The following is a 72,089-nucleotide window of genomic DNA, read 5'->3' on the forward strand; positions in this document are numbered from 1 at the left end:
ACGACAGTTCGAGGCCAGCCTGGCCTACAAGAGTGAGTTTTAGGGCAGCCAGGGCTCTATAGAGAGAGACTCTATTTTAAAAAACTAAAACCAACGTGGAATATCCATCTACTGGGGACAATATGATTGAGCAATAAAAGGAACAAGCCGCAGGTACCTACAGTAACAGGAATGAACTTCAGCCGGATGATGCTGAGACAGAAACTGGCAGGAAAAGAGAACATTTTGTCTGATTCCACTCACATAAAACTGCAGACAGTACGCAAACATCCTAGCAACAGAAGGCAGGTCTGTGGCTGCCTGGGCTGGGAGGGAGGTCTTGTGAATGTGCTTCGGGAGACACTTAGGGTCCTAGAGACATCCAGATATGCTGAGTGTGGTGTTGCTTTTGAGGGTGTGTACCTATGTCAAAGCTCACTGAATCGTGGTTAGAGATGTAGTTCCTTGAAAGATCACATGCTTCCTGTACAGCAGGCCCTGGACTGGATCCCTGGTGCCACACACAAGAAAACATTACCAAATTGCCAAGCATAGTGTGTTAGTTCTCTCTAAAATAAATAATATTTATAAATGGGGAAGAACATGTTCTATCCCGGACCACACAGTAACGTTCTGAAAGGATCACTCAAGAGGCCGTATGTGGTAGGGGCTGTTTGTCAAGGTTGTCTAAGCTGTCCGGTCTTTTGCCTTCCCATAAACATTTTAAAATCAGTTTTTTGATTTCTATAAGGAAAGGTTGGTGGATTTTGCTTAGCACTATATTGGAATATAAATCAGTGAGGGTGTAAAATTTTGGTAATCTCGAGTCTTCCCACTTATAAATAAGGTGTGTGTTTCTCTTTGCTAATTGAGGTCTTATTTGTGTGGCAGTCTCTCACAACTTCCGGTTACAGTCTGAGTAAGGTGAACCACAATCCTCACTGAAGCATGCCATCTTTAAACTCATCTCCACACCTGGATGTGACCTCCAGGTGTGGAAAAGGGGGAGGGGCTCTACAGATATAATTAAGAACCTTGGGAGCATCATTCTGGTTTATCCAGATGGCTCTAAAGCCATAAAGTTCTTATATGAGGAGGAGAGGAAGAGACCAGGAGAGGGGTGGGGCCAGGGAGAAGAGGGGTTGTGGTTATGGAGGCAGACTGGAGCTAATGAGTGTTTTAGCAACCAGCCAAACAACAGGGGCTCTTGGGTGCCAGCACGATGGAAGAGCATTCCAGGGGACTGCAGCTCTCCTAACTGCTACACAGATTTCTGAACTGAGAGTGCTCAGTCCCAGTGAGTCACCAGGCTTGACAATTTGTTGCAGCTGCCCTGGCTCTCCTGGGCTTTACACCCTGGATCTTACCTTTTAGATGCCAGGACAAATGGCATTGCCTTTGCAATTTCAAGTTTGGATTGATTTCTGGTGTTTGTAAATACAATGGAAGGTTAGGCATGGTGGTGTCCCAGAATTCATGAGGCTTAGTAGTTTCAGGCAACCCTGGGCTATAGAGGGAGACCATCTAAAAACCAGGAAAAGGAGTTTAGAAAGATGAGGGAGGGAAGAAGGAAGGTGGGAGACAACTAAGTTTGATATAGTGCTTTCTCTCTGCTAAAGTCCTCTGTTAAAGATTCTTTTCTCATACCATGTATCTTGATCAGAGTTTCCCTCCCTCTGCTCCTCCCAGTCTCTCTCCTTTAGTCCCCTCCCCTCTGGATCCGCCCCCTTTCTGTCTCTCATTAGAAAAGAACAGGCTTCTAGGAAATAATAACACGACAAAATAAAATATAATAAGGGAAAGCAAAAACCATCACATTGAAGCTGGACAAGGCACCTCAGAAGTCATTTCGTAGTAATGGTATTTTGTTTTTGTTTTGTAGATCTTATTGTGTGCGTGCGTGCGTGCGTGCGTGCGTGCGTGCGTGCGTGTGTGTATGTGTGTGTGAGTGTGTGCGTGTGTGTGTGTGTGTGTGTGTGTGTGTGTGTGTGTGTGTGTGGTGTGTGTGTGTCTTTACGACAGAGGTCAACATCGGGTGTCTTCGTCTACCATGCTGCACCTCGCTGTGTTTTTGACGCGGGAGCTCTCACTGGATGCAGACAAATCCAGCGAGAGAAGCAAACGCCTTCTTTTCCACGCCTTTCACTTCACTCCCCTGTTCAGTTGCACTAGGTGGAATCGCCAACACGGTGTCTAATTGGTTCGCTCTGGGTCCTGTGGGAATGGCATGCAGTCTGTCATTACTATGTGTGACAGTGCTTTTGTAGATGCCCTGACTGGGTTAAAGAGCTTTCTCCTGATTCAAGTGCCTGGGTTGGTTTTTACTGAGAATGGCCGCTGGGTTTGGCAGGGGCTTCTCCTGCATCCCTTGAGATGATGGCCCACGTCTTCCTTCTTTATCTTGTATTAATCCACAAGCAGATGGCCCCTGGGATTCAGCCTGGACACCTCTTCCCTCTCTGGACTCGGGCTCATCAGCTCATGTCGTCTTAGTGACATCACCCTCCGCTACTGCCTGGGGAGTCTCTCCAGGAAGTAAACTGTGGACATTTGGACATCTGTGTCCTCTCTCTCTCTCAAGGATGAGGAGAGTCAGGGTTGGCAGTGTTAGTGTATGTAGTGTACATGCACATGTATGTGCTTACATGTATGTGTGTGGATGCTCTATGTGTATCTGTGTGCACGTGTGCAGGTGTGTGTACATGCATGGGAGCATGCCTGTGCACCTGTGTTCACATGTGTCTCATTATTTCAAGGAGGTACGCCTGGTCTCCATTGCTTTGTTTTGGTTGGAAGAGGTTATAGGCAGTTTTAAGTTTTTAAAAGTATGTGATAATAATGCCTTTAAAACAGCATTATTTTATGTTATGTGTATGGGTGTTTTGCCTGCACGTATGACTGTTCACATGTGTGTGCCTGGTGTTCAGAGTCCTGAAGAGAGTATTAGGCTCCCTGGAATTGGAGCAATGAACAGTTATAAATGGTTGTGAACTGCTCTGTGAGAGCTGGGAATTAAATCCAGATCACCTGGGAGAGCTCCTAACCTCTGAGCCATCTCTCCAGCCGACATGCTGCCTTCTAAAGCTTTATATTACAAAAAAAAATATTCACACACATATAAATGTCTCTGTACCACCTTATGTCCAAAATAGTTCATTTATGATCATTTTTGTTTCATCTGTAATTCTTCTTACATGACAGATCTTACATGGACACTTTAAAAACTGATCATAAATATGCATGCACCTGTGTGTGTGTGTGTGTGGTGTGTGTGTACAGATTTGTATATATAGCTGCAGTGCCTACAGAGACCAGAGGAAGATGCCAGATTCCCCTTCAGCTGGGGTTACAGGAAGTTATGAGCTGCCCACTCCTCTGCTAAGAGCAGTCAGTGCTCTAAACCACTGACCCATCTCTCCATACCACATGGACACTTTTTAACTTACAAGGTAATTCCCTTTAGTTGAAGGTATTGCTTAGCAGTGCTGGCATCTGAATGCAATCCCTGCTCTTAGGCAATGGAAGCAGGAAGATCAAGGCCATCCTCAGCTACACATGAGTTTGAGGTGAACCTGGGCTACATGAGACTCTGCTTTAAAAACAAACTAACTACCTAACTAACTAAAAAACTCCACAGCAAAAAAAAAAAAAAGGACAACTAAATTGAATACTATTTTTTTTTTTTTAGAGAGAGAGAGGTCTCACTCTGTAGCATGGCTGGCCTTGAACTCACAGAGATTCACTTACTTCTGCCTCTCAAGTGCTGGAATTAAAGACATGTGCCACCAGTCCTGCTAAAATTGAAGACATTTGCTATTTGTAAAGAAAAACTAAGGCTGGGAGTAGTGACTCACATCACACCTTTGATCCCAGCACCCAGGAGGCATGAGAATCTCTGTGAGTTCAAGGTCAGTCTGGTCTACATAGCAAGCTCCAGGATAGACGACTACATAATGAGACCCTGTCTCAAAACACAAACAATAAGGAAATAACTGTTGGTATTTCTGGATGTATGGATTTTGAGACTGGAGAGATGGCTCAGTAGTTAAGAGCATTTGCGGCTCTTTCAGAGGACCTGGGTTTGGTTCCCAGCACCCACATCAGATGTCTCCTAAACCCCATCTCCAGGAGACCCGATACATTCTTCTGGCCTCCATAGGTACCTGCATGCGTGTAGTGGGTAAGCATATGCTCAGGTACACAGACATACATATAAAAATAAAAATGCATATGAATTTTGGGTCAGTGAGATGACTCAGCAAGTAAAAGTGCCTGATACCAAGTCTGATGACCTGAGTTTGACCTTTACATCCCACATGGTAGAAAGGAAGTAAGTCATCATCTGACCTTCACATGCCCATGCCCCATCCCCTTAGTAGAGGTAATTAAAGACATGTATTTTAAAGACAAAAATTGCTATGTTCCCTGGCAACACCAGATCTCCCGTGGGCATTGCCATCAACATTTTATGATAGTTTGTTCATGTCAGGACCAAAGCCAGGTCCACCCAAGTTCTTTTCAATCCACAGATTCCTTCCTGATTTTCTCTTGTGATTTGTTTACTGAAGGAAATAGGTCCTTAGTCCTGTAGTTTCCCATTGGATAGATATCTCCACACTGTCTCCCATACACTTTCCATGACTCAGATACAGTATCTTCAGGAATTTATAATGCCTTTTTTACATATGTGTATTATGTTGTGCATGGGTGTGTGCATGTCTGTAAGGGCTTGAGGTTATATAGGATCACTCCACCTTACTTATTGAGGCAGGGGCTCTTCCTGAACCCAGAACTTTCTGTTTTGGCCAGCTACACTAGCCGGTTTGCTCTGGGGACCTCCTGTCTCCACCTCTCCAAGAGCTGGGATTACAGGAGGCCCCCACATGCACAAAACAAAACAAAAACCTAATAAGATGCTCACTTTCAGCACCAGGAGGCTTGCAGCAAATTGATGGCTAACAGGCTTCGTGTTCCTTGTAAATAATGGTCTTTTTGTCTGGTTGTCCAAAGTCTTTCCTTTTCTCTTTAAGATCAAGACCATTCCTCATTGTTAGCCAAAGGGGTTGATTTTTTTCTTATGTAAACGGAGTGATTTAAAAAAAAAAACATGTATAGTTTAAGTCTTATTTCACCAGATAATTATATTTAAAGTTACCTTACCTTATGTATGGTGTGTGTGTGTGTGTGTGTGTGTGTGTGTGTGTGTGTGTGTGTGTACATGTGAAGCTCAGAGGACAATATCTGGTGTTATTCTTCTGTCATTGCCTACCTTTTGTCTGAGACAGTCTCTTCCTGGCTTGGAAGTCACTGACTAAGCTAAGCCAGCTAGCTATTGAAATCCAGGGATCCGCCAACCCTGTCTCCCCAGCACTAGGATTAAAAGCACATGCCACCATGCCCAGCCTTTTGACATGGGTTCAGAAAACGAACTCAGGTCTTGTGCTTGCAGATCAAGCACTAAACAGAGCTATCTCCCAAGCCCCGTATCTAGGACTTCAGACTCCTTCAAGGTTATCTGTAAAGTTAAAACTGTTTTCAGAATACTAAGATACTGTGTGCACTTTTCCCTCTCACGAATGCACTGTGGAACTTTCCAGATGTAGCGTACCATGTGACACTATAACAGATTGCATGAAAAGGCAGCTAGCTCTGAGAATCCAGCTGTCTTTTCTTAAATAAGATACTTGGAAATTTTTAAAGTAACGCTGCTGTCAGCATTCCTTTGCTGGGAAAAAAATATCTGACAGAATCGTCATAAAGGCAGAAAGATTTATGGACCCAAAGGTGACAGTTCAAAGGTTTCCATCTGTGGGGGCTCGGCCCCATTTGTTGGGTCTGTTGCACCGGGTGGGAGAGGTGGAGGGGGATCTGTTCACCTTGTCAACAGGATGTAGAGACTGAGGAAGCAGAGGCCGTCTGTCCTGAGTCCCGATTATCGCTTCCAGAGCTCTGGCCCTAGTGACCTAACTTCTTTCCACCAAGCTGCACCTCCAAAAAATTCTACCACCCCCCAACAGTGCCACCACTGGGGAGGAAGGTTTTTTGGGTTTTGTTTTGTTTTTGTTTGTTTTGTTTGTTTTTTCGAGACAGGGTTTCCTTTTGGTTTTGGAGGCTGTCCTGAAACTAGCCCTTGTAGACCAGGCTGGTCTTGAACTCACAGAGACCTTCCTGCCTCTGCCTCCTGAGTGCTGGGATTAAAGGCGTGGGCCACCACCACCTGGCTGGTAGATGAATAAGAGGCTGGAGGTGAGCCTGGAGGAAACTATGGGCGTCCAGCTCCTTTCAAAACCATTCTTCCTTCCCAGGGACAACACAGAAGTGTGGGAGACCTCTAAAGCCCTCCCAAACATCCTCCCTGGTTTGCATGAAGAGTACAAGGCTTCCTTCTGGCCATATTGAAATTCTTACTAAGGATGCCTGGCTTGAAGCTCAGTGCTCTCCCTCTTATACATTCTGTTGTGAATAAATTCTTCTGCTGTTTTGCTAAAAGCAGCTCAGAGAAGCCAGGCAGCATCCGGGACACTGCGGGGCTTGGAGATTTCTTTGACAGAAGAAATCTACTGAGAATACTAGTCCCTCAGCCCTAAGTTCTGACGTCTAGAACAGACGTGATGCTAAACTCTTTGCCACTTTGTAGCAAGGATGGCCTTTCCCCTAATTTCCAGTGAGGTTCTCATGGCCACCTATGACCTCTTTAGTCCTTTAATAGTGTGTCTGTCTAACTATTGCATGATGTTAGGATGTCTGACCTGGGAGTTAATATTAGTAGTTAAGCTTAGAATGGAAGAACCCAGGTTTAACAATGCCCAGCTCTCAAGGAGAACTAGGACTGCTCTACAAATGGCAGCCGACAAAACCAGTGTCACTTGTGAATTGAGTTAATTCAATAAATTCAAACATTGTGACATTACAAATATTGCCCGCTTCTGGTGTAGCGACCACTAAGACTGAGGTGAGGCTACAGCCCTAGTCCTGACAACACAACATCAAAACTGTTGCAGGTCCTCACTGACCCAGCTCCCAAACTTCTTCTCACTTTTACTTGCTTGTCACAGCAACACCCCTACTCCTGTGGCGCCAGTTTCTTGGTAATTAGTGAACAATTACTGCTGTCTAGGCTGGGAAGTCAAGCGAAGGCTCTGGCCCCTTGTGGGAGGGCTGTCTTCTGTTACCAAGATGGTGCCTTGGCTATTTCAGCCTGGGGGTGGGAGGTGGGTGAGAACACTGTGTCCTCACGTGACAGAGGGGGAAATGAAGCAGACTGTTAGACTGTTTGGTGGCGGCAAGGATCCGTTTATGAGAACAGAACCTCATGATCCAACCACCTCCCCTGAGGCCCTACTCCCAGCACTGCTGCAGTGGGGATTTAGACCCCAGCACATGAAGTTGTTGGCCATTTGGACCATAGCACCTTGGTGCTTGGCTAACAGGAGTCTTGACTAAGTAACTCCAGTGTAGCTATTAGCAAGAGCACAGCACAGGGCAGGCACATGTCTTGCTCAAAGAACCAAGGTTTCCTACTGGTCTCTAGCATTTGTGAAAGAAACTAGTGTGAACAAGTAGGGTGCTTTTAGAATAATGGTCATCTAATCTGGACCTTATCAAAACCCAGGGAATACCCCCTGCTGGCCACAGGAACATTTTGAATTAGGTTGAACCACATTGAATTTGACCATTGCTTCCCTACAGAAATGGCCCCTCCACATCAATCTGAAATCAAAAGCCTAGGTGTTTTTTTTTTTTTAATTTCTTTCTCTGATTGAGGGTCTCTGAAGTGAACCAAGAACTAGCAGATACAGTTAGTGTGGCTAGCTACCTTGGTTGGGTGGGTCCTGTCTCTCCTTTCTGAGCAACACAGGAGGGCCTGCATACCTGGCTGAATTTATACGTGATTAGGGGACTGACTTTATGGCCCTCACCCTTATATGGCAAGTTCTTTAACCACTGAATATTTCTCCAGCTCGTCTTAAGAAAAGGAGAGACAGAGAAACTTACAAGAAATCAAAGGGTAGAGGCCTGGGGAGATGGCTCAACAGTTAAAAATGTATACTGCTCCTTTAGAGGACCTGAGTTTGGATTTCAGCACCCATGCAGTGGTTCACAACCTCCTGTAACTCCAGCTCCAGGGGATATCACACACACACACACACACACACACACACACACACACACAGAGAGAGAGAGAGAGAGAGAGAGAGAGAGAGAGAATCTCATATTTTAAAAAATGGTAGGAGCACTTGCCTAGCATGTACACAGGCCTGGGTTCGGTCCCCAACACTGCATACACCAGTGCATGACTGTAATCTTAGCACTTGCAGGTGTGAAGGAGAATTCCTGGGAAGAAGCTGTGTCAGAGACTGGCTGACTGGATAGAACTATAATGCTATGGAGATTGGACTGTCATGTTCCAAGGGTTCATTACTTTATCTTGGGCTAAGTTCTTGTGACTAATAGATAAAAGCCTTTTTGGAAACTATTAATTTAGCAGACCACAAGCTTGCACCAATCCAGAAGCTAAGAATGTCATCAGATAGCATCTTAGTCCTATAGAAAATCCCCCTTCTTGCTGAATTTGACTCTCTGATGTACCCACGAATATACCTAGATTTATTAATTTCTTTGTTCTTTAAAATAAAATTCGAAGAAACTGCTTCCATGTTGGATCATAGAATTTGGAGCTCCACGTTCATGACTCAAAATGTCACTGGAACATCACCTCAGCCCTCCTCACCCTTCTACCAATCTTGAAGCCAGGCCACAGGGAGGCATGGCACACCTCCAGGCCCTTCTGCGTCTCCCCAAGAAACCCTCTCATCTCCTCTAAGGACCTGTGTATCTGGACAGTTGACTGCAACCTGGCCCAAGATCCTGGAAACTACAGCATCTGCCCGCTAGGCTCTCACTCTGCCTGGAACTACAGCAGTCACATGCAACTGAGAAAGGAAGCCGGCTAAAACATGACTAAGTAAATCAGCATAGAATCTGAGCTGTGCAAATACACTGCAGCAGGGGCAGAAATTCTACCCAGAGGGCAGTTAGCAAGTCCTATAAGTAAGAGACACTGACTGCAGCAAGAAAGCGCCCTCTTGGTTTTGTGAATGTGGTCTGCTGGATGGAGACCATCACAGCTAGTGCTGGCTCAGCCTTTTCCAGGGTTGTGCTGTTGCCATTATTATGGAAAACAACAGGCACTCTGGTGGAATACAGCGTCGGGTGGGAGGGCCTCTGGTGTCCCTGAGGGACTTAAGACTGGGAGCGTCCACCTGGTCAAGCTCTTTAGGCTGCATCGTGGGCACACAGCGCACAGTGGTGGTGGTGGTGGGGTCTGCCTGACTTGTGTCATGCTTTCAGGGTGCTAAGAGGGATGAGGCGGCGCCTGTTCACGGTGAGTTCTCAGTATGGTGTGCTTGCTCTCAGTTGCTTCTTCCGCAGGATTTGCAACCTTAAAACTTCTTCCATATGTGAAAATTTCATCCTTTCGGCTAGAAAGAATTCTTTCTACATTTAGAAGAGGAAGGATAGAATCTTGTCCACCTGAATTTAAAAAACAAAATTCTCTTGGAATCCACTCTCTGACACGGTCACTCCAATCGAAGGTGAGCATGGCTAGCCAGCTTAGCCACTGAATGAGTTAAGAGCAAACCCTTACCAATATCCCTGGAGTGTGCACGATGCCCTGGGGCATTACAGCAAAGAAACACAGGACCAGGTCAGTGGTTGTTCTCTTCATCTTTATTCAAAGAAACACAACACTGGAACAGAGCCTGATTGTGTCTTCTCAGGCTGGTGTACTTGGATTTTTCTGACATGCAGTGGCATGGTCACATGACTGCTCTAGAACTTAAAACAAGTGCTCCAGATGAACATGGTGAAGTTCTATGCATCACTTGCCCATTCGAGGCACATGGAGATGAAGACAAACATTCTATTTGAACATCAGATTTCAGAATGTACCACAAGAGATAAAATGCAACTATTTCCTGCTGCTAGACTAGGCACTTAAAAAGACATTTCAACATGGGTAAGCCAGTTCATTAACAGCTATTGTATTTCATTTCCCAAGAAGAAAATGCAGGGTGAAGAAAGCTACACTTAGCCTTTGCCATCAGAGTTGGTAAGACTAATGATTAAAATAGTTTTTGATATACTAGAGTGTAATTCAGAAATGCATGAGTTAGGGAAATTTCAGTTGTTCTAATTCAGTCTTGCTTCTTTCCTCACATTCTGAGAAGCAACTTCTTTAGTTTGAGTTGGCCTGGCTATCACCTCTACCAAGAAACTCCTTGTCTCTTTATGGATTGGGCTCTGCTGCTCCTATATTAATTTAAGGCTTCAATTGCTGCTGACTAATAGTTTAACCTAAAGGATCAAGTTTGAGCAGTTTTCTGTTCTCATTTGAAGCCAGTTAAGGTGAATGCAACCTGGGGTCAAATTCAATTTAAAAATTGTAATCCTCATAGCAAAACATCAGCTAGTGTCAGAGGCCGAGGCAAGCGGGCTTGTTAAAGGGGGGGGGGGGTGCGGCAGCAGTGCCAGTACTCCTAGGGCACACAATGGCTTGCTTGACTTGCTCCAGGTCTGAGTTGCCTGTGCAGAATGGCCACAGTGCCCCACGAGAGCAGGCTGGCTAGGAGCCTCCACCCCAGCACACGGCCCCTTCTACACAGTGCCTGCGAGGACAAAGGCCAGTTCTGCTCCTTAGCAACTGCCCACACTGGTCATGTCTGTTCCCATTTCTCTGTAAAGAAGCCAACTGGCTCAGCAGCAGGTTGGGGAAGTGGAATAAGGCTTCTGGGTTGAGAGCTGCTCCCTCCTCGGACAGCCAAGGGCGAGGTTGTCTGGAAGCCTGACAAGAGCAGGGCTACTTCCTACAAGTACAAAATCCCAGCCACTCCAGTCAGTCTATTAACGTGAGTTCAATCACTGGATCACTGAAAAATAACACACTTTGAAAGCCTTTGCCACATCTGTAAAAAAGAAAAGAAAACCACAAAGCTTCAAAGTTTTTAAAAGTCCTTTACAATGTATTAATAGTCTCCTTAGTAACAAATATAAAACAGTTTAAGACACTTGGTGACTTTCTTAGGTCATATTTCTGAAGGAGGAGATACATATATGTCTTGTGGGGGGGATACATATTAAGGTTTTACTACTAAAACGATCTATTTTATCGAAATTCCAGGGAGAGTTCTGTTAAGAAAAAAACTGTTTTAGAAGGGTTCTTTATTTCCCCTCCAAAATGTCAAAAAGAATAACGGCACAAATATAACATACATAAAATGTCAACACAACTGTATTAATTCAGCAAATAAATAAAGTGGCACCAACTTTATGGCAAATTCTCAAGACACAGCCAACGACATTTTAAAATAAATAACTACTCCAAAAAGGAACCATTATTCTCAACACAAGAGAGGCAGCGTTGACAATGGAGTGTGACAAGGAAGGGCGGCACCAGCATGCCACACCCACATGGGAACAGAAAGAAGCGCCACCCTTTGTGGGGCGGACCCTGGGGGTGGACACTTGTCCAGAGAGGAAAGCTTCAGGAGAGGCCAGGCCTAGGGCTGTCTTTTGCCATTTTTCTCTTTTCTTCCAATGTGTGCTTAAATATTTTCTTCAGGGTGTTGTAAACTATTGGTCCATCTTCAGAATCAAAACTAACCTGGTGACAAAAAAAAAATTTCTATTTAAGACACTGTAGCAAAAGTTTTAACAAGTTTCTGTTCTCAAAGAAAAGAAGGATTTGGAAAAAACAGCAACAAAGATTTATAGTTTTAAAACACACATGATGGACTTCATACATTTTAACTGGAAGACTATGTTAGAGCTATCAATCATGTCAATATCAAACCTTAAGAGTGAAAACTCAAAACTTCAATCTAGTGCTGCAAGGTTAGTACAATCCCCGCAGCTGGTCAGCAAGAAGTCAGCAGTGAGTGTAAGTTCAGAGTCACTGATGCTGCAAGGGAACTCTCTTTTCCAAAGGAAGCACACCAGCTGTTATGCGTGACATTCAGAAGCCCCGGGGCCACTCTGGTCTGCAGTCTGAAGACCTGAACTGAGTGGCTTTCCACCTGAAGCTATGTATCTCCATCTTTTGTCTAATGTCTGTGGTGGTTATTCTCAACCTTCCTATCGCTGAGACCCTTTAATACAGTTCCTCATGTTGTGGGGTCCCCAACAATAACATTTTATTTCCTCGCTAATTCCTAAATGTAATTTTGCCACTGCTGTGAATCATAATGTAAATATCTGATATGTGACCCCCCAAAGAGGTTGTGACCCACTACTGAGAACCAGTAGTGGTCTGTGGGCTTCAATTTCCTCTTGTTAATATAAATATAAAACCCAATACCCACCGCCTTGAGATTTCTGCTAGTTTAAATAAAATCTGGCTCCTGTAAGTGTTTTGTACACATAAAAAAACTCAGTGAGAAGGAGGGTCTCCTCTCTGCTGGGAAGGTACTGTATACACACTTGGGGCCTTTGCCATGCCTGGAATTCTCTGCTGAGGAGTGACGGTGACAAGACAGGGAACTAGAGCAGCCCTGTACTGTCCCCAGAATAAGGTGTAGTCTACTGAAAAAGAACCAGGATCTTGGGTGCAGTGTCTCGCCACCACAATTTGCTTCTTTTTAGACAAATTCTGAGGAGGGAAAGGCTGCTCCCTTGGTCCTGGATGCTGTCCGCTTGTTTGTCAGGGTCTTGGTGGTAGCATTCACAAAGCTCACAGGTCAGAAATAAACCACATTTCTCCTGGAAGCATGCATTTAATGTTTTTGTGGGTACTGACCTGACAATTTTGGATGTTTAACCCTCCTTAGAAGATTCCTGTTTAAACACAAGGTGGAGCTGGCTGGACAAGAAAATCCCCCTGCCTCAGAGGAACAAGACTTGAAATGCTTGCTGAATCCTCAACTGCTGCTCTGTTACCATGCCACCTGACAAGTCAACTTTTTCCTGACACCACTGTTGAGAAACTCCGACTTTTATAAAACTCTGGTACATTGAAGGGAAGGAGCTCACAGTTTTTCCTGAGAACCCTGACTTACAGAGATGGTGCAACTGGTGTGGGACACAGGGACTCACCTTGGTGAAAGCTTTAATGGCGTGTGAAAGGCAAGCTTCCTCCACCTCCACAGGAAGCGTCTGCAGGCTCACTATACAGTGCAACACACAGAGGATGGTCTGGTACTGCCCCTGTTTGGGTTTTTCCAGAAATACAAAAAATTAATTGAAAGTATCTCAAGAAACCAACTCAAATAATTATAGAGGAGGCTGCTGGCTATGACTTAAGTGCTCAATTTCATAGGCTTATTTATCACGCACTCAGCCAAGTGTTGACTGTGGCATATTAGTACAGGATGGAAACTGTTGGGGAGATGGGTCAGAGCTGGTTGTTTTGTCACAAAGCCTGATCAAATAAATCTGAAGATTGGTATGGTTTTAAATGTGTATCAATTTCTGTGTCTACGGTGCAGCAGATCAAACCCAGGGCCTTGCACACACTAGGCTGGTCCTCTGTCACCGAGCTACATCTGCAACCCCAATTTCTCTTCTCTTAGAAAATCTACTAAATTGTGTGTATGTGTGTGGGGGGGAGTGGGGGCTGGGGAGATGGCTCAGTGTTTAGAAACATGTGCTGCTCTTGCAGAGGACCTGAGTTCTGGCCCAGAACCCATACCAGGTGGTTCATAAGGACTTATAACTTCAGCTCCAGGGGAATTGGGTGCCCTCTTGTGGCTGTTGCAGGCATTGCACTCATATATACAAACTCATAGAGACCACATACACAATATTAGGGGGGGAAAAAAAGAAAACCCACTAAAACAGACCTAAATAAAATTTTCATTCTTTTTTTACACATGAGTGAAACATACTGAGGGACTTAATTAAACTCATTAGCTTGTCCAATAGCTACTTTACCTTCTCTAGTAAAAACAGGGCTTCACCGGCATCGGCTTGTCTATCAACCAGCATGTCCACATCCTCTTTGGTGATTACAGGCTCTTTCAGCTGCTCCACCCACGACCACATCAAACTGCACAAGATGAAAGGGTCTCTCTCACCACATATTCTTTCCCAGGCTCCCTCTCGGGAATTTAATTCTTTCTGCAGAGAAGAGGGGGGGAGAGATGTTTACGGGAGAGAGAGGTATACGGAGCCTAAAAGGCAGATCCACAGGAGGCTTAGCGTTAAGGCTGGGCCCTCAGGGGCCATCAGGACCTTCCTCAGGGCCTGCACATATAGGCAGGGGGGCCTGGCTAGCACAGGAGCTTCTCTGAGCCTAGTCTCATCCCTGACAAACAGTGCAGGCTAACACTGAGAGAAGGGCCACTGAAGCACAAAGCCCTGACTCTGATTCAGAGGCCACAGGCATGTAAGAGGCAGTCTTCTTTCTCAGGCATCTGGCAAACAAAACAGAACTTTGGACTGCAAATAAGGAAATGGTAGGTTAAAAATAGGGGGCCATTTATAAGCTAGCCTGGGGTCTCAGCTAAACCTTTTAACCACACATGTGCACACACAGAAAACTGCATGAAAGTTGATAAATGTGTGTGTTTTCCTCAAAGTGCCTTTTAGAACCCTACAGGGAAGCCTACAAGTCTGGCGCCCTTCAATCTGGGAGGGTGAAAAGCCTTGTCAGCATCCCAAACGCCTGGAGACAGGTTATGCACCAGCTTTAATTACGTTGTGTGTACTCATGTATGTGCCTTAATTACGTTGTGTGTACTCATGTATGCGCCTGTGCGAGTGTATGCATGTGCAGGCCACCAGCAAGTGTGTGTGGCCATCAGAAGGTAACTTTGTGGAGTTGGTTTTCTCCTCTATTATGTGGGTCCAGGGACCAGAACTCGGGCTTGGAGGATTCAAATCTCATGACTCAAGACTGCCAGCCTCATAATGAGATTTTAAGATTTCATCTTACAAAGATGAGTTATAAGAAATAAGAAATTTCTGACACGGATCAGATTTATGCTTTGGTAAATCAAATAAAACTTTTCAATGGTAAAAAAAAAAAAACCACAGTAATTGTTAATATCCATTTAGTTGCCCAGTAAATACGTGTAGTCTGTACCGCAGAGTGGTAGAAACAGTAACACAGAACTTAATTCCAACATTCACAGCACCCCACGGGGAGGCACCTTACAGATAAACACTAAGTTTGTCTCAACCAAATGTGTGCATTTTTGTTGGTGGTGGCAGAATATGTAGCCCTGGCTGTCCTGGGACTTTCTATGTAAACCAGGCTGGCCTTGAACTTGCAAAGATTCATCTGACATCTTCTCAGCTCATGTGGGCACTTGGCTGAGTGACATGCAGGGCTGACCCAGGAGTGGCACCATGACATCTGTAACACAAATATCCTCTTACTTGTTAGCTCTCAACATACAATAATGCACAAGAAATATTTGCCTGCTGAATGAGAGATTTTTGTTTTCAGTTTATAGTGGGGAATAAAGAAAATTTATTGGAAGGAAAACAATGTTTGAGTTTTTATTAGGTAAATACTCTAATTCAGATGAGCTTCTTTTGTTTTTGTTTGTTTGTTTGTTTTTGTTTTTGAGACAGGGTTTCACTGTATTGTTTTGGAGCCTGTCCTGACACTCGATCTGCAGACCAGGCTGGCCTCAAACTCACAGAGATCCGCCTGCCTCTGCCTCTCGAGTGCTGGGATTAAAGGTGTGCTCCACCAACGCCTGGCTTCAGATGAGCTTTTATACAGTTCTCTCTTTTGTTGTACACTGTAAGCTGGTAAGAGCTCCAAAACATAATTTCCTGCCTCTGAAGATAACCTAGCTTTTAGGTTCTTGGTTTTATAAATAGTGGGATATAGAAGAGTAGCAATTACTTTAATAGCACAACCTGAAGAGATGGCTCTCGGTTAAGAGCATGTGCTTCCAGAAGCCCGGAGTTCAGTTTCCAGCACTTGCATGGCTGTCTTATAAATGCCTGTAACCTGACTCAGTTCCCGGTATCACACACTCTCTTCTGATCTGAGGGCACCTACATGCCACTGTAGATACCCTACCCCCACAAATACACAAAATCTTCCAAGTAATTCACAGAAGAGCATGGCTGCCAATTCAGGATTTCTCTGAGTCAAAAGGCCCAAGTCAGTCCCATGCTGAGGCCGGCTCCCTGTTTCTGCTAAGTTCCTTTTCTCCAGACAAGGTGCTCCTCCGGGGAAAGTACAGCTAAAGACTGTCTTCCTACTAAGAGTAAAGCACACAAAAAGGGAGTTTAAATTTAAAACTGTACACTCTAAGAGCCAAGAAATAAATGGGTTTCTGAGTCCTCCTCTCAGATATAACACACCACAGGGGTCATTTCCATTTGCTATCTCTAAGCCTCAAGGGACCCTGTTGGAACGAGGCCAGCAAGTCTGTGAGAGAGCAGGCCAAGAAGGCAGGCCTGACTCACCACCTGTACCAATAAGCTTTGGGAAGTAAATTGCTTTATTTTTGTCACTAGGACCAGTGGTTTCCAAACTATGGTCCTCGATCAGAAAACCCTGCAGGCCAGTTCCTAACATCACCATCTGTAGACCTGGCTGCCCCTAGAAGAAAGCTACCAACATTAACATCGTGTATGGAACAAGCATCATGCCAGGTGGATTCTTGAACACAGAAATTTAACTGGAACTAAACAAACGCCCTGGGTCATTTCTACATCAGGTTCACATCATACTGGGAAACCTCAAGTTCCATCTTCTCATTTCTGTAATTGAGAAGTTTGGGAAAATTTGTTACGTGTTTTTGTTCTGACAAAAACATTTCTGTGTGTGTATATGTGTAGAATATATACATTTACATATATGTGTATATGTATGTATATATACTCTATAAATATTTAAGTACATATATAATTAATTAATTGAAATACAAATACCTGCCACATTTCCACTTTCCTTTTCACTTCCTCCTTTTCCACAAACTCCTTTAAATTTGCAAGGGCTTTGGCTGCCAATATCCTCCTGGCTTCAGCACTCAGTTCAGACTGAAAACCATCATCTGGCATTGCTTCCAACAGGGATGAGCTGCCTTGGCTTTCCTGAACATGTGGGCACTGTGACTTAGGACTGGAGCCACAGTTTAGAGGGCTGCAGGGAGTCCTCCCATCCTCCTGAACAGAGCCTGGAACCCAACCACTAGGAGCTTCACAATGACTGTGGGTGACTTGCTCTGGTTCCATATGAACACCTGCAAAGTTGGGTGTCACTGGTTCTCCAGGATTGTGTGGACAAGAAATACCCACAGAGAAGGTCCTGCTCCGCTGTACTTCCTTTGGAATGTCCTTCCTACAGAAGAGTGGTGACCCATTGTCCTTGAGTCCTTCTAAGCCTCGGCACTTTGACTGAGTCCAGAAGGAAAATGTACTGTGAACCAGTGCTTCCTTATTTAAACCTAGCTCTGAAGTCGGTGGTATGAAACAGTTGCTGATTTGCGCCTGGTGCTGGAGGCTGTGGCCCAGCAAATCCTGGGCAGGCACTGTCCAGGGTGTCTCCCCTTGCTCCAGGATAGCTTTGGCCCTCTTTAAGTCTGAGTCACTGTAGCTGAGCTGTCTTTTCAGATGCGTCAGGGGCTGAAGACTCTCTGCATCCCTCCTCTTCCAGAGGGGGTCAAAGTCTTGCTCATTAGAAAGACTCACATCCTGATTCTCAAACTCGGCCACCACTGCAGTGGGGTCAAACGGGTCAGGTGCATCACTGTTCTGCCTCAGTAACTCTTGATCCAGTTGCATTGTGACCATCTCAGACACAGTCTTCTCGATTTCAGCAGAGAGGCCAGGTCCTTCTAGCTGGCTCTTCACTACTACTGGCCTGTTCTCAGCCAAGTCAAGCAGCAGCTTGCAAACTAGGTGGATGATCTTTGGCACGTATTTCAGAAGTCGTGCCTCATAACCATGAAGCAGATGACGCTGGCGAATCAGGTACTGGGCTAAGGTAACAGCATGTGCTTTGGGATCGCAGCAAGAGAAAATATTACGGAGTGGAGCCAGAAACTGAGTGAATTCCCGTACACAGAGCAGTTGCCCTCTGGTCTGTATGGAATTGGGGCGTTTTGCCCGCACAAATATAATTGCTTGGTCAGCAGTCATTCTTGTTGCAAAAACTAAATAACATGCTATTAGGACACCTAGACAGTAAAGAAGACTCACATGAGAAAAGACTCGTTTATGTGCCAGTGTTTGGTGACTTTAAAGCCTGAATGCTGTTAATAAATCATAAATACAAGCACATTTAAAGGATAGTAATGACACCTGCCAGCTCTTTGTTGCTTTTAAAAAAAAAAAAATACAGGTTATCATATAACCTAGGCTGGCCTGGAACTCTGTATACAGGCAAGGATGACCTTGAACTCTTGATCCTCCGGCCTCTACCGTCCAAGTATATACAAGTATATACCACCAGGCTGCTTTTATGTAGTTCTGGCTATCAAACTCAGGACTTCCTGTATGCTAGGCAAGCGCTCTACCACCTAAGCGGCATCCCCAGCCCCTCAAGCATTCATTACTGCAAAGACTTTTACACATCTTTGTGGAAGTTCCTTCCTGTGACTGAGTCAGCTTTGCCCCAGAGATGAGCCAGCACAATTGGCAGGTAAAGGGCTGCTGAGGTGAGGAGGACTTAAAAACTAAGCTGAGGGTCTGGTCGAGCCTCCCCATGCCTCACTCTGGCATGAAGGAAGCCAAACCCTGACCCTGCACTGCTCTGGGGTAAACAGCTCTTGATGCTTCCATCCGATCCGCCACCCACTCTGCCCTGGGAACGCCCTGCTCTGGCATCTCTGCCACCCACTGCCAGGACATTCTTGCTGAGCCCTCTCCCAGGTTGGGAAGGTTTTGCTTTGGGGATTATTACATCCATACATTCTACTTCTCTGCCTGACAATTCTTCCAAATGGTGTCTACACTAGTCTGTGTTTTCTCCAGACCACGGTGTGACTCTGTCACATAAGCAAACGCTATAAGGATGTCAGCTGCAACAGTATAATGGCTTGGTTTTCATTAGTTACTCATTGTTAAGACTCCAGAATCAATTAACTATAATACAACAGCCAACAACTCTTAATGTAAAAGACAGACACATAATTCCTAAGTTTGTGAACATCTAGTTATACATGAAAATCAGAACCTCTGAGAACTGCATGTCCTCCAGTTTGCAGTGAACACAATGCAGCTTTCTCATGGGGACATCACACATCTTTAGTATAAGGATAAATATCTGCAGAGGTATAACATGTAATGTCCAGGAATAAAGACATTTTGGCTTTATCCTAAGAGTTGCCCAAACCTACATGAGTTGAATACTAGTCTAGGATGCTCCTAGGCAGGTAGGAAATCCCACGGCAGGGGATATACACTGGGGTGGTTTTGTCTAACAAATCACATGACAGTGAAGCTATCCATCCCAGGCCTTTCATTTTTGCTATCAGACCAGCAATGTAATGAAGTTTGCTGCGTGTTTATATAAAACCACTGACTTTCACACAGAACTTTATATGCAAACAGTCTTCTTCAAGTACAGAATCCTTATAAATCCCAAGATAGACATGGCATGAAAGATGGAGCCAGACACTGATGGATGTAATAGAGACCCTGCCACTCCCTGAATGTAGCAGACTACTACATTTTCTTAGACTGCAGTTTGACTCCTATTGTTGCTAACAACTTCAAAGGACAGTAAATGAAAAATACTCCAGCAGATGAACGTTGCTTGCTATTTCAGTAGTTCTTTCAGTTAAAGATATTTTGGGGGCTGGAGAGATGGCTGGGTGGTTAAGAGCACCTGCACTCTGAAGAGGATCCCAGTTTGATTCCCAGCAGCAACACAGTGCTCACAATAGTCTGTGGCTCCAGTCTCAGGGGAATCTGACCACCTCTTCTGAGGCACACAGACATGCAGGTAAACATTCACAGACATAAAATAAAAGCAAGTCTTTAAGAAAAACAATGTTTTGTCTGGTAGTGGTGGTGGTGCATGTCTTTAGTCCCAGCACTCAAGAAGCAGAGGCAGGTGGATCACTGTGAGTTCAAGGCCAGCCTGGTCTACACAGCGAGTACCACGACAACCAAGGTTATACAAAGAAATGCTATCTTGGTGAAAAGAAAGAAAGAAAGAAAGAAAGAAAGAAAGAAAGAAAGAAAGAATCTTAAAAAATACTATTTATTAACATGAGGTGCTCCATTTAAATAAGCTGATTATTTAAGTAGTTTTAGAAACATGCTTAAACACAGTGAGTTTTCAGCTCTAAATTATTCAGAAATACTCTTATCAATACATGGTTACTATAAAGGCTTAAGATGCTTCAAATATCTTTTATTTAATTTAATTCTAAAACTTTGTTATGACTCTAAGAACTATCTCTCTTTAGAATTAGGAAATCTCACCCCTATATATTTCATTATGCCCACACAGCACAACATGATTCCTAGAATTCACCTGTTCGCCCAAGCCCTGCGTGGCAGTGGACAGCTACTTTTCCTTCTTGTAGGGCAAATGTCATCACCTTTACCATGTCTAAGATGGCAGTGAGGGACGCTACACCATAATCCTTCCACCCAAAGTTGTAGAAATAAACTAGACAGTGAAAGAGAAAAAGAAAAACAAAATTAATATGCATAAAAATACAAGGACAACTGAAGAAAATGAGTCACAAGGCACAGAGATTTAATTAAATAAGCAGACTTACAATAATAGGCTTTTTATTTTTTTACTTTTTATGTCTTGAGACAGGGTTTCACAGTGTAGCCCTGGCTTGCCTGGAGCTTGATAAGCAAACCAGGATGATCTTGAATTCACAGAGATCTGCCTGCCCCTGTTTCCTGTGCTGAGATTAAAGGTATGAGTCACCATACCCATCTAACAGGATTTTTATATTTCCAGAAAGCTTAACTTAAAATTTCTTACAAGCACATTCTTTTTCCTTAATACATTTCTTGCTGTAGTGCAGGTGGAAAGAATTTTAGCAGAGTAGAATTAAAAACAAAGGTGGAGGGAACAACATGTATTCTTGTTTAAGAATAGAAATTCTCTAAAAGGCTAATAAATGGCTAGATATAGAGTTTTATATAGCTATAGATACAGAGTTTTCTACTTAGGGTGACCAAAAAAAGCTAGATACAAGCCTCTTAAGAACACGTTCCCTGCTCAGCCTGGTTTGAATAACCCCACTGAGTGGACTCCACTCCAAAGCGTCTGTGATGAGCTCTGGGCTGGCCACGAGGATATATTCTTGTAGGGCCAAAATTATTCAACTTCCAATCCCCATTGAATTTCTAATCTATGTGATCTCAGACAAGCTGATAACTCTCTAAGCCTAAACTGAGTGGCACAACTGCTGTAAAGAGAAATTGAGGTCGTCATGTCTGACACGGTACAGACTCTAACTGAACAGAAGCCTTATTACTGCAGGGTCTCCTCCCAGCCCCTCCTAGAGGAAAAGGAAACCCTGTACTCACAACAGCATCATCCAAGAAAGGTAGCATCATTTAAGGTGAAATCAGAAGCCCCACTACCGTACAGATTCTATTGATAAGTATTCTCTTTAACCTGAGAGCCTGGAGGACAAAAGTCTCTATGTACTGAACTTGATAATTCAGGGTGGGAAGGAACTTACTGCCAGCCTCCATGAATGCTTCGGGAAGGTACGTGAAACCACTTTCTTGTTCCAGAGAGTTCCCACAGCTGGCGTGCTCACCAGGGCGCTGCAGGTTGATGATTGTTTTTATGCCATGACTTCAAAGGAAAAGAGCCATCAGTTATAAGGACCCCAAGTCCTGAGAAACTGGATTTTAGCATTAGTAAGGCATTATTGATTGCTCTCAAACTTTTCTTTATAATCAGCTCTTCACTGCCTGTTTTTTAAAAGTGAGCTCTTTTTTCCTTTGATGCCATAATCAATTAAAGACAAGCATGCTGACTGTGTTCACTACAGCCATGGGTGCTGTGGTACTCACCTGAGGAACTGCTCAATGATGTGATACTTCTCCAGCAGCTCAGAGGACGGACGAGCCATGGCCAGGATACTGTCAGTGACCCTGAAGACAGGTATGGAACTGCTGAGATGCACAAAACTCAGAGCATTCTACCTAGTAGGATTAGCAACTTTTTTTCCTATCATTTCAGCAGCTTCTATATTCTTACATAAATCTGGCTTTAATTCTGCATCACAATTAGAACCTTGTAGCTCCTTAAATCCCACAGGGAAAAAAGGTCAAGACCTAAGTCATTTATGGATTCTGACAAAATGTCTCCAAGGACTCTAAAGAGATTCTAGTGGATATAAAGGGGAACTTTACCCTGTGACAAAGTGGTCATTCAACTAAACGGAGGACAAATGGGAGGCTGATATTGGACACCTGTTACCTGATGTGTGAAATGAGGTAATAATGCCAGACATACATAGGGTTGGGGTGAGAATTCAGTATGATGTGGATGTACAAATATAGCCCAAATCCTGACCTGTGGCTATAAATAAATACTGAGGCGCTGTAATTTAGCAAAGAAAGAGGGTGGGGGTTCAGAGTCAGGTGGCCTGACTTCAAATGGTGTTTTGCTTTTCTTCTATCTGTGAAGCAAATTAACTCATCCCTCTGGACTACTAATAAAATGGCATTAACAGCTCACAAGGTTTTATGAAAATTAGTGATACTTTGAAAGCACCTAGTAGCAAAGTACCTTGTCCTACAATTAAATGTTTATGAATGAATCTATGAACAAAATAGAATGAGTCAATGAACAGTTGGCCATAAAAAGCCTGTCTGTCACTCTTATTAGACCTCCAGCTTTGCTCTGCTTTGTTCAAATTTGTCATCAGGAAGTTGGTAAAAGATATGTACAAAAGTCTATTGCAAATTTTGACTCATATGAATCTCAGAGGAGTAGCAAAGACGTGAAACTGGTAGGCCAGTATCCACTAGACAGTATTCCCCTCAGGAGCAACATGTAGAACCTAACAAGGACTTCCAAAGACTTGAGATGGACCCTGACATGAGGGAAAGGCTCATGTGGATAGTTAACAATCAAGGAGAGTGGTCATGTGAGCTATGCTACATTGGACATTTGCTTGTGGGACTCTGACTCAGGAGTGTTTGCTCCCTCATATCATAAGTGTCATTAGGCTTCACTGTGACTCATACAGAACACTAACGACAGTGGACCTCAGGCTGGGTCACCACAGAGAGTAGAGACAGCAAATCAAATAAGTAGTCAGCAAACATCTGATCTTAAATGGGTTCTTGCTGTATAAAATAATTCATGAGTAGAACTCTTTTAAACAGTTAATTATATGTTCCAAATATGATTTTGTTTTTTGACTTTTTTTGAGACAAGGTCTTACTGTGTAGCCCTGGCTGTCCTGGAACTCACTATGTAAACCAGGCTAACCTTGAACTCACAGAGATCTACAGGCCTCTGCTCCCTGTGTGCTGGGATTAAAGGCAGGCACCATTATGCCCAGCTCAATTACGACTTGATTATCAGTATTTTCAAGACCATAAATACAGACCTGACTAGCTCGCTGTCACTAATAAGGGCAGTATGACTTAAGAGTAGAATTAATTGTGCCTAAACACAAGAACCAACACCAGCATCTTATGGGCTGCCTGCTGACCAGTCAGGGAAGACGGAAGTATATTTCCTAGCAGACACACTATGTGAATGCCCAATCTACACATGGACCATGGAATTCTCTCAAACATACAACTGAACATCTCCACTATTTTCATCACGTTCTGAAATTTAAGAACTATCTAATTGCCCATTAACTTAAGGTACTTCATGCATATCATTTCACTTCATGTAAAGGCTTTGAACTTAATTATTTCCATTTTGCAAACCCAGGGATGGTTGCAAGGGCCCCTGAATTCAAGGCCATGTTTCCTTCACATCGCCTGCCTGTTGGCTCACAAACATCCCTGCTTCCTTCCTCCTACAGGGCTGTGCAAGACCCATAGCCGTACTTACCAGGATGAGTAAACTCCCTTAATGGCTTGCTCCTGCTCACTCCAGCGGGCTGGGTTCTCATACTTACATGCTCTCCCACCACACGCCATGGAACATGCCATGTGTCCAGGAATGACATGCCGTAAACGTTCTCCCACCTTTGTGTACTTTGGTGTTGGGCGTTCTGAATTTTCTAGAATATACAAGGAAATTAAGGTTCAAGATTCTATCCTCCTGATAGAATGATAACACAGGAAAACAGTTTCATTTTACCTCAGGATTGTAGATGTGAGCCAGTGTAAATCCCTTCATCTAATATTAATAAGGCTTTCACATGCAATAATTTCTACTTATTACAGTGGTAATGAGAAGAAAATAAGGAAGCTCATCTTTTTCAAGAGGCTGAATTTTGTCCAAAACTATACTTTTAACAACAACAAAAACATCACAAATCATTCCATTATTTTATCTCCTCTTACATATCCATTCAGTCTTAGCATGAGCACAGTAAAAATCATAAACAGAATTAACTGTCAACATTCTGAAAGTACAAACAAAACTACAGCCTTTTCACACTCCTTACACTTAGACACAAACAAAGAGTAGCAGGATTATAAAAAAAGAATTTTACTTTTTCTCTCGGGAAAAGTTGGATTCCCCTCTGTACGGTTGACAGAAGACACAGCCACCATCACCTGGAGAGACGATGAGGACAGCAGCTTGGTGGCAGAGCCAGAGCCACGCCGGGCTTGCTGCAGCCTCAAGACCGGATCAGAAGTGGAGTGCCGGCGGCCCTGCAGAAAGGCACTGAGGAAGTGCACGGCCGAAGGCCTCCGGGATGGGTCCTGCATCTGCATGGCACTGGCTCCAGGCAGGCAAGAGTTGGAGGCAGGCAGAAGCCAGCTCTGGCTAGCTCAGTGAGGAGCTATACTGAGACACAGCATCGTTCTGTATGATCTAAGAGCTTTTCAGGATAGGCTAACTCGTTTCCATAGTGACCAACAAAGAAAGTACTGATTCCCACTTAGATGTGAACAGGCAAAAATCCTACATGAATGGATTGTGTTTTGGACAAATTGTTCAAATACAGGGAAGAATAATATGCATTTAAAGTAGTTTGTTTTTACATCTAGATTATTTTCTTTCTCAAATAACTTAAAGATCTGACGCCCCAAAGAATCACTTCCAAAATACTGTAATGAGTTTTAACATGCTTTTTTATGATAAAAAAACTGCCTTGTATACACATTAAAAAAATGAAATTTTCTTATGCTTTACACAGCTGGCCTCTAGGTATTTTAAAAGAAAATCTTACTTTTCTTTGGAACAGGATAGGAACAAATAAATGTATTGTAATTCAGCAGTGTATGCTAGATCCTACAGCATTATTAAAGGGTCATTCAATTGTTCAGAACCAATTTTCCCTATATTCGCTTGATAGAACTACTAAAGAAACACTTGAACGGAAAAAATAAAGACATTGAGAGCTAAGACAGTTTCATATTTTACTTTCAGAAATGAAAACCTGATTCTTGGTTATACCCACTGGAAACAACTTAGCTAAGAGCAAGAGTAACTAAGAGCAGCTATGCCTTTCCAAAGTTCAGAACTGTAATTCTCCACCTTCCGTTGCTATGGGAGAAAAACAGCTTCTAAGTCTCAGCGGAGACATTTGAATAAAATTCTCTAAAGTATCACATTTTTTAAAGGAACTGGATGAGGGGGAGGTGGCAGCTTGAGAATAAAGGATATAAAGAAAACAGAAACTCAACAACTGCAAAGCACTTATTGTCCGCCTCCTCCCTCGCTAATGTCAGGCCGTGCCCGCGCCTTTCCTCCTGTGCTCTCTGCACAGACGGCACTTCAGTGACATGCGGATGGAAGCCTAACTACTGCTATATACCAGACTCTGATCTATGCTGTTAAACTGCCACCCTCATAGCCCTGGCATCATGTACTTCTGTGAAATAAGGCGAAGACAGAGAAGTCTAATTTGACACTCCAATTGCTACTTTATCTGTAGTGTCATACAGAAATGGAAGTTTTCCCCCCACCCCCACCCCCAAAGCAATTCAGCAGGCAGTTACTCTGCCTGAAAGAATGACCTGAGAAATATTCTAGAAAAGGCCCACTAGGTTCTTAAAATGAAACAGGGCAGTTCCACAAGGATTTACATGAGAGGAAAGCATAGAAGATATGGCCAGAGAGCAAGGAGGGTCCTGAAGGCAGGTGGCCCTAGCGCTGTGTGTTTGCTACTCTAGTGACAGTCTGAGAAGGCTTCTGAGTTGGCAGCACGTGCAGAGTCTGAAGGAGACAAGTAGGATAAACAATAGCCGTGGAAGGGGGCTCGTCAAGGGGTGGACTGCTGTGGCACCAACGTAGTGCTGGGAGTCCAGCTGAGTGGCAGGCAGGTCTTTCAGCGCTTCACATAGCACCCAGGCACAGTGGTGTGAGGAACCCACAAGCTCTGCAGCAGGCGCAGATATTTAAGGCAACAGGGAGGAGGTGCCAGTCAGTGAGTGATTCCAGAAAACGGAAGGATGCACTGAAGGACGTCTACAGAGGGAGCCCAAAAGTGGCTCTGTTCCTGACTGTACTAAAAACCCAAAGTAATCAGAAGGGGGGTGCTTATTCAGACTAAACTAAAGAAGGGATGGTTCAAGTATCACCTCAAAAATAATTTCTGCTGTAAAATCCTAAGAACTAGGCTAACTTCAAACACAGAAACAGTACACAACTGTGCTGACTGGACATGCTAGCACAGTAAGCCTATGTCAGGGCCTAAGGAAGTGTAGCCTGCTGCAAACAGGGATTGGGCAGGCATATGCAGCCCCACCCTCCCACCTGCCAACATGGCTCCAAGGATACATCCTGCACCCACTTCTTCATAAGAGACAGGCACCTGAACCTTTGCTTCCTGCTTATTTGAAGGGATCCTCAAAAACTACACCTTGGCCAAGTGCCCAATCCACAGCCCATCCTCTTTCAAAGGGCTGGAAACATGTCTAGCAACTTCCCTCAGGGTTCAGGGGCCCTGTGAGACAGGGTTGGAATGGGTAGAACTAGGATTTTATGTATGTGAATAGTGTGTGTGTGTGTGTATACATATGTATATGTGCACATACACATACAAATGTAAGTACAAGTGTCGAGACATAGTAGGTACAGTTATCCATATAGGAACATGCATTCTTCAGCTCTGACAATCAAGAAGTCCTTGTAGTCAACACATACAATAAGCAGACATTGGTTTGTGAGTTCAATTTTTATAGCAATAAATACTACAGTTTCTTGGCTGTAATCCTGATGAAAGAGGACCCAAATTGAGAGAATTCGGTAACGTAACAACTTGCTTGTCTTCTTCAGAAATACTGAGGTCATCAAAGTCAAGGAAAGTCTGGAGTGTGTCCTACTGTGAGAGCAGAAGAAAGGTCATGAAAGTTCAGTCTAATTTGCTGATGTGAGGAGTGTGGAGGAGATCTTTGTGAGAGTTGATGGAGAATCATGTCTGCAACTCACACCCAAATAGTTCAAGAAAAACATCTCTGTGTTGTACTTCTAACTTTCCCCACAAATTTTAGATTGCTTCAAAACGAGAGCAGATCCTCTAAAAAGATACTAAACAATTAAAACTCAAGGATCTGTGTTCTGTACTGCTCAGCAAATAAGAGAGCTGTAGAGACTACTGTAAGTGGGTCACCATCAGAGACCTCAGCCAAAACAATCTCAGCGGAAACCAGAGGCAGATGCCAGAGCTGACATGAGACTGAACAAGCAACAGAGATGGCTGCTACAGTCAGCAGGGTTTTATTAGCTGTGAAGAGACAGACCTCAGAAGAATTATAGTGAGAGGTCTGGAAATAATTACAGGTAGTAGGAATAGGAGTTCTGTCTTCACATATTTGAAAACATTTCAAGTTCAAGGAATGTTTTTGTTTTGTTTTGTTTCTTATTGAGAAGAAACTAGAATTAATGCTTATTGAGATACAGATCTGACCCAGTATCAGCAAACATTCTGAACTAACAGCTGAACAGCAATTGCTTTGTAGGAAGTGAGCCTATCAAAGACAGGAGAATGGAACTGGAAAGTCACCAGCACAGCCAAACATGGATGTGCTCATGTGTGGACCCAAGAATGTAATGGGCCTTCCCCTGAATACTTCAACTATCATCATAGAGCCCTCATCCAGCAATTCATGGAACCAGACAGAGATCCACAACCAAGAACCAGGCTTAGCTCTGGGAATCTACTCAAAGAGAGGGAGGAGGGAACATATGATCAAGGGAGGTCAAGATCATGATGGAGAAATCTACAGAGGCAGATGAACCAACCTTGTGGAAACTCATGAACTCTAGACTGACAGCGGTAGAGACTCCAGGAGAAAACTAGGCCCTCCATATGTAGAAGAAATTTGTGAAGCTTGGACTATCAGAGGGGCCTCGGGCAGTAGGACCATGACACAAACCTGGTATATGAACTAGCTTGTTGGAGACCATTCCCTATGGTGGGATACTATGCTCAGTCTTAATGCATGGGAGAGGGGCTTGGCGCTGCCCTAACCTATTGTATCAGACTTTGTTGACTCCTCATGGGAGCCCTTACTCATGAGGAACATGGACTGGGGGTGGGCTGGGGAGGAGAGGTGGGAGGGAGAACTGTGGTTGGGATGTAAAATGAAATTTAAAAGAATAAATAAATTATATATAAATAAAAAAGAATGTAACCAGGTGGACCGCTGTTTCCCTTGGACCTCATATGGGATTGTCTGAACAGGAAATAACCCTTGCTGAAACCGTGGACATAAGAAAATGACCAGGCCTGGCACTGGATGCTTGGGATTTGAACATCCTACTGAAATAACTGAAGAAAGAAAGGCCAAGTACTCACTTGGTCCTACTTAGTAAGCTTTTTGCTTTCATTGTGCTTACCAAGATAATGTATAATTTTGCATTTTGTATAAAGTATCTCATTTTGTTCATTATTATTCTTACACTTGGTTCTTACACTTGGTTTGTAGCCTAGCTACAAACAGGCTGCAAAGGCTCTTAGCTGAGACCCTGGCACAGCATTTTTTCAAACCCCTATGTAGTGTTGTGGTAGGAGCCCAGAAGCACAGGGTAGTCCTGTGGATTACGTATGGTATTGTTTTCATGTAGCTGGTCTTTTTCCTTCTATTTTTGGCAATGCATTGTCAGAGGAAGAAAAACAGACTAACGGTTAGGAGTGAGTGAGATGCATCGGTAGTGCCTGTTCTTGTGATGTGCACACATGTTCCAATAATGAACAAGAAGAATGCTCAAGTAGGAGCATGGTTTGCTTTGTCAAAACCTCTATACCTGCTAAGTGTCTGTGGAAAGCATGGCCTTTCAAAAAATTACTCTCATACTACAAAACTTCCACGTAGCCGGATGGTGGTGTCGACACACACCTTTAATCCCAGCACTCAGGAGGCAGAATAGGTAGATCTCTGAGTCTGAGGACAGCCTGGTCTACAGAGAGTGTTTCAGGACAGCCAGGGATACATTGAGAAACCCTGTCTCAAAAAACCAAAAAACAAAACCAAACAAAAAATCCATATTACATAAGACATGAAATGGAGACTGAAACAGCTTTCTGCCTCTGTTACCCAAAAACAGCTTTGGGTTAATGTTTGTGTGCAGCATAAGGACAGACCCAACACCATTCTTTTGCCGTGAATCAGTCTGTGTTTCTGTTATCTTTTGTTGAAAGGACTGCCATTGCCTGGCTGAACAGTTTTGCTACACTGGCTGAAAATCATTTGAGGACTGGGGGGTGGCAGAGTATTTGCCTAACACACTTGAGTTCCTGAGTTTATTTCCCATGACAACCAAGTAACACAGGCTGGGAGATGGCTCAGCTGGTAAAGGTACTTGCCACACCAAGCCTGACGGCCTGCACAAGCTGTCTTCTATCCTCCACGTATGAATACACAGACACAAATACATGTCATAAATCCCTTAAAGAAAAAGATAATCATACATGCAGGGATTCTTTCTAGGCTCTTCATTGTATTACACTATATAGCTCTCTTTATTTTGATTGATGTAGCTTGGCTTAAATGTTTTTAAATTAGGAAATGAATCCTTTTCCTTATTTTTCAAGATTATTTTGTATGTTTTGAGGTCTCTGAGACTCTTCTTAAAATATGGGTAGATTTTTTTCTTCTGTGCCTAGGGGCTTGAATAGGGATGGTGCTGAAATCTGCAATCGTGTTAGACTGCACTGACACCTAACAACACCGGCTTCTGAATCACCAACACAGGCACTCTGCATTCTTACTAGCCGAAAGCATCAAGGCCCAAACTGCCCTGCTCTACTTCATTTGTAGTTATGCCCTAGCTCAGGAAAGCCATGAAAATCAGACATAGACATGTATTACAATAAGCAAATCAAAATTCGGAAGTGCATTAGAACAGAAATAACAAAATATGTTTACTGTGGAACTCAACAGCAGACACAAACCCAGAAATGAGAGAAGCTGATGTCAGAAATTATATTCATGAAAGAACAGAGAGAATAAGGAACTAAGAAAAGTGAGCAAAGCCTCCATAATGCAGTCAGCAACAAACATGCAAAGAATGAACCAGGAGACTCAAGAGAACAGTAGAAGAGAAAGAACAAAAAGAATAAAGAGATGATGGAGCGTGTGAATAAAGACACTGAAGGAGCTCAGCAGGCTCCCAGTGGGAACCCGCGCTCCACACCCACATGCGAGTATGCATGACACCTTAAGACAAACATTTTACTCCTCATCTGCAACGAAACCCCAAGAAAACTAATACCCAATTTCTTACTAGGAACAATGGAGGCTTCAAATAGAGGGGCACATATTCAAATTGCTGAAAATAAAACAAATTAAAAACCTTACAAGATCATCTTTCAAACATGAAGTAGAAACACAAGCAATCTCAGATGAACAGAAACAGAATTTGTTGTGTGACAGGCCAATTTAGGAGGTTCTAGAAGTTCTTTGTGTTGAAAGCAAGTTACCCAAGCTGGTAATAAGACCCTATATGAAAGAAGAGACAATGGTAAATTACAGAGGTTAGTTTGTTTTTTTTTTTAAGAGATTTTATTTATTTATTTATTTATTTATTATGTATACAGTCTTTTGCCTGCATGCCAGCAGAGGGCACCAGATCTCACTCAAGATGGTTGTGAGGCACCATGTGGTTGTTGGGAATTGAAGTCAGGACCTCTGGAAGAACAGTCAGTGCTCTTAACCTCTGAGCCATCTCTCCAGCCACAGAGGTTAGTTTTTAATAGCAATTAATCTGAACGGGAATCTCTCAAATGGATATAGGAATGATCAATAAATAGATGAAAAGATGTACAACACTACCAGTCATTTTGAAAATGTTTATAAAAAACCACAGCCAAGTGTTTCTTTCACACCTGCCAAGATGGCTATAATTGGACAGCCAGATAAGCTCCAAGTGCCTATGATAACAGACAAACAGGGAGCCCTTCCTCACTGCTCGTGGGAATATAAGATGGAACAACCTCTTTGGAAAAGAGTCTGACAGCTCATTACATAAGTAAATAAAATGACTGTATGAACATGCATTCGACTCCTGGTTATAAATCCAAGTAAGTGAAGACAGTTTACAGATACCTCTGTACAGTCAGCACTTACAACAACCAAAACACAGCAACAACCCAAACATTGATCAACTCGTACAGTTAAAATATGGTATTATCTATGCAACTAGAGAGTGTAAGTACTGGTACATGCAGCACAATGAACTTTGAAATCGTCAAGTCAAGTGAGATTAGTAAGTCACTAGACCACGTATCGTATGCCTCTGTTTAAAACTGAACGTTTGGAAAAAGGACGTGTGTAGAAACAGAAAGTTGGCTGGTGGCTCTTAGAGGTGCTGAGGATGAGGAGGCAGGTGGTGGTGGTGGTGACAATTGATATACTTCTTTTACTACAGTTTCAGAGGGGACAAACAGGAAGCTGTTCATCTTCCAACATCCCAACCCTACAGAAAAAGAGGTGGACTCCGCCCGATCAGGTGTATCACAAGGGCAAGCAAGAGCACATCTATGAGTGGCACAGAGGGTTTGTCAGAGAGCTAGTTTTCCGCATCCTGTTTGAAAGAAGGATGTGGCACTTTGAGTTGCCTGCTGGGGTTGAAGTGATAGGCTGGATACAGATGTTTTCCCATCCTTACCACGTACAAGTGGACAATGCTGTAATTCTCCTGGCAAGCAGTCCTTGGGGTCTACACTCACTTTGCAGCAGCAAGCCCTAGCAGGAGCTTACGGCACAACTAGTCAATACTAAGCCTGCCATCCCTTCCCACATCAGTTCCTCAGCAGAGCCTCCAACCTGACCCAACATCAAGGAGACTAAAGAAAGCAGTGCAAATTGTGGCTGGTGAGTGCTCTACTCTGCTCAAACTTTGGTCTTGGTGAGGCCTAGTAGGGAGACAGACCTACACATTCTCCGGATAGAAATAAGACTAAACAATGAAGCATGAAGCAGGGCTGCTCACACTGCTGCCTCCAGTGTTAAAGGAGCCCGGGGAACATGAGTCTCCTGCACCTTAACCTTCCATCAATGAGAAGGTCTACATTCCCTTTCCTCCCCTGGTGTTAGTGGGATCCAATATGCAATGGGGAGCTGAGCCCCCCCACACACACACACTCTACTTGGTGGAGGTGGGAAAGTGACTCACAGGCACAGCAGGGAAATGAGGTTCAACAACAACTGCAACAAAGCATGAGTCATCTCCCAGATCATCATTTCATCTCTCAAGGAGCCAATCTTACAGGGTTCAAAGGCAACTGACCATGCAAGGCACTGCTCCACTGCTACCCAAAGGCATCAACACAGCAGTGGGAAGCTGCACTTCCACCATGCCCACATGCCAGGGGGCGGCTGAGCAGACACAGCCCACAGGAAGCTGTAGCTGACTGCCTGTAAGGAGACTGCTGATAAGAATAAACAAAAAGCCAGGTGATGGTGGCACACACCTTTAGTCCCAGCACTCGGGAGGTAGAGGCAGGCTGATCTCTGTGAGTTCGAAACCAGCCTGGTCTACAAGAGCTATTTCCAGGACAGCCTCCAAAGCCACAGAGAAACCCTGTCTTGAAAAACAAAACAACAACAACAACAAAAAAGAATAAACAAAAAGCAGGGTCCAAAAATCTGTCACAAATCATTTGTCACATCAAGAATTATGAAAATCACAACTTGAATGAGAAGAAATGATCAGTAGATATGTAACACTGAAATTATTCAATAAGAACTACAATTATAACGTGCTTTGGCATTAATTTTTAAAAGAACTGGAAGCTTAGAATGTTCTCTGAACCAAGAAAAACTAAGAATTTAACTAGAAATCACTAACAGAAAGGCAACAGAAAAAAACTCAAACACTTAGAAATTGCATATCAATGGTATAAATTAATTTGTGGGTTAAAGAGAAAGTTTCAAATGAAATTACATAATATAGAATTGAATCGAAATGAAAATGGAACATACTGAATTACATGGGACAGTAATAAAGGAAATTTATACCACTTTAAAGAGGAAGGGTCTCAAATTAATCCAAGCTCCTACCACAGTCACAAGAAAGGTATAAGGCACAAAACACAGAGCAAGCATTGGGAGGGTAAGAATAAGGGAAGAATTTTAAAAACTTTTAAAACAGGAAAACACTGGCAGCTTTCTACTGGATTTATGGAAAAATTGATGTACTGATAAACTTCTGGAAAAGCTGATATGAACTACAAAAAAATAAAAAGACACAAGTTGATGAGCTATCACTTGCATCTGGTACTCTTCGTTCACTTGTGTCCAATCTTCTGACACTGTGATGTGTTATATACAAAACTCACTTTCACACTCAGAACAATGCAATCAAGTTACAAACAACACACACACACACACACACACACACACACACACACACACACACACACACACGAAAAGTTGTTTAAAATGTGTGTTAGGCTACGTTCTTAGATATTCTTAGCCATATTTAGCCCCTGAGTCATAGGCTGGATATACCTGAAAGGATGATACAGATCATAAATCTGACAACATAGAAGAAGTATACAACTTCTTAAAGATCACAAACTACCAAGACTTAACACAAGAAGAACCAGATAGTCTTGCAGAAATAAAGAAACCTAGTTCATTAATAAGAAGGTCCTGTAAAAGAAATCTCTAGGATTACATGACTACTGGGAAACACTGCCAAACATTTAGAGAAGACAGTAACAATCTTATACAAAACACCTTCTAGGACATGGGGGGAGTACACATACCAACCCTCTTTTATAAAGCTAATTTTCCTGATAAAAAGACAGTACAAAAAGATAAGGTATTTAAAAAGTTATGTTCTAATTAATACCTCTTTTGAACTTAAGCAAAAAATCTTCAAAAAAATATTAGCAAACCAAATCCAGCAATACATCATAATAGCATTATCCACCACCACTGAATGGGACTTGGATTCCAAGTATCTAAGGCTGTTTAGATCATCAAAAAAATCAACATATGGCTGGGGAGAGAATTTAGTCAATGCAGTGCTTGCTGTGCAAGCATGAGAACTTGAGTTGGACCCCCAGTACCCACATAAAAAAATCTAGGCATGGTGGTTGTAATCCCAGAGTTGAGGAAGTGGAGACAGGCAGAGCCTGGTCTACTGGACAAGCTTCAAGCCAGAGACCCTGTCTCAAAAGTGAGCAAACAAACAATATCCAAAACAGATGACAGTTAAGGAAAGACAGACAAGGGTGACATCCAGCCACCACACATACCTATTCACACAACATCCCCAAAATAATTTACTATATCAACAAGCTAGAGAAGAAAAATTACAAGGTTCTATCAGTTGACACATAAACATTACTTGGCAAAATCCAACACCAATTCCTGATTTTAAAAAATACTAACAGAAAAACAAAAGCCTACCAAGCTAGAAAGGAGACCTACTAATTGGTCTTCTAAAGCATCTACATACAATGTCCTGCTAATAACACAGGGAAGTGCAGAAGATTTTATGTTCTCCCCTAAGAGCAATAAGAGGCCAGGGTATCTTTTCTGTTCTACTGCTTTAGTGCTTTGGAGTTCAAGACTGCAATGATAAATGCAAAAAACATGTACAAGTGTAGATTGGGAAGGAAGAATTCAACTGTCCTTATCTCCAGACAACATCAGAATTTATACAGGAAACCACAGGACTGGTGTGTTCAATCAAGGTTATAAATAGAGGACAACACACAAAAACTAACTGCGTTTCTGCAGATAAAATAATATGAGAAAATGGTAACTAAAAACACAATACCAGTCACAAACACTTAAAGTAAAATCACTAAGTATAAACTCTTAAAGTATATATGGATCTATATGTTGAAAGGTTTAAAGTTCTGATAAAAATCAAGATTAAATAACTGGAAAGTCATTACGATTATGGATTGAGTCAATATAGTAAAGATGGCCATTTTCTTAATTTCATTTATATAATTTATTTCTTAAACTCTTAGTAGTTTTTTTGTTGTTGACATATACAAACTTATTTAAAATTTACTGGGAAAGTCACAGGTCATAGCTATAATAATATTTAAAAAAAGAAAAACTAAGTGGAAAGAGTCACTCTACAGTGGGCACAACAGGACAGCACTGCTTGGGGGTTAGACACACAGATCAGTGAAACACAACAAAGAAACTACACACACACACCAGGACAGTGGGACAGATGAGCTCTTAAGACTTAACTCAAGGACAATTCAAAGAAGGAAAACTGAACTTCACGAGGAATAAGACCTGTTGTCACAGAAAACGAGCACATGACAACCACGGTAAAAGTGCCATGTTTTGAACACTTGGTCTGCAGCCAATGGCTGTATCTTGGGAGGTCATGGAATCATTGGGAGGCTGGCCTAGCTGGAGAAAGTAGGTTCTTGGGGTGTGCCTCTGTAATACTAGGTTCCTATTCTGCTCTTCCTTCCTCTGTTTTCTGATGCAGGAAGAGAAGAACAGCTCTCCTCTGCCACACATTCCCACCACGTCATATTCTTTCCAAGTGCTGGGACCAAGCAACCATGGACTGAATCCTCTGAAATCATCAATTAAAAAGAACTCTTCCTACCTTAAGCTGTTTTCTTTTAACCTAACAATTGAATTAGAAAGTGGATAAAAGACACCACAGACTGAAGCAAAGGAGAATATACACATGACAGAGAAACACATAAATGATAGTAATAATCATTAGCCTAGATGGATTAGTTTCCCTCAGTTCTTTACACATGAAGAGGGGCTGGAGGGGCAGCATGCTCACACAGCATGCACGAGAGCTGACATTTGTTTCCCGCACCCTAAAAACAAAACACCCTAAGAAATGTCATTCTCCACCCACTAGAACAGCTAAATAATGACAACACCTAAAACAGATGACAAAACAGAGAAGGTGAGCACATATACATTTCTGAAAAGAAAGTAAAACGGGCCATTCGAGATAGCTCAGTGAGTGAAGGCAGTCATGGCCATGCCTGACAACCACACAGCAGCAGGAGAGAACTGACTTCAGCACTCTCTCCATCTCCACACATGTGCAGTGGCATGATACTTGCGTGCACACACACCCACACACACCAACACCCAATAATTACAAAATAAATTTAAATTTAAACACTATTGATTGGCAGGAATCAGAGGGAGAAATGGAAAATATGATCAAAATACATTGTATGCATAAATGAAATCCTCAAAAATAAAAATATTATAAACTATAACAATCTATTTTTTAAAAAAAGTAAAAATGGGGTCTGGGGAGATTGCTCAATGGTTAAGAGTACTTGCTGTGCAAACATGAGGACCTGAGTTCAAATCCACAGAATCTAAAATATCTGGTGTAATTACATGACCCAGTAACCCAGCAGTGTGATGGGGGTGAGGGGCAGAGAAAGGAAACTTTCTGGAGTTTGCTCCTCATCAGCCTAGCTCCAGTTTCAGTAAGACAGCATACCTCAGGAAATAAAGCAGAGTGATGGAGAAGGATATCTGGCTTCCTCCTGTGGCTTCTGTATGCACCTGCACATGTGCAAACATTAAACACACAAACAACACACACACACACACAACTCATAAACACATGCATACGCACACACACAGTTTTTAAGAAAATAAAATGATACAACCATTTTGAAAATCAGTTTACTAATTGCATATAAAATTAAAATGTAATTACAAAATGACCTCAAAGGAAAACTCTTCAAGCATTTATCTCATAGTAATAAGGACTCATCTTCACACACAACTTACACGTATATATTCAGAGCATCTTTAGTCATAATAGCTCCAAACTGAAACAACCCAGACACCTTTCTGTAAGTCAATGTATAAACACTCTGGCATGTTTCAGAAATAAAAAGGAATACACTATTGTTATACACATAACCTGGATGAAACTCAGGGCAACTGTGATAAATAAAAAACAAAAAGGGAAAAAAAGCCAATTCTAAAGGATTACATACTGTATGTAGCCTTCATTTATATAGCTTTCCACAAATGACAAAGTTACAGAAACAGGAAAATAGGCTGTTGCCAGAAATCTTGACAGTACACAGAGGCATTATCTTGCAGGTGGAACTGCTCACCTGGTCACAACACCAGAATCCTGACTAGTGATGCTGTGATATTATTAGTAATGGAAACTAGGTAAACAGCAAATGGGATTCCTCTGCATTATTTCATCTATACAGTTTGTGTGGATGTACAGTTCTCAACATCTTTGTTTAAAATTTATCATCAAAGAGAAAATCACCAGGCAGACCTAAACAAGAGTTATCCAGCAAAGTTCAGAGCCAGTAGGGAAAATTGCTGCCTGAGTGGTTATAGCCCTGTGTAGAGAATCAGCTGAGATGGGTGGTGTGGGCCGGGCCAGGAGACTGAGAAAATGAAGGTCTGAGTAAATAAATAAGCACACTGGGGATAAGTGTAGGTTTCTCATTCTTGAAGAAGTGAATTATAAAAATGGGTAAAAACTAGAATGATAGCATAATATTGGATTGGACATGAAAGCAACAATGCCAACTTGAAGTTTTCGATATATATTATATATAATAATTATACACACACACAGAGGGTATAGCATTAATAATAAAATATAAAATGGTTATGCACATATTGTGTGTGTATATTCCTTAGCTTTGCCTGAGGTGCTTGGGAACCTAGACATAGCAACTGCAGTGGGCATATCTAGGTTTTTTTGGTTGGGGGGACTTTGTTTTAAATTGTGTGTGTGTGTATGCAGTGTGTGTGCACGCACATGTAAGTGCAGGTGCCTACAGAGGCCCTACGGGGCATCAGATCCCTTTGAGCTGGAGTTTCAGGTCATTATGAGCCTACTGATATGACTGCTGGAAACTCAACTCACATCCTTTGGAAGAGCAGCAAGTGCTCTTAACTGCTGAGCCATCTCTCCCACACCAGATTTGGGTTTTTTTAAAGGGCCACTCCTCACTAAAATGAACCAGGACCTCTTGGAGAAACATCCACTTTCAAAGCTAGGGCAGAAATGGAAGATAATGAGCTAGAAGATCTTTCTGTGTCTCGGAAATGGTGGAGACAGCAAAAAGGGCTCTGAATGGTTGAATATAGAAAAGCTGAAACATCAAGACAAATGGGAAGACCAGATTCCATTGAACAAAATATGACTCCACACTGAAATAACTGAGCAAACAAAGAGGAAACTGTTCCTTACAGTAGAATGCCACTTAACAAACGCAGGTATCTATCCCAGTAACAACTCAGGAAGAAACATCAATAGGTGCTGTAACATTCCTGAGTCAAAGGTGATATGAACAGCATGTTACACAGCTTCAAAGCATCTTTCTATGAAATATTAACTATGGATAGGAAAGAATAATTTATAATGGGTAAATCTTGGCAGATATTTGCTTACTGATATGATCAAACTTAACGCTCCCAGTGAGAAAGCAAAATGACATCTTGGGTCACCTGAGGGCCACTTCTGTGAGGCTTCTAACAAAACTGCATAACTTCAGAGGTACCATTGCAGAGAGCAGAAAATCCAGACCCAGACACATGCTACATAATAACGCAGCCATGACGGTAAACAAACTAAGGTTCTAAGAAAAGGCCTAAGGTCCTTGACAGGGATTTAAAAATCATTACATTACGGTGAAAGCCTGAAATCAAGAACTTTAGAGAATGAGGCAGAAGGATCTTAAAGGCCAGCTTGAGAAACAGAGAGTTTGAAACCAGGCAAGGCTACATGCAAGACTTTTGTCTCAGGAAGGAAGGAAGGAAGGAAGGAAGGAAGGAAGGAAGGAAGGAAGGAAGGAAGGAAGGAAGGAAGGCCATTTTGCTATTAAAGGGTATTATGGTGATATATTGTTTATGATCTAATAAAGCTTGCATAAAGATCAGAGTGCAAAGCTAGCCACAGCCATAGAGGCCAGGCAGTGGTGGCATACACCTTTAATCTCAGCAGCCACACTAGTTAGCCATAGAAGCTGGGCGGTGGTAGTGCATGCCTTTAATCCCAGCACTAGAGAGGAATAGATTTGTCATCTCTCTAAGACCTCAGAAATTAAAATTAAAAGTGTCCACAAATGGCAGTTCCTCTAAAGTTTAGTTCCTCTAAAGCCAGACACACCAGACAGATGAAGGATCTGGGATTCAGCCATGTGGGAAACACTGTTTCTCTTGATATGAGAGAGGACCCTCCTTGTGTGGACAGATTCCAGTAAGAACACAATGAGCTGAGAGCTGATTGTTCCCAGCAAGCACTGAACGAAACAGTTGCAGTCAGAGCTTCCTCCCTTACTTTCCTATCATCTCATCCACACTATGGGGAGAAATCCTGTAAAGTCTATTATTCAACAGCAGTAAAATGAACTTGTACAGTTAGAAAATCCTGAAAGGTATTGCCAAGAAAATGCTCCACATCTCTCCTGCTATCACTTGTGATGGCAACAAGGCCCACGTTATGGCTGGGATCTTAAATGCCCCTTACATGCTCCTATGCTTAAAGCTTGGTCATCAGCCTGTAGTGCTATTGAAGGGTAGTGGAGCCTTTAAGGGGTGGGTTCTAGTGAAAGTTAGTCACTGTGTGCATGCCCTTAATTTCTGTCTATGCTCCAGTCCAGTGAGCAGTTCCCTCTGTTACATGTGTCATGGTATTTGGCCTCGCACAGGCTCAAATGGAATGGGCCAGCTGGCTATGGACTGAAACCTTTGAAACCATAAGCCAAATAACCATTTTCTCTCTTGAATTAACTAAAATTTTATTAATATCACAATCACTTCTGTTGGGTGGGTACAGAAGAAATATGCAGCCCACAGGACAATTTGCAGGAGTTGGGTTTCTCTTTATACCAGGTGGGTTCTGGGGTCAAATTCAGGTACTCAGGCCTGGTAGCAAGTGCCTTTATCCACTGAGCCATCATCTCACTGGCCCCTAAATTTTACAGCAATGGAAAGCTGCCTAACACAACTAGCAAGCCAGCATAGAATTATGTCATCCACTTCCTAGTTCAGAACTGCAAAAGGATAAGAAACAGATACAGCAATAGGAGTGTAAGTTATGGCATGCTTTCTTGCCTGGTTACCACAGAAAAATCCACACAAAAAAACAGGACAGAGTGGTTCCTAGGTACTTCTGAATATGCTTTGCAAGTGACTCTTGCATGTAACTGAAGGAAACAGACATAATGGCTGGTTCACAAGTAGGCGTTTGATGGTAGGAACAAACGTGTAATCTCAGTTTAAGATAATAATGCAGGAGACAAACACTGTTTCTAACATCTCTATTTCAAAAGGCCAAGAGCATTATTCAGGGTTTTGTAAAGGAATTCTACGAGGCCAAGAGGTGAGACAGAAAGAAAAGGTTGTAAACAACACCTGGACCTGGGCTTCTGAAGTGAAGAATAGAGCTTTTTCTTTCAGATACTTTCATATAATGACTTTCATTAAGTAGGAGTTTCCACGAAGGCACAAAGTACACTAAAGAGATTATTACCATCCATGTTTGCAGCATACCCACTGCTATTCACCAAAGTGGAATATGTTTTTTCATTTTGCGGCAAGACTCCTGCAGCCATAGTTGTCTGTTGGAAAATTGAAAAAAAGATTGTATTACTTAACTAATCATGCTAGACACCCGCTGCCCAGTATGGCAGTCACTATGTGGCCCTTTCTTCTCCTCCCCCTTCTCTGGATGACTGCACTCAGTGTTCTACCACTGAGCTGCCCCCCCCCCCAGATATGCTATTTGAAAACTTAGTACAAAGAAGGGTAAACTAAAGTTGGGCATGGTGGTGCACGCCTTTAATTCCAGCACTGGGGAGGCAGAGGCAGACATGTCTGTGAGTTTGAGGCCAGCCTGACTTCTGGAGTACTGTGAGTTCTAGGACAGTCATGGCTATATAGAGACCACCACATGTGACTTAACATGCACACATATGTACTCTCACATACAGCACACACATTACTTACACAGATACCAAAACAACTAAAGCAAATCTAGATAATGATATTGTATAGAAATTCTTGCATTTTATTTACAATTATTATAATGTTCAACTGCTAAAAAAAACCTTTTCTTTGTCACATTTAGATTTAATGCTTTATGTTCCTGAATTTAACTGAAAATTCACACAAAAATGAAAATGCAAAACTGCCCATATCTGATTTCTGCACCCTATTTTTCTACTCACAATCACATACTTGGGTGCATTTGATCCCTTGGGAAGAAAAAACACTCCAGCAGGGGAAAGGGAGTGCTTTTATTTTTTAGAATGGAATTATTTTCCATCATGGTGGCTTCCAAAGCACAGTCTCCATTCTTCACATGCTCAATATCTAGCTACATGTCTCTGGATATCATCATTGTTACATGTGTGGCTGAAACAGCACAGACTGGTGTCCTCAAAAGGGACACACACACGGGAGGCAGACAGGAGAGTCTCAAATCTGAGGATCTGAAGTGAGGCACTACCTCAAACTAGCAAATACCCCAACCAACCAACCAACCAACCAACACTCTTGGCTGCTATGTAGCACTACTAGCTGAGCTCGGGCCGGGACACAGCCTGGTGCTAGTGTGCTTGCCCAGCACACTGGAAGCTGGGTTCCAGCCTTCTCACTACTGCAAACAGCCTCCACCAAAACAAAACAAATAGTGCAGAAGAAAAGAAATTTTGACTTTGTTTTAATTAGTGTCTAATTACTTGAGTTACACTGCCAATTCTCACAGGTCTGAGAAACATAATAAAAAGTCAATTTGAGAAATAGAAGACTGCTCAGCCTATAGTACACCGTGCAGAACCCTCTCTCACCTCGTGACTGTCAATCTGCCCTTATTGGGAATCTGGTGCCTCGGTTTCACTCTTTAGAAATGCCAGCTTTCCTCTTTGCCCAAACATCTGTAACCCATCCCCTCCCCCTTTCCCCTTTTAAGTCCCTTCTCATCCACGTTCCTCAAGGAAATCCTGGATACTTTCCCAGCAGGTCTTGACTTTTTCTTATTAAAGGAGTTACCCGGACTCTTCTTTGAGACGTTTGTTGAGGCTGCTCCCCGGCCTTGACTTTGGGCTAGTTCAGATGCACCCTGCATGGCCAGAGGCCTTTCTTTCCACTCCAGCTGATGGAGCAGAGCCATTTGTGACAAGTTCCCTCCCATCCTGTATGCTCCTGGTCTCAGATGGTTTGTACAAAACAGTAATCAGCAAACTGCACTTCAGCAAAGCTCTGAGGACTTTCTGGGGTGGGGTCTCCCTCACCTCTGTCAGAGACCTTAGCTATGCAAATCCTAGCTACTTTGGCTCCATTGAGTCAGCCCTCTGTGCATCTCTGGGAAGGCCTGGTCCCCTCCCTAAGCCCAAATCTGGAAACTTCCCCCAGGGAGGCAGCTGATACAACCTTAAAATTGCCATGTTAACATCTCTTCTCTAAAAGACTGAAGCCATGGGCTGCCTGCTTTCCAAACATTTTTCATAAAGTTGTCTAAAACTTTAGTTAAGGTATGAAGATGCAACTGCCTTATTTATGTGTTAGGAGCAGAAATCTTACCACTCATCTCTGAAACTCAAATCTCAGATCTCTGAAACAATGTCTACTGTATGCTTCTTTGCATAGAAATGCATAATTGCTAATCAAAAACTCAATATTTAAATACATTATAAAGTCAAAGTTCCATGTTTAAATCTTAATTATTCAACTGCCATCTACATGAACTGGTTTGAGCTTTGATTTCTCTTGCAAAATGAAGATTATATATGCACTTTCATAGGTTGTAAGGAAGAGATTGTGTGTATGTGCATATGTAAAGCAATGCCTGACATAAAGCAAATGCTTGTTATTTTTCTTTGCAAATCAATACTGTAATTTTTTCCGTTCCCTTCCTAGACTATAGTCACTTCATTTTGCTTCTTACCTTAAAATAGTTTTTAAAAGATTCTCTGCATTAGCTGTCTGTCCTGTTAGTAGTTAGTAACAGCTGAGCTTCCTCCAGGAAGTCTTAAGAAAACATTAGCTCAATTCACAATTAATTTATTCATATGCCTAGCTGCAGAACAAGGAGAATTTCAATTTTAATCCTGGCATTTCACTGTGATCACACATTATGTAACTTCACTTCCTGACTCAATGACAAGTGTTTTGCTCACTCGATCCTACAGTTCTTTTATCCCTAAAATCCTCCCCTCCAAATGACTCAACTGTTTGGAATTAGTCACACATTTCACTAATTAGTACCTACTACTTAAAACTGGAGTACAGTGGTGAAATATCACTCACAGTTCAGGAGAACAGTCACGAAGTAATGTTCTACTTCATAATGAATTCACTTCACAGAGACTAGGTTGTGAGATCCTGAAGAACCTTAGCTCTCTCTCTTCTATTTTCTGGATGTAATGGTGTTTTGCATATTTCTTAGAGACACTTTGTGAGAGGGAGCATTGAGCAAGTGCTCTAAACTTTCCTTGATGTTCCCTGCTCAAGCACTCCACCTTGGGGATGCATCAGGATCACCCTGGGCACCTGTGAAGGGCAGATCCCTTCTTGTCCCCATTTCCAAAGTGCCTGAGTTCTGGAGGAGCACAATACTCATGTATTACTAATTTATACTCTCCGTCGTTCTGACGTGTGAGGTCTTGTGTCCAATCTTATGGGCAACACTGTCAGTATGGTAAGATTCTAGACAATAATCACAGATGCTCAAGAATGTGAATGAATTTATCCAAGCCATGTAAACATAATGGTGCATTCATAACATGATAATAACCAAATGATATTCGCTCACCCCATACAGAAACTATTCCAATTCCTTTATATATTTTTATCTCTCCAGCCCTGACAATGTTTTTAGAGCAGTTTCAGACACACAAAAATAGAGTTAAGGTAAGAGATTTTCTCATCTGCCCGCTGGGCCCTTTTCCACTTCCCAATTCTTTGTTGTTGTACATTCAATAGGTTTAGAAAAATCCACCCTTACAGTACCATACAAGGTAGTTTTCACTTTTAAAAATCCCCATATGCTCTTCCTATTCAACCATCCCTTTCCTAGCTTCTTGCAATCACTAAATTTCATAATACTCTTCAGTTTTGCCTTTTCTAAAAAGCTAGGCTCACACAGTAGAAAGCCTTTTCAATAGAGTCTTTCACTTATAAATAAATGTGCATTTAAGGTTCCTCCATTTATTTTCATGGTCTGATGACCCATTTGTTTTGATCATGGAGTAATGTATTACTTATCTTTCCATTGCTTTGATAAAACACCATGCCTAGGGCGACTTATAGAAGAGTTTGATTTATGGTTTCAGAGGGATAAAAAGTTCATGATGGCAGAGCTTAGACATGGCAGAAGAAGCAGGAAGCTTCTCACACCTTGAACCTCAGCAAAAAACAGAGAGAGAGAGAGAGAGAGAGAGAGAGAGAGAGAGAGAGAGAGAACCTGAAATGGTGTGAGTCTTTAAACTCCCAAGACCTGCCTTCAGTGACATACTTTCTCCAGGAAAACCAAACTCCTAACCCTACCAACTGGGGACCTTGTATTCAAACACCCGAGCCTCTGGGGGACATTCTCATCCAATCCAGCACAGTCCACCACCCAAGGCTCCTGGCCGTATCTTAACTCAAAATGCATTTAGTCCAACTTCAAAAGTCCCCAGAGTCTTTCATAGTCTCAACAATGATTAATATAGAAGTCCAAAGTCTCTTCTGAGACCCAAGGCAACTCCTAATTGTAACTCCCATGTAGCTGACAGTGATCTTGAACTCCTGACCCTCTACCTCCATCTCCCAAGTACTAAGATCACAAGCATATACTACCATACCTAGCATGTCACTCTACTTCCAAAAACCCTCCACATAACCCACCTAAAATTTAAATCATCTTCACTTATTAATATTTCTCACTAGGATCATGATAAAAATACAATACTGTATCATTTACTTTATTTATCCAGTTTATTGTCCATCTTTCCTTTTCTATGGTATAAGCTCACAGAAAACACATTTTCTGAGGAGGATGTGCTTTGCCAACATCTGCACTTCTAGACGCATGCTAGAACCTAGCATTTTGTAAGGACTCAGGATTAGATGAGTGAATGAATGAACATCCAGTAATGGGTACCTGCTACTGCCGTTTAAAATATGAATCTCCACTTTTTTCCATCTATAAAGTAGGAACTGTAATCATACCTTACTTGTCTCAGCGATACTGAGAGCATACAATTGTGTGACAGAACAATGCGAATACAAGGAATAGCATCATAATCTTTTATGATGTTTTCCTGAACACATTCAAATCTCTAATTTCTTGTAAATCTTTCATCTGACAAATTTGTTCTAATTCCCCCAACGGATTGGATCTGTTTTCTTCTCACCCCAGTCCATACTTCCTTCCTGTTAAGATCCCTCCCCAAATGTCAACTACATATTTCATTCCCATCTCCTTATCCTGGAGGTCTATGTAGGCCCAGACACAAGCAGCCTCCTGTAGTCCTCAGGGAGAGGGCTGAAGGCCATCTTAACACTGCAATCCACCTGGCAGTTTACTATTAACTTCACTGGCTTCTGTGATCTCACACTTTAACTACACCTTAGGGAAGACTGCAAAGCTCCCAGGAGGCAAGTCACACACCATGGAAAAACAACACTTCAGGAACCCTCCTATTTCATCATTTAAAGAACTATGCTGCTGAAGTCATATTCTTCAGAAAATACTTCATGACAAACAAATGAGGTAAACTGGTAGCAATAGCGGAAGCTGTTCCATATTCCCTTTCTTTTTCCTGCTAGTAGCTGCACCTGACACTTTATCCAGGTCTGAACCAATCTCAAATTAAGGCACAAATACTTCCAAGCTCATCAATATAGACAATTGCCACTTCAACACCCATAAGAATGACCTGGTGGGCTGGCGGTTATGGCTCAGTCGTAGAGCATTTGTCTTACACAATCTCCAGTATCACAAATAAATAACCCAGTTTACTTGTCTCCACCCTCATTTCAGACCCAGAAGGCTATGAGGCTGAGAATCTTACTTTTAACTGGCTTCCGTGTGATGCTCACACATTCAGAACCACTGTACTAGATAAGCAATGTACACATACATAACAGCACATATTTACATTTTAAAGAGTTTGTCATGGAGGACTGCTTTCTGGGTTACTTTAGCTGTCAACATTAAACATATTTTACAGTTTCTGAGCCAATTCCCACAGTATCATGAAATATACTGACAAGCCCCATATCCTCAACTTAATCAGTAAACTGGCTAATATTCCTGGGTGAGACTTGGTTTAATGTTCTTACCAAGTTTCTATCTCAAATTGCATGAAACTAGGAAATTGTTATAAGGCTGATGTCGAAAAAACACCAGGCTGCTCAAAACATGGGCTTTTTGGTTAAGTACCAGATACCATATCTCATTGAACACCATTATATGAATTCCTACCATGTTCATTGTTTAGATATTCCTTTTAATATGTAATGATATATACATATAAAACTAAGCATATATTTGCATACTTTGTGACATTTAAACTTTTTTTCAATCAACTAGTGTTCATCATGAAAGCTTAACATGGTTTGTTATTTGCTTTACTTGTGACTACTCATTACTAGACTAGAAAGGATAAGGGAGGGGAAGGGAGGGGAGGGGAGGGGAAGGGAGGGGAGAGGGGGAGGGGAGAGGGGATGGACTGGGAGGAGTAGAGGGAGGGGCTGTGTATTTGTAATCAAGATATATTGCATGAGAAAAGAATCTATTTTCAATAAATGAAAAAAAGTTTCAAACTTCTGTTAGTGAAAGACATTAAGACAGTGAGAAAAGGAGGCAGACTTGGGAAAAATATCTGCAAATGACACAGTGATAAAGGCCATGCATCCAACTTTTACAATTTACACAAACAAGTTAATTTAAAAATATTGTTATATTTGTTATAAAAAGTAAACTGTTAATAATGAGAATTTTTTTGTTTTTGTTTTTTTGAGACAGGGTTTCTCTGTGTAGCTTTGGAGTCTATCCTGGCACTCGCTCTGTAGACCAGGCTGGCCTCGAACTCAGAGATCCACCTGCCTCTGTCTCCCGAGTGCTGGGATTAAAGGTGTGTGCCACCAATGCCCAGCTGCCCTCAGCTCTTTTTAATGTATAGTCAATATACATTGACTATAGAATCTTCATAAAATAGGCAGACTAAAAGATTAACTGACAAAATAGAATTTAACAATATACTGCTAATAGTTAAGGACCTGTCTCAAAATATCTTATTATATTCTATCTATGTGAGATGATACAAGTGAGGTGAAGGACACAGGCATTATGAGATAACCATTAGTCTGCTACACAAAAGTACACATGTATGGCTATAATTGAACACAAGCACTGTGACAGCCTATGACTAAGTAACTAATGAGTGAGTAGCATTCACAGCATGGGTACAGTGGACAAAGGGATGACTCATGTCCAGGGCAGGAGAGAGTGGAGGGTGCAAGACAGCACCACGTCACGTCACTCAGAATGGCATGCAATTTAAAATTTACATTTTTTTATTTCTGGAACTTTCCACTTCATAATTTTAAATTTATAGTTAACCAGATAACTAAAGCAAAACCACAAATAAAGGGGATCACATGTATGTTTATATACATATATGAACACATACATATACACACACAAATACATACATATATATATACACACATATACACACACAAATACATACATACATATATATATACATACATACATACATACATATATATATATATATATTCATTCTATAACTCTGGTCACAACAGTTACCTGAAAGCGATGAAAACCTAATTGCTATAAGCACATGAGAGCAAAGGGATCTTTGCTGAAATGACTTGTTTAAGCCTAGAGCAGGGAATATTTCTGATGAGCCTAATCATCTTGTAGTGCTATAGAGCAGACAAGGGCTCAAAACTCTAGCAGACAAGAACGCCAAAGGACCAGGGGCCAAATGAAAGCACTCCTGATGGCAAAGCTGAGCAGGCCAGGAACAGCATGAGCAGTGCAACACTGCCATCACTGGCCAGCAGCCACAATCCCTCACACACACAGGAAAAAAAACTCAGGCCACTTTTGCAGTTTTCCAACTTTTGATACATAAAATTATGTCATTTTACAGGCATAGTTTTCCAAAGTAGGAGAACAGCATATACACAAACATAGGTCAAAAGGGACATGGACAAACTAGTACGTGTTCAGAGAGAAAGACCATGTGACAGACACACACGAACCAATTCAATCTGATAAATACTCAAGCCTTTAATAGGCACCACAAAAATCATGAGATGCAGGGTGGTGGGTGCAAGGATAAAACAGTCTTTGTGCTTTAAAAACTTAGTGCTTAAAAAAAGGGATGAAAGACTATACCCTGAGATTAGTGACTACCGATACTCAAAGGGCTAGGGTAAGCAAGAGAAGTAAAATCAGAGTACAATCTGAAGAATACGCAAGAACAAAGGGTAATCTATAATAGGCTGCATTGGGCTCTAAGATCTTTTCCACGTGTCCAATACAGAATTTACTGGGTTTAAATATGTCATTTTTAAAAATCTCTGTGTGTGCAGACACATATGTACCATAGTACATGAATAGAGGTCAGAAGACAAACTCAGGTATAATTCCTTGCCTTCTACCTTGTTTGAGACAGTCTTGTTTACTGCTACTTATGCCAGATTAGCCAATCTGTGAGCTACCATGATTCTGTAGTCTCCCATCCTGCTGTAGGAGCACTGAGATTTCTAAAATCATATGCCACCTCATCTACCTTACCAGAGTATTAGGGAGCCACATTCAGATCCTCATCCTGTACAGCAAGCCCTTTACCCACAAAACTATCTCCTCAGCCCTTCATCTAAATTAACTGACACAATAAAATAATATTTTATTCTACAATTTGATAGCACCTAGAAAAGTTAATTTTCTAAAAGCAAAATTTAGAAGTTCACACTGTAATAGAGAAAAACAGCTCAACTTTATTTCCATGTTCATTAATTTGAGTTTATTTATCTATCAAGGACGTCTACACTAATCTAAGTAATAATCACTCAGAAAACAGAAATGGGAGGTTATGGGCTAAAAGTACAATATTCTGCCATATGTTTCTATCAGTGTAAATCATTGTTGGCATTTATCCTATAAATATCCACAAGTCATGAGTAGCATTCTGCTTTTCCTATTTTGAGTCCTCTAGTCATTTGTATGAGGTAGGGGAGAAGGATCTAAGTGAGAATACTTTTCCCCTGGGCATCAAGAACAATCACAATAATCACAAAGACCATCCCTCCCCTGTGGTTCTTATCATCTATTTTTAAAAAGCTTCTGCCCAAAGAATAGCAAACATTGAACTAAAGTTGGCTACTCTGTACAGTCCCTGCCTAGCACAGTACAAAAATCTAAAATTCAAGGGAGTCAAATATAAAACTCTGTATGTAGAAGGTAAACACAAATGAGCATAGAATGGGCCTTGCCTTGCAGCAGTCCATGCCTCTCAGCAGCTGGTATGCCCTGCCTGCCTTTTGTACAGTGAAACCACATCCACACCCTGCCTACCTCTTTCCGGCTTCTCTTGTGTGCTGAGCCCCAGTTCTGAGGGGCAACAGCTGATTCTGAGGTCTGAGCTAACCTTCCTTCTTCCCCTCCACCCCCAGCCTGAGGCCATGGATATTGAGCTGGAATAAGGGCCTGGAGCTGAGCAGAAGCAGCAGGGTCTTCAGTAACCATAAACCTAGGCCCAAGACCCGAAATCTGCCCACAGCAGGGGCTGGGCAGGCAGGAAACACCTTCTGAGAGCTGTCAGAGCTTGGAAATGCCAGGTAGGGCCATCTTTCTTCATTTGCTCTGGCTTGGGGTCTTGGCCCTGCCCTTTGTCACCTCCTTGGTCATGGTGCCCAGCCTGTGGCTGGACCCACACATACCAAAGACAGTATGGAAGCCACAGGTATAGAAGCACGCCTACCTTTACTCTCCAGAAGGGTGCTGCCCCCTTAAACAATTTAGACAGGGTCCAGAGCTGACATTTCAGGGTAGTTTTCTGGATTACTGTTTCTCACCTGTGGATTGATTTGCCTTTTGTGTTTTTTAAGTCACACTTAATGTTTGGAAAAACCAATTCTCCTTTTAAATGTAGCTTACTAATTCACACAGATGAAGCAACAACTTGAGGCTGATGGTTATTACAATGGAAATAGAGCCATCTGATGCTAACCCATACTCAACACCTATGCTCGATAAACCACTCAGGAATTCACAAAGAGGAAGAGAGGAAGAGAGACAGAGAGGAAAGAAGAAAGGAAGGAGTTTTTTTTCCCTTATGTTTCTAATTTTACACTACATAATTTCTTTATATTTTATTGTTTTGTTAAGATGATTGAAATAATTTATTAAAGTTAGTTTAGTCACTTTTCTTCAAAGGCTCATGATGACCTGGATATCTGCAGAGATCCCAAGACCATCCATTCTTGGAATAGGTTAAAAATACTTGGAGGCTGGTAGTATGGCTCACTGATACAGCCCTGGATTTGGTTCCTAGAATGGGGTGTGGGTGAAGAAAAGGATAATATATTCAACACATACATATCCAATTCAGATAATGAGGGTGATAGAACTGCAAAAAGTCTTTGTTGTAGACTGTACTAGTGTATCTCTTCGATAGCTCAGCTGGTAGAGCAGAGGACTGTAGACTGTGCTAGGCCTGATGGACAGGCCCGGCCCAAATGGTCACTTGTGCTAGATGTTAGGTTATCACACAAAACTTGTAGAGAACCAGTCTTCCAAACAGGAGACGGTTAACAGCAGCCAATCAGAAGGAATTCAGTTTGTCTGAAATGGCATGATACAGAAAATTCCATTCTAAACCTGCAAGTTACCTGCAGCTGCCTCTAACGACCAATCTGGGTTTTGTTCCTTGCTTGCTTTTCTTTTTCTACCTATAAAACCCATCTCTTCCACTAGCTCTAGCTCTAGGAGGAACACCTTTTAAATAAATAGGATGCTTCCAGATTCAAGAATTTCTAGCAGGACCAACTACATCTGGAAAAAAACTAGAAGAAAACTACAATGTTGAATGTGTTTCAGACTAAATCTTCCTGCAGGGATGCTGCCAGCAGAACCCTGCTGTCCTGGAACTAGGAAAGGGGGAATGGGGCAGGAATTAATGAAAGAAGAAGAGCAGAGGCTTATTTTCCTGGGTGGACATTACACTGAATTTGTCCCCTACAGTCACTAATAAACAGGATTCTTCTAGTCCCAATTCTAGCAACAAAATGGCTGTTTAAGAAGAACTGGAGTCATGTGAGTAAAGGATGCACTTATTTACCATGTATCATCAGATTAAAAATACTTCACAAAATATAATACACCGGCTAGCAAAATGGATCAATGGTGTAAAAAGCCCCTGAAGCACGCTCACCCCTGGATCCCACTACAGAAGGAGAGAAATAACTCCTAAAAGCTGTTCTCTGCTCTAACACATGCACCATGACATGTAGGCACCCACGCTTTTACATGGATACATTCATAACAATACAGTTTACACACACACAATACAGAGTATGTTCTCAGTTCTACACATAACACATAGACAAGAGAGTGGAAGAATAAACACCGAAGGAATAAGAATGGATTGTAGATTTTTTATGTTTTTTTTCTGATTACTGATATTTTCTAAGTTTGATTGTATACTTTATCTTTGAAGAAAAACACTTTATTTATAAAATACTATATTATACCTCATAATTCTTAGGAAGCATTATTAGTAACAAAAAATAAAAACTGAACCACAACACAATTTTTAAAAACAGGCAATTAATCCCTCAAACAGAAGACTCAAATCAATATAAATAAATGAAAACCACCAAAGGCTGACTTTGTAAAGCTGTGAATCTAGATGCAAACTGTTTTCATGAGCAGGTGACATCAGAATACTTCTTAGATACATAGCACTGGCTATGGAATTGTGTAGTAGGCACACTTAAATGATTATCATATCTGGTACACAGTAAGTACTCAAAACTTCTGATGAATGACTTCTGAATTCATGAATATGGGAAGCAAGTTGGTTTAAGGGGACAATGTCCTAAATCACAAGATGGAACAGGTGTGTGCAGAACAATGTTACTTGAACTGTAATTAACAGAAATAACTTGGACATTAAAAAAATGACATTGTAGCCGGGTGTTGGTGGCCCATGCCTTTAATACCAGCACTTAGGAAGCAGAGGCAGGCAGAGCTCTGTGAGTTTGAGGCCAGCCTAATCTATAGGGGGAGTTCCAGGACAGGCTCCAAGACAATACAGAAAAAAAAAAAACAATAAAAATAAATAAAAAATGTCATTGTTTCCTCCCTGTGACTGTGGGTCTTCTCTTAATCTGTGGTAGTCAGCTCCCCTTGCTATATAAACATGATAGCATTCAGATAGGAAGCCTAGTCTAGAGATCTATGCTTACCCATTCTCAGAAAGATCCAAACAAGAGACAGTTATTTTGTAGCAGCCAAAACCAGAACATGTAGAGTTGCCACTCAAAAAGTCCTTACCCAAAATAACTTTTTTTTGGGGGGGGGAGATACCACTCACCACCACCGCCCATCACAATGCTCTGAGTTACACAAAAGAAATCAGTCTTTCAAAGAGTAATCTGCACTACGGAGCTCACTCTAGCACTATTCACAATAGCCTCCCTCCACACTGCTTATTTTAGAACTGAGGAAAAAAATAAAAGTTTTGGACCTGGGGGCAGGTTTGGGTTTGGAAAATGGGCTAAAATGTGCTTTTAAGAGAACAGTGATTTGAAGTTTATCTTCAGAATAATTTTCAGATTTTTTTCCCCCAGATTTGGAATTTCGAAGTTCAAGCTCATCTCTGAGAATTTTCTAAGTTTTGTAAACCTGAATAATTTTTTTTGTTTTGTTTTGTTTTTTGTATTTTTCAAGACAGGGTTTCTCTGTGGCTTTAGAGGCCGTCCAGGCACTAGCTCTTGTAGACCAGGCTGGTCTCGAACTCACATAGATCTGCCTGCCTCTGCCTCCCTAGTGCTGGGATTAAAGGCTTGCGCCACCACTGCCCGGCAAACCTGAATAATTTATATGACATGAGAGACATCACTAACAAGGATACAGCAATATAAAGACCATAAGCCTCATTTTGTTAGACTGGTGGTAATATGAGTAAATTGTGATTTTTAAACTTTTCTTCATAGGGTTTAACTGTGATTCACATTGACTTTAAAAGAAACGCCTTGAGCCTTTTTAAAAAATATATTCAGTGGCACTCAAGGAAGATCATATAAAAAGTGAGAAAGCATGGTGGATGGATGGGGTGGAGGGTAGGCTGAGGGTGGGGGAGGGTGGATGGGGTGAGGGGAAGGAGAGGGAGAAGGGACTTACATGTGAAGCAAGTTTGTTCCCTAACTAGAACTAATAAAAAAAAAAAAAAGTGAGAAAGCAAATTCAAATTGTCAGGACTTTCTCCAAAAAGAGGGGTGGGTATTCGACAGTGCTCTATCATAACCTTTGGATTCCGCCAACAAAGGATTTCCTTCTGGAGAAAATCGTCCTCTTGAAGAGAAAATGGAAGCAGTGCTTGAGATGGGAAATTTGAGTCCCTAGGACACAACCCCACGAAGGCATTGGAATCAGGTGAGGGGTTAGTTATGGCTAAAATGGACTATGGGTTACCAAATAGGAAATCATCTGTGAGGTTTTATGCAAATCCAGGCTGGTCCTAGTTTTTCAGCAATACCTGGGTATCCGTGCTTTTTTAAAAAAGTCACAGGTAGAATTCCCGGACACTTGGCTCTACAACAGGGCATCCTGAACCATGTGATGCTGGGTGAGCGGTTTCCAGTACCAAACATTCGTGTTTAAACCCTGTTTCTTTCAGTGAATAGCTCTGATTGTGGCAAGTCGCCCAAACCTTCCATTCTCTCAGAGAACGACAAAAACAACTAGAGTGCCACTTTGTTGTTAAAATCAAGTAAGACTGTGCTAGCTATGTACAGGGTGGGGAGTGGGGCATGTGTGAATGTCTACATGAGCACACAAGGATAAGGTCATCCCAGGTTCTTCCGGCTCTCAATGATAATTGGTGTTCATTAGCATAGGCAACTCTTGGGGGATAGCTGATCAGCTAGTTCCCTGAAGTACTGTTTCTCAACCCCTATTCCCCCCCCCACACACACACACGGCCTTTCTTTCTTTACAATCTTTTCTTTCCCATTAAAATCTAATCTACCACAGGTACTGTGTATCTATGTTGTGAGGCTGTGACAGGCCACGAGCCCTGTATTATGTAAGACTACACACACACACGCACACGCGCACGCACACGCACACACACACACACACACACACACACACACACACACACACACGGGGGCATCTTCATCAAGGCTGAGAGAATGCATGTCAGAGAGAAAAGTGACTGGGACAAGGTCAAGTGACTCATTTACTAGCAGAATCAGGTCTGAACTAGAGATCATAAGGTGGGGGTAGTCTGATTACCAGCTTACGACTGTCTTGCTTGGTGTGTTCGTCTCGGGAAATTGGTTACCGAAATTTTCTAATCAAGAGGTCTCAGCTCAAACACCCAGGCATCCAACGGCTCACGAGACGCGGGAGTGTCGCCCCGCCGAGCAGCACAGAAGGGCGCCCGCCCGCAGTCTGGTGGCCCCGGTCCCGCCCCGCCCCGCCCCGCCCCTAGGGATGCTTCTACAAAACGCCTCCCTCTATCGCCCGCCGCGTAAGGACAACCGTCTGGGGACCGCTCGGCGGGCGCCTAACCGGCTTCAGGTTCCGAACCTCTTGGCGCGCTTCGCTCTCCGGCTTCGGAGCCCTGGAGCCGGCCGGCCGCTCGGTCGGTCTCGAACGTCCAGAGCCGGGATGCGCGGGCGGAGAGGCGGGCCCAAAACGCTGCTCGGGTTCCGCGGCGCCGGCCTGCCCGCTGCCCCGCGACCGACCGCTCACCGCTTGCCGGGCCCGGCCTCCCCGCCGCGCCGCGCCGCTAGCAGCTGGACCGACTCCCCGCGGGGCGCGCCACACAACGTCTGCCCTCGGCGCGCGCACGCGGCCGCTCCGCGGCCCGGCAGCCGATGACGCCGCCTCGCCCCGCGCAGCCTCGCGCGCGCCCGGCCCGCCAGCCAATAGCCAGAGTCGCTCGCTGCACGTGACACGCGCCAGCCAATGGCGGCTTGAGGCGGCCCGTGACGCAAGGGATGGCGCCTAGGGGTTTCGAACCTCCGCGCGCGGCCCGGGGGGCGGCTCTGGAGCTGGGTGGTGGTGGCGCGGTCGGCCTGCGGCCTGTGCGCGCGAAGCCGGAGGACCCCCAGGGCCCCGAGGAGGAGCTGGTGCCCGCCTGCCGCACGGAGGCACCGACTCCCCGCCAGCTCCGATGCAGAGTCGCAGGTGAGGGAGGAGGAGCGAGGACCGCCCTGGGGCTTCGCTGAGGGAGCCGCGTGCTCCGTCGCAGCTCCCGGCGAAGACAAGCCCGTATTATGTATCTCTTGTCTTTAATGTGCAAAATTAATATAATGGAAGTACTGACTTGCACCATGGCAGCTTAAACATAAAATTCTGCCTTAGAACTGTACTAATAATAGGAGAAGTTGAATTTTGTAGAAGTGATTTTCACAGCCATCTGGTGAAACAACTGTGCCCACAACGATCCACTCTGCTAAACAATGTCCTGACAGTCACAGCACCTGCTTCTCTAAATCTGCTCGAACTACAGTGGAAAGTTCCCATCGGGTGCCGTGAAACAGACCATCTGCAAATGGTCACTTGGGCAACAATGTAAAACCACCAGTGCTGTAGCAATTGAATGACCAATGCTGAAAACCCATAAATACTTTGTGAAACTGTCTCTCCAGAGCATCCTCCCGACCGGATATGCTAGCCTAATAAAAAGATGAGTTCTCCTACTTTCAAAGAGTTGTGTGGTTCTTAACACCAGAGCCGCTTTCTTCTGCTCCCTTGCAATGTTTAACCTCTCTTCTCTTCAAATCTTCCCAGCATCTTAGCCTTCTTGGGACTCCAGGTCTGCACCCAGAAGTTGAACCCATGCATGAAAACAAGCCCCCTGAAGTTAACAGTGGCTGCCTGGGATCACCTACTTGTAACAGAAACCCCAGGCTCCAGAGTCTTGACCTAAACCCTTAGGCATGCCTTTCTTCTCATAAAAAAAAAGAGTTGGTATACACAGGGATCCAAACGTTCTCCTTTGTTACCCTTAAGAAATTAGGCGTCCTTCCAATTTGTGTCAAGGGTCAAAATGGTACATGGAACATCAATCACCATTTCCTTAATAAAGAAGGACTTTTCTAGAAGCCCACCCAACAACTTAACTATATTATAGATCTTACGAACTCTGACTCAGCAACATGGCCTCGTGTAGTTGAGAAACACCTTTGCTAGGCACTTTGCTGTGCTAAAGGAAATCCCATATCCAAAAAAAGGGATGAATCTGTCTGCTCCATCTTTGGTATCAGATTCTATACAAGAATTAGTATTAACTCTTACAGCTCAATAGAAATAAGTCTTTCTAGTGTAGACCAGTTTGCTAGGCAAATGTATACTCTGTGGTACCCTGTGCCAGGTGCTTTAAGTATATTTTCCTATTTCATGCCATCACCAGCTTCATGGTACATGTGACACTGATGGCTGTAAATGGTGACAAACTAGAACATAGAGGACCTTTAGGTACACTAAATGACTGGCGGTTTGAATTAGTTGTACAGTGTTGCAAGCACATAAACCTAAGGCATATAATTCTACATACTCAGTTAACAAGAATCAACAACGCCAGCCATTGGTGGCACACGCCTTTAGTCCCAGCACTCAGCAGGCAGAGGCAGGCAGATTCCTGTGAGTTTGAGGTCAGCTTGGTCTACAGAGTGAGTTGAAGGATAGCCACACTAACGTAGGGAAACCTTGTCTTAAAAACAAACAAAAAGTCAAGAAGCAGTATAAGGAAAAAGATTACCTTGTAACCCAGGAAGCAGGTCTCCTATAAATATATAATACAAAAAAAAAGATTTTCACATTAAATTATCAATGCAGTGTTTGGAAAACAAACATTTTTTTTGTTTGTGGTACTTTCCAGGACACTGGTAAGAGTGTTCACAGTGTAACCAATTACATAGAACAGATATTGTTTCTAAGCACACAGACAATGCGGTGACAAAATCAAGCTCACTCATGTGCCCATCACCTCCCTTTTTATTTCTGTAGTGAGCCTGAAATTTATTCTATGAGCAATCTTGAGCTGTATTTCACCACCAGTGCTGTGGTTGTCATGTGGTATTGGAGAGCTCACAAACTTAATCCCTCTGGCAAACAGAATCTTTGTTACCTTTGGCCAATATCTCTGCTACCATCATCATATTAGCCCTAAAATTATCTACAACCATAATGTCTAAATTGAAAAAGAAATTAAAGAAGACCATTAAAATGAATAACTATCCCAAGAAAACCAGAAAACACAATCAGTTTTGTTAATAAGAGAAAATAAGGAACTCGGCCCCAAAACATAAACACAAACATTTTTGGTCAAATGGAAAGTAAGAATTGAAATTGACTTGGTGTTTTTTATTACTATCCAAAGTCACGAATAATGCTTACATTTAGGGTTTATAAGAAGCAGGACTGCTTTTATGCTTTGATAAACAATGCTTATTGCATACTTAGGCTGCATTAGCCCTTGAGAAGACTGACAAGTATACAGATAATATGAACATGTGGACATTATTGGTATATGGGTTGTGTGGAGAAGAAGGGATCCATTCAAGAGAGGTAGAATTGAGACTTGCCTGGGAAGACTTGCTAGGGAATGATAACTGAGCTAAATCTCTGTGCAAACTTGAAAGAATCTGGTCAGGAAGAGGATGATAGTCCAAGTACCGAGCTGAGTTATTACCAAAGGATGGCATGTATGACTCGTGGATGTACACAAGAGCACAGAATAGCAAACTACAGAGGTGGGTGGGCAGTATGCTGTCACAACAGTTGTACATCCTCCTCCTGCAGAGTTGTATTCTTTGGTCATTGGCATCCATTCTCTCCCTTGCTTTAGGCGGGGATTACTTCTTGTGGGCAGTCTTACGTGGCAGTATGTGCTCCCAGCCAAAGGATGGGCAAATGACCAGGTCAGCCGATCACATTATTTGCTAAGAATAAGGGAAAACAGTGGATGGGAGATGAGAACTGTTTAAATATGCTGCTGTGTAGCAGCAGTTTCTTACAAACTGAAGAATCCTAGAAAGACATTTATTAAGACTCGGGGAGTGCTGGGCATTGGTGGCATACGCATTTAATCCCAGCACTCGGGAGGCAGAGGCAGGTGGATCTCTGTGAGTTCGAGACCAGCTTGGTCTACAAGAGCTAGTTCCAGGACAGCCACAGCCTCCAAAGCCACAGAGAAATCCTGTCTCGAGAAGGAGGCTTCAGATCTGGAGCTGGAGTTGTGAGCTGTCTGACCCGGGTAGTGGGAACCAAACTCCAGTATGGTCTTCTACAAGAAGAACAAGGCCTCTAACTGAGGAGCCATCTCTCTAGGTCTCATTGTATTCTCACCATTTCACCCCCTTCTTCTCTTTCTGTAACTGTTGCCTAGACACTTGAGCTCACACAACCTCTGGCCTCAGCGTCTGAGGTAGCTGGTACTATGTGCAGCACCACCCCTGGATAGGGGTGTCCATTTTACATGTGAACAGAAGCTAAACGAGACAAAAAGCACCCAGAGTGACACAGTTAATAAGTGGAGGGAATGAAGGGTTAAAACCCTGGACTGGACTACAGTGCCTGTCGGTTTTCAGTATTACATTATAGCCCCTTGGAAGTGCACAAGTCACCTAGCAGAACTCTGGTTATCATATCGTCATTAGCACACTCAGGGTATTTCAAGTGGATGTTTATCTTCTAAAGTGGACGAGACCCAGACCCACAGACTGTGCAAGCTGGCATTGGCCAGAGAGAGCTCATTAGTCTCCTTGGCTGCCATCAGCTCCACTCCCCAGAGAAGGAAGGCAGCAGACGAAGGGCTGCTCATTTCCTCAGTTGTGTGGCTATGTTTGCATTTTTATACTATTTATTTATTCTTTGAAATTTTCATATATACATAATGTAATTGGGTCATAGTACTCCCTCCTCTAATTCCTCCTGAACACCCAACATGTCTCCCAATTTCAAGTTCTTTTTTATTTTTAAGGAACCCACCGAGTCCAATTAGTGCTTACCACATGCACATGTGTGTAGGGCTGCCCACAAGAACATGGACAATGCTCCAGGGGCCACACCCAAAAGGAAAAATGACTTTTAACCTTCCCCAGCAGCTGCCAACTGTCAGTAGCTCCCCACCTAAGGGTAGGGGCTCATGAACCCTCTCCCATCCTGAATGACTAATACTACAGGCAGTTTCAACTAGACGGGCCAACTTTGATTTTATTCCTTTGATTTAGTTTGGGTGCATGCATGTACTTGACATGGTGCTCATGAGGAGGTCAGAGTACATCGAGTGGGAGTACATTCTCTCCTTCCACCAAGTGGGTCCCAGGGATTGAACTTGGGCTCTCAGGCATGGTGTCAGCACCCCTAGCTGCGGAGCCAACCCCAGGTCCCATGATGCAACACTTGACTTTTATTTATTGAGCAAATGCTTTTTGTATGTGCTTGTGTGTAAGCACGTGGGTGCCAGAGATCAGCCGTGGGTGTTGTCCTTAGCTGATGTCCACCTTGCGTTTTGGTATGAGAGTCTCTCATTGGGACCTAGGACTCACTGATTATGCTAGACAGGCTGGCTATGGAGTCTCCATTTCCTCAGTGCTGGGATTACAAGTATGCACAACCATGCCTGACTGACTGAGCTATCTCCCAGCCCCACAAATACTTTTTCAAATATACCCATTATGTGAGAGGTTATGTACTGTGTTTTATGGGCATTTATCAGAAAGTATTGAGACAGTGGTAGATAAGATGACTCGGCAGGTAAAGTCATTTGCAATCAAGCCTGACAACCTGAGTTTGATCCAGAATCCACACGGTAAAAGGAAAGAACAATCCCAGTAACTTGTCATTTTACCTCCATATACTTGCCATACTGTGTGGACACACACACACACACACACACACACACACACTAACTATGCTTTTAAAGAAAAAGTTTAAGAGCACGTGTTCTTCTTGCAGAGGACCAGGTTCAATTCTCAGCACCCACAGCACCCACAGGGTAGTTCATGATCATCCATAATTCTAGTTCCAGGGACGCTGGTGCCTTCTTCTGACGTCCACAGGCAAACCACCCACACATAAAATAAAATGAATAAATTTAATAAAGAAAAATTTAAAAAGGAAATAGGTCTGATAAAGTGTAGTCATCATTCTTAGTCAAGATGCATCAAGGCCTATGTGCTTCTTTCTCAGAAAGCAAGCTTCTTGGTAGGGAAAACCAAGTAACGAAACAAAGCCTGGCCTTTACCAGATGCCTGTCCTGGCCTGCAGACCACAGAGGATCTTTCCCCTCAGTGTTCCAAATTAAGAGTTTTAAGATTAGATGCTATTACTGCTACAATTTCCACACTAAAGAAGGTTCAGAAGTGGAGGGAGGTATAGATAGGCTGTGTGCATTGGATCTCTGACCTGGCCATGCCTGCAAAGCCTCACTCTGAAGGACAGTCCTGAGTTTGATACCCAGCTCTATTCAAGGGAAGCCATGATAGATTGGGGGTCCGGTAATTGCCAGTTGCTTAAAGACATTTCACCTTTGGCTGAATGCTAACACAGTTTAGTCATAGATGAATGTGGTCTAGCTTTACCTTGGATGGGAAATAAATGGTCACTTGAAAGCATGCTTTGTTTCTTGGTGGCCTAAGCTTTCATTTTATTGTGACACTTCTGGGAAAGTGGCCCCTGATTTTGTCATATTCGGAGACCTAGTTGGGTCTGGGGATGTGTTATAGTGTACAGCACTGACCTGGAGATTGTGTGGGCACCTGTACTACTGTGCAGAGGAGAGAAAGTGTGTGGGTGTGGTTGCATTGCACATATCACTGCAGTTAGATCCCAACACATAGGTCCTCATAACTCAATGCACTTTCATGCCCATCTTCTCACTGACACTTACAAAGCCCCATGAAGTATTTATTCTTACCTACAAATGAAACACCAGCTCTATGATTAATGCTTTGTCCAGGTGCAGAGGGAGTGAGCCATAAAGCCGATTACACCATCATCTGTATGATTTCAGAGCCCTTGTGCAGTAGGTAGGATTCTGTCTTCCAAGACTCCCCACCCCACTAACCCATGTTCACATCCTATATAATTCTTGAGACGATGAACTTGATGGAATTCATTTCCATTGCTATGGCGGTAAATGTGACATGGATCAATTAATACTAAGAAAGAGAGACCAGGGGCCTGGAGAGAGGGCTCAGTGGTTAAGAGGATTGGCTGCTCTTGCAGAGGACCCAGGTTTGGTCCCCAGCACCCATACAGTGGCTCACAGCCATCCATAACTCCTGTTCAGGGGATCTGATACCTTTTTCTGACCTCCATAGGGAACAGGCCCACAAGTGGCAAAGAGACATACATGCAGGCAAAACATTCATACAACAAAAATAAGTAAAGATATAATATTTTAAAAAGAAAAATTATCAGGGTAAACATGACACAATCATCTGAAACTTTCAAAGGTAGAGAGTTCTCTGGCTGGTAGTGGCAGCAAAGATCAGAGGTTCAGAGAAGAAAAGAGAGTCTGTAGCTGTTTTTGCCTTGGAAGTGGAGAGGGCCTCTGAAGAGCTGAGAGCAATCTTTGGCTAGAGCCCAGCCATAGAGCAGTACCTTGGTCCTCCAACTGGAAGGAAAAGAATCCTGCCAGCCGGCATGAGCTTGGGCCCTCCCCAAAGCCTCCAGGTGGAATAGCCTCCCTGGCATTCTGATTTACCTAAGTGAGACCTTGACTGAAACTGTGAGCTAGTGAGTGGTTGCTGTTTTAAGCCTCTAAATTTGAAATAATTTATGCAGTAACAGAAAACCAATACTCCTTGTTTTTCTTGTTAAATTTTAGGACTTGGAACAAGTCTTTTGCTTTTTCTGGTTCTAGTTTTCACATGATTTCTGTATTATTTCTTAGGTCTTCTCTAGCTCATATGATACTGAGGTAGGGGTGTGTGTGTGTGTGTGTGTGTGTGTGTGTGTGTGTGTGTGTGTCTATATACGCTCTTGGAGTCAATCCCTAGAGTCCTCCCCCACATACAGTTATTTAGGTTAATCATAGTTACTGCCCCATTGTTGTTGTTTTAAGACAAGGTCTCTCACTGGCTTAGAACTTGCCCATTAGAGTCTGTCTGGCTAGTGAGTGCCAGGGCTCCACCTGTCAACGCTTCTCCAGTGCTGGTTTCACAAGTGTGTGCCACCAGGCTCAGTTTTTTTGTTTTTGTTTCTTTGCTTTTAATGAGAGTCCTGGGGATCGAACTCAGGTTCCTCATGCTTGCATATAAACACATTGCCAGCTCAGCTATATCTCTATCCCCAATTCTTAGATTCTTAAAAGTGTCATGTTTAGTCTCGGGGGCCATAACAGAAGAGGAGGCAGAAAGATTGTAAGAGCCAGAGGCTGGGGAAGACCAGAGCTGAAGTGTCTTCAGGACATGACAGAACCACTACAGTCATGAACTCACAACTGTGGTTGTTGGCCCAAGATCAAGCCAGTGAACATTCTAGCATGGAGAAGGAAGGGGTTCATGAGCCCCCATCTCCAACTGAAGAGTTATGGACAGCGGATAGCTTTAGGGAGGGACAGTCCATTTATTTACAGTTTGATCGCTGATTGGTTGGCCAGGCTTCAGTGGTTGTCTTCATATCCACGTGTATATGGGCGGCACAAATTGGATCTGATAGGTTGTTAAACAAAGTAATAAAGAGCATGAAGTTGTGTGGAGAGATAGGAAAGGGGGAGTGGACCAGGGAGGAGGTAGAGGGGAGAGTGGGAGAATATGATCGCAATGCATTCTATGAAATACTCAGAGAATCAAGGAAAAGTACCTTAAGCGCTTTGTTTTTGCAAATATTGAAAGAAAACAGTGCACCTGAAATCCATATGCAAATGAATGGCATGTAACATAATTGTGTCAGCAAATGGCCTCATGGGCTGTCATTCGGTAGTTCCCCGTGAAAAGTTATATGGTATTTTAGGGCACCCTGCTATGGATGTTGAGAATGAAGAATTTCTGATTCCTGACACCAACAGCTCTCCCATGGAAGACACATTGAGGTGGGGAAACGAGGCTCCTAAGTGTACTGAAGCCTCTGTTGAAGAATATATACGATCTGTGTCCACATAGACAGTGACTGCAAAGTGGCTTCTGAAGCCCAGAGGAGGGAGTACATGTCATCGGAGGTTATAACACTCGGGCTGATTGAAGATAAGGGATTGGCCAGGCCATTGGCATCAGAGCAGTCCACACCATGAACAGCACACAGGAAGGCACAAGAAGGAGTGTGGCTGTACAGGTCAGCCCTCCTGATGCTAGCGTCCAGGGGTGTTCAGTATACGGGAACTGCTGGCAGGGAGGATGCCTCCAAAACACTGGGTGGTGAATGAAGAAAGCGTCTATAAACAGAGCTCCTCTGGACCAGATTCTGCCTCCAGGTTCAAGCTGTATAGCCCATACCTTTCATCCTCTATTTAATCTTGTGCACAGCCCCAAAGAAGGAAACTATTGTTGAGCTTTGCTTTCTGGTCTTAGGATTACCTTTGTTACTGAAAAATTGATAATATATTGACTGTACACTTCTCAGGCTTCTTGACGGTTGCTCCCACATGCAACCCAATGCAAGGTCCTATTAGTCTGTCCTGAGGAGTCTGAATCACCCAAGAGCTGATGAGATGACTGGAATGGTAAAGGCATTGGCTGCCAAGTCTGAAGACCTGAGCTCAGTCCCTGGGACCCACACGGTAGAAGGAGAGAGTCAACTCTACAAAGTATCCTCTGACCACCCACACACACACCAAACAAATGTAATAAACACTGAAGGGGCCTGGTGAGATGGCGCAGCTAGTAAGAATGCTTGCTCTCAAGCCTGGACCCGCATTTGAACACCAGAGCCCACACAGAGGGGAGAGAGAGACAGAGACAGAGACAGAGACAGAGACAGAGACAGAGACAGAGACAGAGACAGAGAGAGAGGGAGAGCTAACCCCCACAGGTTGGCCTCTGACCTCCACAATTCATGGAACAAGTTCCAGGACACCCAGAGAAACCCTGTCTTGAAAAAAGCCAAAAAAAAAAGAAAGAAAGAAAAAGAAAGAAAAAAGAAAAGAAAGAAAATATAAAGAAAGAAAAAAAGAAAAAAATAACTTAAAAATGACTTTGTTCTAAATGTGAGTTACAGAATCACAGAGCTGAATCAAGAATCGACAGGTGCAGGCTCCTTGAACACAGAGCCCTGCTGCTCCCATCTTAATATTATTTAAAGCACCCAGTGCGGTTCTTCCACAGCAAGTGCTTAGTGTTGAGTGAAACTTAATTGAGAAAGGTGAGATTAACGTCAAATAAAAAGAAACAGATTATAATACAACCTTTGTGTGCTCAGAGGGGAATGCCACATTTGTGGCTGTGTCTAGGCAGAAGTCATTTCACCATTGATGACTACGGGGAGGAGACCCTGGTAACTCTGCTTGGCTGCTCCCTGAGATGCTGGTTCTGCTGTCTTAACAATGACTGTCAGACAGGTGCAAGCATCTCCCATCGTTACAGCAGATGATGCACACTGTAGCAGAATAGAGTCAGGAAAGACACTTAACCTTAGTAGTTGTGGGTTAACCCGTTGTGTAGTTTTTGATAGGATGAATTTCTTTTTTTCCAATTATTTTCAGTCTAGAAGAATCTTTAGAAATTACTTGTCTGCTGTGTGGTTTACATTTAATCTATTCATTGAACAAGTGTGTGTTGAATACCTGCCATGTTCACTCACTGGGCTGGTTTATAGGTTTGAACTGCGAAAAAATATCCATGTGGTTCTTTATTTACTAATTATTAATCTAGAAGTCAGAAATCCCAGAAGAAGGGTCTAGAGAGATGGTTCAGCGGTTAAAAGAACTAGCTACTCTTCCAGAGGGCCTGGATTGCCCACAACTGTCTGACACTCCAGTTCCTTGGGAGCTGACACCCTCTTCTGACCTCCAAGGGCAACAGGCATGCAAGTAGCACACAGACACACATGTAGGCAAAATACCTATATACATAAGATAAAATATAAATAATTTTTAATTTAAAAAATTTTTTAAGTACAACATAGTAGCTGGGTGTGGTAGCACACACATTTGATTCCATCACTTTGGGGGCAGAGGCAAGTGGTTCTCTGTGAGTTTGGTCTATATAGTGAGTTCCAGGACAGCCAGTGAGACCCTCTATATACATACATACATACATACATACATACTAGCTGAGGACTAGGTGTTCTGGTAGTGTACACTATGAGAACAAACCTAGTCCAGAGGTGAGATTCTCTGGGGAAATGTTATTTTAGGTGATAAAGAAATGTGAGTTAACCCAAGATCTGACTGTTTCACACAGGCGTACATGCAGGCAAAACACCAATGCACATAAAATTTTTAAAAATTAATAAAAAAAGAAAGAAATGTGAGTTAAAAGGGGGTGGAGGGAGCAAAGACTGAGAAAGATCCCAGGTCAAAGGAATAACGACGTTAATGTAGAAAGTTCTTAAGAACTTGAGAAATCAGAACTGAGTTTCTAAAAGAAGGGTATTGTATCTGAACAAGAGTAGAGAGATTTCCATCTTGGACCAATTGCATTATTTTCTGAGAACATCACCATCTTGTGGCATGTGGCTGTAAGTGCACATATAATGTCAAGTGTCTTGGCCACCATCTCTGTAGGATAAAGTATTCCTTACAATGTAATTTAGCCATTGCAATTCCTTATTGGACTGGAAGGAATGGTGTGAAGCTTGAAACCCTATAGACATAAAGTATCATTTATTTTTTATTTTAATTTTATTTATTTATTTATTTATTTATTTATTTTGGTTTTCTTGAGACAGTGTTTCTCTGTGTAGCTTTGGAGCCTATCCTGGCACTTGCTCTGGAGACCAGGCTGGCCTCGAACTCACAAAGATCCACCTGCGTCTGCCTCCCGAGTGCTGGGATTAAAGGCATGCGCCACCAACACCTGGCTTTATTTTAATTTTTAAAATGTGTGTGTGTAAGCATACAGGCGTGTGCACTTGGATGTGGAGGTCAAAGGTCAAGACTGGCTGCCTTCTTTGGTCACTTTCCATCTTACTTTTTGAGGCCATGTCTCACACTGAACTGGAATGCACTGACTTGGCTAGGTTAGCTAGCCAGGAAGCTCCAGGGTTCTACATGTCTCTATGTCCCCGCTTCTGGGACTACAGATACTTTTCACATGTGTTCTGGGGATATGAACTCAAGTCACATGCTCGTGTGACATGCACTTCACTGATTAAGACGTCTCGCTAGCCCTTGGATGTAAAGTATCTTTCGTACTAGCGATAAATCAGTTATCTCAATACTATAATAATAGTTTTATATTTATCCGGCTAAGGTCTCCAGTACTCTCAAACTCTATATTAAAAGTGTTAGATACCTCTGCCTATCCCTCAGATACCTCCCAAAGCAGGGTGTAAACTGTTATAACATTCTGGATCCCAGTCCCTTAACCCCAGACTGTCTCTCCTAGCTGAGTACATTTAACCACTGCTGTTGATCCCTTAGCCACATTAAGAACCTTCGGGGGGGGGGGGCTGGAGAGATGGCTCAGAGGTTGAGAGCACCGACTGCTCTTCCAGAGGTCCTGAGTTCAATTCCCAGCAACCACATGGTGGCTCACAACCATCCGTTATGAGATCTGGTGCCCTCTTCTGGTGTGCAGATATACATGGAAGCAGAATGTTGTATACATAATAAATAAATAAAATCTTTAAAAAAAAAAAAAAAGAACCTTCGAGTCATCTTCCGTTCTTTTCTCTCTGCTTCCTGACCACCTGGCTTGCAGACTGGACCTTCTCAGTACCATTTGAGTTAACGTGATCTCCCCCCACTTTTGTTCCAATCGCCTTGTCTCAGCCCCTGCTGAGGTCACTGTACCAGCCTGCATGATTGCTTTTAGTCTGTCTAGCACACAAGAAAACCTTCTAAATATAAGTCTCATCATGACACTCACTCTTCAAAAGTTTTTATTTTTCCCCATAACAAGTCTAAACGGCCTAAGATGGTCTCAAGGGGCTTCATGGTCTTGCTCATTCTCTCTTCCCACCCCCACCTTCCCTTCCTTAAACCCTAATTGTGCAAACTTTGACCACCTAGTCTGAGAAACCTAGCCCTCTCTTGCCCTTTCCAGGTTCCTCCTTCCTTTCTACATCCTTTACGACGGCACAGAGTTACTAGTTCTTCCGGGAAGCTGTTCCCCAGTCTCAGTCCCAACCTGAATTAAATGTCCATCCCGAAAGAGGATTATGTAACTGCACATTGTGGCTTATAGGGTGCTTTTACATAATAATTATTTCACTTCTTCCAAAATGCTAGCTGTACATCCACTTCATAGATAAGGAATGGGGAATTAACCTCCAAGATCAGGCATCTGGATGTCAAAGAGGAGAACCTTGGTGACTTTGTACCTATTGGAACCAAATCAGAGAGCAGACGGCGCATGCTCCAGTGACACTGCCACAGGTCCAGAAACCATCCGTCTGTCTTTCATATCCCGGCCCCTTCATTCTGATCTTGCGTAGCAGGAAGCCACCATCTGTAGTTCAACACTTCAGGCTTCGGGATGTATTTTTAAAAGTTGAAAATGTCATTTTTTTCCTGGCATTTGTGAAAGAGGTTCCAGAAATGAAAGCCAATTAGGCAATGACTTTGTTGATTAATTCATCACTTAACTAATGTGGAAAGAACACTTTGAAATAGTCAGATGAAAGACCTGCATAAGGGCAGTCAGAGCAGAATGCCTTCTTGATGTCCCAGGCTCTGGGGTGTGGGCTGTTCAGAATAGAAACCCTGATTGAGTTGGCAGCAAGAGGTCCCATGGAGAATGAAAACAGAGCCCACCCCTGCCCCTTGGCCTGTGATGCTGCAGAAATGGTGGTGGTTAATTGGAACCTCTGTGAGCCTCTTCTCATTCAGCAGGACAGTCACAGTCCTGGGCTTATGGAGTGGCCAGTTTTTGGAAACTCTTTTGACTTGTTGCTGGACCTCCATAGAACCTGAGTGCCTTAACCATGGGTTATGAGGTGGCCGTGTAACCAAAGCTTGCGATCACAAAATGGCATTGTCTGCCAACTTACTCATAACACTGGGTGGGTGGGATAGCAGTCGTCATTGAATAATGTCATAATCCCATTTCCATTGCTGTGATAACGATGCAAGGTTTATGACAAAAAGCACATTTGAGGAGAATGGGTTTATTTCAGCTCACAGATCCAGGGTGTAATGCATCATTGCAGGAAGTCGGCCGGAACCCAAATCAACTAGTCATACCCACAGTCAAGAGCAGAATGAAATAAAAACATGCATGCTTAGAATTCAACTAGCTTTCTCTACACTTGTGCAGGCCAAATCCCTAAACCAAGGCATGATGCTGCCTGTGTCCAGGCTGGGTCTTCACTTAAGGCCATCAAAACCATCCCCCGTTGATGGCAAGTTGGCAACTGAAACGAACCATCACAACTGTCAACAGTGTACAAGAAGCCAACCTAGCACTCGTGGAAGGTGAAGTCGCTTAAGCAGGTGACTGAGGCTTCTTCAAAACTGACTGTCATTCAGCTGTCTTCTCTCGACCAGTACGGGCCTTCGGGCCTGTCATACTGTTCCTTACAGCTGATTAGCTGACGGGAAATTGGAGTCTGTTTCGTTTTAATGTCCACAAATGAATAGATACAGCACCATAGCCCCATTTTTTCAAGGTTTTGTTGCTTTGCTCTCTTTCACCCCCACTGCCCAGTGCGTAGGCTCAAGCCTGGGGCCCTGCATATGTCAGGCAAGGACTCTCCCACTGACCCCAACCCTAGCCCTTTGCTCTGCTCCCTGTCATCTCCTCCTACTTACTTTAGACTTCACTTTCTCTTTCTTTTTTTTCTAATCTACTCATAAAAGCTTGGAGCATTGGTTTTAGATGTTTGTTTTTTCCTAGAAAGTCATTCCATGCACTAAGCCCCTTCCTAAGCACTGCTTTGGGCACACCGAACTTAATTTATGTGTGTGTTTTGACGAATGTATTTTGATGTGCCAGGGATTGAACTCGGAACCTCTCATACTAGGCAAGTGTTCTGCACCTACAACTCCAATTTTAATGTGTTGTTTTCACTTTTTGACTTTGTGTATATGTGTGTGTTGGATAATTTCCATTGTATGGGATTTTTTCCAATACTTTTCTGTGGTTAATTTACAATTTAATTTAGCTGTGGTCAGATACCATGCTCTAAATGACTAAAATGTTTTAAAAATATATTCACACTTGGTTTTCTACACAGCATCTAGTCTATGTGCACTTGAGTATAATATGCATTGCTGTTGAGTAAATATTCTATCAATGTTAATTTAGTCAAATTGGGTGGTAGTGGTGTTCCCATATTCAATCCATTTTTCTTTCAGTGTGCACATGGGTTGTGTGTATGTACAGGTTCACATGTATTTATCTAGCTAAATGTGCACACATATGCAGGTGGAGGCCAAAGTCAACCTTGGATATTGTTCCTTAGAACCATCCACCTTGGCACGCACACGTGTGTGTGTGTGTGTGTGTGTGTGTGTGTGTGTTACATGTAGGCACATGTCTGTGAAGATGCACATGAGTGCATGGACATGCAAAAGACATAGGTTAATGTCAGATGTCTTTCTCTACCACTCGCCACCATATATATATATATATATATATATATATATATATATATATATATATTTCACTAACCCTGAAGCTCACTGACGAGTACCTCACTGGTGAGCTCACTGGCCAGATACCAGACTAGTTGGCCAGCAAGCTCCAGGAATCCTCCTGTCTCTCCCACCCTGACCTGCAGGACACCAACCTGGGGCAAGAGAGTCAGGGATAAGGAATGGGGACAAGAGACACAGAAAGAACGACCACAAGACAGGATTCTCATCAAGTGGCAAAACTTTACTTTTCTCAGGCTAGCTTATACAGTCAGCAGAGCAGGATATGGGGAGGGGCAGAATGGGTTGTTTGTGCACCAGGTGTTGGAATAGGCAGGATATTAGGAAGCCACAAAGAGGATGTTTGGCCGGGTAAAGAATTCATGAGTAACAGGTCCAGGAAGGGTTGCCTAGGTGACTGAGCCTGTGGGTGGAGGACTGGGTTAAGTTGTTTCTTTTCTTGAGCTGAGGTTCTAAGGAGCTGCTATGTAAAGGTTAATAAACAACTATGTGGCCGACCAAGAATGGCCTAGGGTCTCATGCCAAGCCCTGAGATTTGGCTCCCAACACCACCCCAGCCTGGGATTCCACATGCTCAGCTTTCCTCCAGGGTGCTGGGGATCCAAATTCAGGTCCTGTGTACCCAGCAATTCCTTTACTGACTAAGCCATCTCCCAGCGCAACCTTGGTTTTTGAGGGAGATCTTTCTCTGGGATCTGGAGGTCAGGGATTAAGCTGGGCAGACTGGCTGGATCCTCTGTTCTCTTCCACTCAGGTGTTGGGATTATCAGTATGGGCCACCACGACTGGCTTTTTACATGGATGCTGCAAGCACTTCACCAACTGAATTATCTTTCCAGCCCCAACATTCCATATGCTTGCTCATTTGTATTTTCTTTTGACAAATCTTTTCTATCAGTTGATCTGAGCAACTAAGATTTAAATCTCCAGTTATAAGGGATTTTTTTTTCTGTTTCTCTGTTTTGCTCTGGAATTTGTGTTGGATTTTTTTTATTTTTAAGCTACTAATATATGTTTCTCTATTCAAAAGAGTTTGTTGTAGAAGGCACAATGTTGAGTTTTGCCTAATTATCTATGCATATTTCTATTTTTTCCATTTAGTGTGTTTAAACCACTTACATGTGATTTAATTCTCTGTGTGGTTAGATTTGACTCTCCTGTGTTACTTCTTAATAGTCTTTTAAAGAGTTATTTTTCTTTTATGAGTATGGATGTTTACCTGCCTGTGTATCTGTCCACTATGTGTATGCAATGCCCATTAATGCCAGAAGAGATAGTTGTGAGCCATCAAATGGGTACAAGAAACCCAACCCTGGTCCTCTGCAAGAGCAACAAGTGCTCTTAACTACTACGCCATTTCTGCAGGATCAAGTCTACTGAATTACTTTTAAAATGTGGGTTTTGTTCCTGTTTTCCTTCTTTGTAGCATTTGGGGGGGAGGTAGCTATTTTTATGATTTAATTTTTTTCACATCAAAAAGCTCTGCTTGAGTCTTTTTAATATTTCCTACTTTACCTCATAATATTTTTATTTATATCCTTTCCCACACTTGTAAGATTTCAATAGTTGTTTTAATGATCCTATCTGCTAGTTTCATTGCCTCTGCTATTTTTCAGTCTGTTTTCAATGACTGATTTTTGTTGTTGTAGTTTGGCCCAGTTATAGCTCATATTTTATTGTTTCTCTGCGTATGTA

The 72,089-nt window shown here is 42.8% G+C and overlaps 1 protein-coding gene across 10 annotated transcripts; it reads right to left on the reverse strand.

Annotated features, from left to right (window-relative positions):
• Positions 1-9,692: 9,692 nt before the first annotated feature.
• Ptpdc1 (protein tyrosine phosphatase domain containing 1) lies at positions 9,693-55,492 on the reverse strand. Of its 10 annotated transcripts, none has more exons than XM_035442956.1 (11): positions 54,974-55,131; positions 40,958-41,045; positions 24,564-24,627; positions 23,954-24,125; positions 21,946-22,026; positions 21,606-21,724; positions 20,429-20,566; positions 16,876-18,122; positions 13,909-14,094; positions 13,072-13,182; positions 9,693-11,644 (listed from the first exon to the last, which is right to left on the reverse strand). In XM_035442956.1, exons 2-11 carry the CDS (start codon positions 40,973-40,975, stop codon positions 11,525-11,527), a joined length of 2,256 nt encoding a protein of 751 aa, XP_035298847.1. In that variant the 5' UTR covers positions 40,976-41,045; positions 54,974-55,131; the 3' UTR covers positions 9,693-11,524. The 10 variants fall into 10 exon arrangements, with proteins under 10 accessions (XP_035298847.1, XP_027265783.1, XP_027265781.1 ...); XM_035442955.1 differs by lacking the exon at positions 54,974-55,131 and adding an exon at positions 55,271-55,350 and having other exon boundaries at positions 9,694-11,644; XM_035442957.1 differs by lacking the exon at positions 54,974-55,131 and adding an exon at positions 55,253-55,333 and having other exon boundaries at positions 9,694-11,644.
• Between the last annotated feature and the right edge of the window lie 16,597 nt (positions 55,493-72,089).

The sequence above is a fragment of the Cricetulus griseus genome, chromosome 3 (genome assembly GCF_003668045.3).
Source record: "Cricetulus griseus strain 17A/GY chromosome 3, alternate assembly CriGri-PICRH-1.0, whole genome shotgun sequence".
NCBI classification, from domain to species: Eukaryota; Metazoa; Chordata; class Mammalia; order Rodentia; family Cricetidae; genus Cricetulus; species Cricetulus griseus.

What these genes read in the sequence shown, in the direction of transcription:
- Ptpdc1 (XM_027409978.2), bottom strand. Translation starts at nt 24,789, where the DNA reads ATGCAGATGCAGGACCCATCCCGGAGGCCTTCGGCCGTGCACTTCCTC. An exon ending in AACTTTTCCCGAGAGAAAAA is followed by an intron (nt 24,126 to 24,563) that starts GTAAAATTCTTT and finishes TGTATATTCTAG; the next exon opens with AAAATTCAGAACGCCCAACA. An exon ending in AGCATTCATGGAGGCTGGCA is followed by an intron (nt 20,567 to 21,605) that starts GTAAGTTCCTTC and finishes TTCACTGTCTAG; the next exon opens with TTTATTTCTACAACTTTGGG.